The sequence below is a fragment of the Pygocentrus nattereri genome, chromosome 14, assembly GCF_015220715.1.
Source record: "Pygocentrus nattereri isolate fPygNat1 chromosome 14, fPygNat1.pri, whole genome shotgun sequence".
Classification (NCBI taxonomy): Eukaryota; Metazoa; Chordata; class Actinopteri; order Characiformes; family Serrasalmidae; genus Pygocentrus; species Pygocentrus nattereri.
The window spans coordinates 5,387,326-5,459,414 of record NC_051224.1 but is presented as its reverse complement, the minus strand read 5'-3'; the positions used below and the strand labels follow the sequence as shown (position 1 = coordinate 5,459,414).

General features: G+C 42.2%; 2 protein-coding genes across 5 annotated transcripts; both read right to left on the bottom strand.

Annotated features, from left to right (window-relative positions):
- Positions 1–35,133: 35,133 nt before the first annotated feature.
- nfil3-2 (nuclear factor, interleukin 3 regulated, member 2) lies at positions 35,134–45,457 on the bottom strand. Of its 2 annotated transcripts, none has more exons than XM_017705634.2 (2): positions 45,159–45,457; positions 35,134–39,425 (listed from the first exon to the last, which is right to left on the bottom strand). In XM_017705634.2, exon 2 carries the CDS (start codon positions 38,736–38,738, stop codon positions 37,038–37,040), a length of 1,701 nt encoding a protein of 566 aa, XP_017561123.1. In that variant the 5' UTR covers positions 38,739–39,425; positions 45,159–45,457; the 3' UTR covers positions 35,134–37,037. The 2 variants fall into 2 exon arrangements, with proteins under 2 accessions (XP_017561123.1, XP_017561124.1); XM_017705635.2 differs by lacking the exon at positions 45,159–45,457 and adding an exon at positions 44,493–44,692.
- Positions 45,458–54,600: 9,143 nt separating this feature from the next.
- Positions 54,601–58,854, bottom strand: nfil3-6 (nuclear factor, interleukin 3 regulated, member 6). Of its 3 annotated transcripts, none has more exons than XM_017705632.2 (2): positions 58,577–58,854; positions 54,601–57,493 (listed from the first exon to the last, which is right to left on the bottom strand). In XM_017705632.2, the coding sequence occupies exon 2, from the start codon at positions 57,379–57,381 to the stop codon at positions 56,167–56,169; it is 1,215 nt and encodes a 404-aa protein (XP_017561121.1). In that variant the 5' UTR covers positions 57,382–57,493; positions 58,577–58,854; the 3' UTR covers positions 54,601–56,166. The 3 variants fall into 3 exon arrangements, with proteins under 3 accessions (XP_017561121.1, XP_017561120.1, XP_017561122.1); XM_017705631.2 differs by lacking the exon at positions 58,577–58,854 and adding an exon at positions 58,137–58,570; XM_017705633.2 differs by lacking the exon at positions 58,577–58,854 and adding an exon at positions 58,154–58,570.
- Between the last annotated feature and the right edge of the window lie 13,235 nt (positions 58,855–72,089).

Sequence of the window (72,089 nt, the reverse complement as noted above, 5' to 3'; positions counted from 1 at the left end):
TTTTGCCAACATGCAAAGTTTTCACAAAAATAGCAACAACAAACAATATTTGTGGGTAAAGCGTGAATACAACAAGCGAAACTGTGTTGATGTAGATGAGCATGGGGAAAATGCCCCCTTAGACAGTTAAATATATTGCACAAATATGGCTAAAGCTAGCATGTAGTGCTAATGTTAGCTTGCCAGAAACACTACAGCACATCTTTGTATCTTCATAATAAAAATCCAGCTATGTGCTGTTTTTGGGGCTGCATGCTCTAATCATATTTCTATCAAATTGTCTTGTACAAGTAATAAATATGGCACAGATCACTCATCCAATCACAAAACATCAGACAATCTATTAGACCAAATTTTTAACAAACCCCAAAATATGGTCATCAAGATGACCTTTGGAGTATATTATACCTCAGCTAATTTGGCCCCACCCTTTCATCAGGAGAGAAAAAATGTGGGGGGGACATAGTCATCCTGGAGGGCATCCTCCTCCAAGGTACTCTAATATATCCCATTGATGTGGATATGCACACATTTTAAAGAACTGAAGACGTCATTTTATGGCTAACTACATGCCCAAAAAAGGAATTCTGGGTCAGCTTTTTGTCCTTATGGGAAAAATGAACAGCATTCCTAAAAAATATCATCACTATGCGAACTTGGTCCCATGTACATTTTTCCACAGAATATCACTGGACCCTCTAAATCATGAGTCAGAGTGTCCATCCATTTTCTAAGCCGCTTCTCCGTCAGGGTCGCGGGGGGATGCTGGAGCCTATCCCAGCAGTCTTCGGGCAGAAGGCAGGATACACCCACAGTCACTCACACACTCACACCTAGGGGCAGTTTAGCATGTCCAAATGGCCTGACTGCATGTCTTTGGGAGGAAACCGGAGAACCCGGAGGGGACCCACGCAGACACGGGGAGAACATGCAAACTCCACACAGAGACGACACCGGTCACCCGGCAGGGGAATCGAACCCAGGCCCTCCTCGCTGTGAGGCGACAGCGCTACCCACCACGCCACCGCGCCGCCAGTCACAGAGTGTACAATGACAAAACATCCACAGAGATCTGTTCAAAATGTCACTGTTTCAACAGTAACTACTGAGATAGCATCATGTGAGCAAAGGCTTTCACAAACTTTGCCAATCATGCAATATTTACACAAGTAGAATTTCACCTCACGTCCTGTTCTTTACACTGCCCCAGTTTTATTTATTCTTCCTCCTACATGCATAATGAAAGAGAGAAAGGCCTCCCTGAACTGAGAGCATCGGCCTGTCAGGCTGCTACACGGATCGAGAGCGGTGGGCGGCAATTGATTTCCCTCTTCAGTCTGCATAGAGCAGGCAGAGAGAGTGTCAGCAAATTGCGTAATTAATAAGCCTGATAACTCTAGTAGAGGATTCTGAATGGGAAATCCATTCATCCTTTTCCTGCCCCCACCCCCCCTATAATCAAAAGTAGCTGGCTGTGAGGGAAGTGAATGCTGCAAGCATGACTGCTAACCCAGCAGGGGATGTGGGACAGTGTCAGTGGGTTGGGAGAGAGAGAAAAAGAGTGAGAGAGAATGAAAGAGAATGAAAGACAGCCTTTGTTAGCTGTTGCCCAGAATGACACAATGTCGTTGGTGATGCACTCAGTAACTCTGCTGGAATCCAGGCCCGTGTTTGAGGTCACTGCTCTCCGCTCAGATGGACAGAGAGACAGACCAACACACACTTCATCCTCGCCTCTTTGTTGAACAGACTCAATGTTGATGTCTTTATGACACTTTTCTCTCATACCTTCTCTCTTTTTCAGCCCTTAAGAGCTGCAGGATTTACCTTGGAGATATGCACTTAAGCCTGATGTTTGAAAGGTGCTTCTTGTGAGTGAATGAAGTTCTTTGCAGGTTCTTCCACACTGATACCTTGTTTTCTGCCAGAAACCATGCACAGATGCCTTTACAGAGGATATTCAACCATTTCCTCCAAAGCAAGACAGTGGTTTGATGCGAAATGGTTAATTGTAGAGAAACATAACAGCTCAGCTTTCTTTACAGTGGGGGTGATGGGAACCATGGATCGAGATGTCTACAATGTAAACATAGCCATTTTATTTACGATCCAAAATGACCACTGAACCCTTACTTGTTGTCTTAGTTATTACATGCAATGTTGACAACAGTAAAATACTGATAAGTCTGAAGAAATCAGTTTTCTTGGGACACTTTATTGCCTTGTGCTGCATTTACCTCTCCACCCTGAATGAATTTAAAACAAAGACCAGAAATGTACCAAACTATGACACAACAGTGTCTCAGACATCTGGCAGACTATTCATAAACACTTCATCTAATAACTTTATTTGAGGGAGCTTTTCGGGGTATTACATTTATCAGAAGCCTGGTTCCTATCAGCACTACTGTGGGCTGGTAAGGTTCTCTAGAATGGAGTATTCCACATCCTCCCATTCGGAATGACTTTATTTATACCTTAACTAATGAATTACACCGAACTTTTGAAAAATGGGTGGAATTTAAATCTTTAAATCTATAAATCTATAAATCTATAGACCTGAAGGCGCCAAAAAGGGTTCCTTGGTACAGTCCTGCCGACCAGGGATGTCCAAAGGCCTGAGGATAGATTTCAGTTGGCCTACATCTTCTGTCTTAGAACGCATTAAATGTAGCCTGACAGCCAATATGCTGCAGTTTCTCCTTTCAATTGACTGTGGCAGCTGTACCGTTTACCACATTGTGCTAACAAAATTAGCCAAAGTGAGCTAAAAGCTAGGTTCATTTACAGAATGGCATTTCAGTAACTACATTACTGCAGCAGCTTCTGATCACTATAGCCAAAAAGTACAAAGTTGACAAAGAGAAGCGGCAATTTTGGTGAGGAAATACTTTTTCAATGAGAGCCACAGCAAATGTATATGCCTCTTGTGTTTAATTCATAATGAAAAAAAGATTATTATATAAATGAAATTACAGTAATTGATTAGGGAACAAGAAGGCAGAAAAACTAAGCTTAAGCTGGAAGCTCCCTCAATCTTGCAGACGCAACTTTTTCTAGATTCAAGAGTTTTATTGTCATATGCACAGCAGAACCAGGTGGTTACACTGTACAATGAAATTCTTACTTTGCTGTTCCTCCATTCACCAAATATAATCTTCATATTTTTTATCAGAGCAAATTGAGTAAATAATCAATAATTGCAATTGCAGTGCAAAAGCATGAAAACATGCTGTTTAATCTGCTCTTCTTCTTCTGAACACTCTTGTTCCATTTATTTGATATGTAAGGAATGTGATCTAACAGCAGAAAATTCTTTTTTTTTTTTTTTAATTTTTCACACAAATTATATTTTTGAGCAAGTGAGCGCATGAACAGCCAGTCGTGGTTTTATCGTCACTATGATTGAACAAATCAATAATTTGTCTGGTCCAAATTTCTTCTGAACGAAGAATCCAATATGAAAGGGCTGTTTTAAGCATTTTTATGAAGTGAAAGGAGCATGGTGACACACATAAATATCGATGTCTGTATTTTTCATACTTTAATACTGAATAATTTATGAAAAATATTTTGGCAAATAATGACTTGACCAGCCCTTTGAAAAAAGTTTGGGCACCCCCACCGTAGAGGAACCAATAGTGGTTCTGTAAAGAACCTTTCAATTGAGGGCTCTCTACCATTTACAACTGTGTGATGTAAAACTGTACATCCAAAATCATTGGGCCTTGCAGTAAATTTTCACATTTGACATGCTACAAAAATGAAGAAAAAAAAAGAAAACTCAATATCTACTAAGGCTTGTGCGCAGCTAAGCTGTTAAAGAGCAGAACATAAGACAAAGTCTCTATTCACTTGTATTCCAAATGTCCATCCATCCATCCATTTTCTAAGCCGCTTCTCCGTCAGGGTCACGGGGGGGTGCTGGAGCCTATCCAAGCAGTCTTCAGGCAGAAGGCAGGATACACCCTGGACAGGTCACCAGTCCATCGCAGGGCAGACACACACCTAGGGGCAATTTAGCATGTCCAATTGGTCTGACTGCATGTCTTTGGACTGTGGGAGGAAACTCACGCAGGCACGGGGAGAACATGTAAACTCCACAAAGAGAGGACCCTGGTCACCCGGCCGGGGAACCAAAACCAGGCCCCCCTCGTTGTGAGGCGACAGCGCTACCCACCACGCCACCGTGCCGCCCTATTCCAAATGTATTTATCAAATATATTTTTTGCAACGTATGAAAATGGCCACATGCACTTATTTGTATTGATATTTTTTCAGTTGCATGTACTTTTAACAAAGCTTATAGATATAAGACTTGTTAATATCATCAATTACATCATGAGCTGATTTACTGAGCATTGATTGGTCAAACCAGGAGCTGCTTTTTAAATACGTATAATACTGGGCTTCCTCAAGGAGAGGCTTGGAAATGGGTAAATAATCACACAAACACACTCACATCCAGAAAATCACTGTTTATTTTATATATATATATATATATATATATATATATATATATATATATATATATATATATATTCAATAAAATTTGTTTATTCAAATATTAACACTTTTCTCAGCAAATGAACACAAACTACACAAATAAATGGGTTTTGAAAATGTGTCTTGGGTGCCTAAGACTTTCACACAGTGCTGTATTTCAGCATGGACTGCAATGTATCTGACATGTACTTCAATATAATACATGTCCATATGTTTCCCCATGTAGGCCTGCTGATGCCTTATTTTGGTGTAGCATCTTATGGCTGATGCAGGAATAATACTGAGAGTAACCCCAAAAACATTAGCAATGCTTTTACAGGAGTAGTAGATGTAGTCATCGTGATTCCCTGGGACGGGCGACAGGTTTCTCAGAAGCTCTTTAGAGCCTTCAGGCTTCCAGGTCAAGGCAGGATGTTCTGATCTGACTGATGTGTTTCTGGTATTGTACAGCCTCAGGCTAATGCGTTCATAAGTTCCTTTCTATGCCAGCGCAGAGTCAGAGAATAGTAGACTTACTCTTCTGACAAAAGCTATGATTGCCATGAATTTGTAGAAGGGATGGAGCCATAGTAATAACATGGTTCCATGGGCTTTGTTGACTGAATAGTTTACATTTACAGCATTTAGCAGACACTCTTACCCAGATTGACTTACAAGAAGAATAGTCTTCTGGACATTGTGAGACACAAAATACTGTTGAGGACTGTTGAGCATGTATTGTTTAACTATTATGAGAAAAAAAAGGCTATCCAAATGGAGCCATTATATCTTGTTGGCATGCTAAAATGGCATTTACATCTTTAAGCAACAGAAAGCATTTTGGACACAAGTGAATATACCAAGGCACGTTAAAGTTGTTATGGAAGTTACAGAAGAAATCATGTTATGTATGTTTATACTCCATGTGATTTTGTTTACCTCTGGTCTTGTCCATGTGCTTCCTTGCTTTGATTCTTCCCTGTTCTGCCCCCTTGTTTCTAGACTCCGCCCTTGATTGTTTTCACCTGTGTCTTGTTAACCCTCATTGTTCTTGTATTTAAGCCCTGTGTTTTCGTTTGTTAGTTGCTGGTCTTTGTATGGTGTTGTTTCATCTGGCCTCTGTTGTGCGTCTAGTCTGTGTTCCTTTTCATTACGTCTGTCCCTCGATCTCTCCGTGTTGGCCCTGATTATGGATTTGCCCCTTATAAATCTTGCTTCTCTTAGCATATGCATCCGCCTCATCATCGCTCCCTGGTGTTACAATAATATTGTATGAATGTTTTTAGCAAGTAGTGTCATTACATGTTAATATAGCTGTGGTGCTATTAGGCAAAGCTAAGGCAAGAAAAGTTTGATGTCATGCCCTCTATCTTGCTAGTTTCTGTTAGCTAGCTAGCTAGAAAGCTAATTAACCTAGCTAGCTCATTAGCTTTTGTAACTCATAGTGCTCCCCTCTTGGTGCTTTTGTGAGTTGAATTGTGAAAAATATGCTATATGGAGGCTAAGCTAGCTTTCTGGCTAAGTTCTGATCTGCTTGCATGTATTTTAACGATTGTGCTGAACTTGAGTTCAGTTAGCAGACATGCTAGATAAGATTGCAATTGCACGGATATTCCTATTTGTTTTATTGAGTAGTTTATCACGATGGCGGCATAATGTGCCACCATGTTCCTGAATATGAACACAACAAGAATCGTTTCTGGAGTCATTTTGGAGCATTTCCGTTGGTCAGTTTGTCATGAAATGAGCAAGTGCTGACATTTTTTAAAAATTGCTAAAAAATATATATAAAATAACAATAATAACTACAAGGTTTGGTTCCAACAGTGATGTGTCGTTTGGTTCCCTCCACCCACCAAGTTTATTAAATCATATGACCCACTATTTTGCATGTGGTAATGAATTGTGACCAACTCTCATGTGAGTAAATATATTTTATGCCAACATGCAGTATTTCTATAGCATAGCATGTCGTTCACTGTACCCAATCTATTCAGTATGGTCCATATCAGAAGGGGATGGACTAAGACTTTGTTTTCCTATAGGATGACCTAAATAATTGCTGCCTGAGCATTTAAAGGAAGTTGACAATAACCCCAATCTTTGTTTCCATATCTGAGCTGTCAGGTTGCTATAGTTGACAGCCAATATTTAATACAGTATTTTAGCTTGAGCTTTTAAGCTCTGGCCCACCTTAAGCTCTGGCCCACCTGCTGTTCAAACAGCTTGACTGTTGCCTGAACTACTTGAGCAGATTTTGCTAATTTGGGCCTTGATTCAGTCTAAACATACTAGTCTCTTTGTACAACAGACTACAGAACCACATAGTTGTGTAGAGGCTGTGGTGAGTGCGAGGAAAGCATGCAACACTTCCTTGTAATCTTGTGTAACAGTGACAAATTTTCTTAGAAATTTTCTTAACTTTTAGAAATGATTCACTGCTCAGTTGTTTCAGCAGAGCAAAGGTGCATTTCTGTTATTGGTCACCTTAGATCAAACCCCACTGGTGGGGCTTCTCGACAGTTGCATAACGCAGATGAATAGAGCAGAGCACTCTGTCTAATCTAACTCTGAAAGCATCTCTCCACTCTCCCCTTACCTTCTCCCCTTTCATGTGGAAATTGCAGAGGCATTTCCGGGCTTGTGCGTGTGACATGCTGCAGTACTCAAAGCAGAATCTTGACAATGGCTCAGTTTTCAGTATGATTGGGTTCAGGTTGAAATCAAACACTCTGAAATCAAACGCTCTTTGTTCAGGCACGCAAGATAAAAAACAAAAAAAACAAACAAAAAAAGAAAACAAAAGCACACTGGGATGTAATGCATGAGCTCTTTAGTCTTTTCTATGCGATTGAGTTACATGGGCTGCAATGCAATGTTTTCAGAGTGTAGAAAGCTCTACAAGTTACAGTCAGTTCTAAACCGGATCGTAACTTACTTGACCTCAAATGTAGATGTCTCTGTCTCACAGCTCTGTCTCTCTATGTGACTATTTTCCCCTGTATTTTGCATCGTTTCACCATAATTCCTCTTTTCAGACCACAACAGGAAATAGGTAGGAGTCAGTGAAAGACGAAAGGAAAAAAGTAAAGAACATCCCTTACTGAATTTGCCATTGGTGCTGTACAGCTGGCTTAAAGCACAGTATTGTGCAAAATGGGAGACCACTCTTTGTTTATTTCTACTCAAAACAGCCATGAAACATAATTTTTCCATTTCAGCATCAAGAAAAAAGCCATAAACATATAACAGGAAATTACACAAAAGCCTCAGTGATTAAATATAACATGAGTTATCAGTATTCAGAAGCCTCGCCTTCAGTTTTTCTAAGAAATCTGCAGGGATGTTTTTCCCCACCGTTCAAAGTTCAGTCTTAGAAGTTGGTTGCATCCCCTGCTTCTCTTTATCCAAGTAATCCCAAACACCCAGTGACGTTAAAGTCTGGACTCTGGCGTGGTCCGTCCATTATTCTGAGAACACTAGCCGCTTTGTTTCATTTGTAAACTTTATTCTTTTTTGTCTATTTCCTCCTCTCAGTAAGGGATTCTAAACAGGTACACATCCTTTCAGACCCATAGGGTCGCGTCATCTTCTTACAGTAGGACGGACAGAAATACCTGTGAATTTTTCAGATCTAAGGCAAGAGTGGAGCTCGATTTTCTCCTCTCTTAAAGATGATGGTGACAGCTCTTGCGTGGTTGTTAGGAGTCCCACAAACTCCAGTTTTGGAAACTCCTGTTTTTTTTTTCACTTTTTTTTTTTTTTTTGTCCCTTCCTTTTGCAAGTTGATTATCTTACACCTGAACTCCTCAGAAATGTCTCCTGGAAAATGAATAACTTCTATTTAATGGGCATTTTGACATGATATTAAATAAATGAAGGGTGGCATCTGTATTCTTTGACTTTGCAGTACATTTCCTCTTCAAGGCCTCAAGACTGATCCTGATTGTGATCTAATCTGCTTCTCAAAATACTTCACTGGGCAGGGGAAACATTCTGCTGCAGTACTATTAATACCACATTTTAGACCTACTGCATGTGTTTGCATCCTGTGTGATGTACTTTGTTTTCGAGCATTTATAGTTTCAACACACAATGCAAGTCTTCCTGTTTACTGCACTCTCGGAATACAATGTATTCCTCAAGTGTGTGTTTGCACATATGTTACAGACGAAGAATATATGTTATCCTTATTGTGATAAATGACATCACACTTTTCTGAGTATGCTTTATGCTTTTCATTGTTTGGCCTTGATGAAGGTCGACTGGGCCAAAACATTGCCATGTTGATTTATCATTGACATGTGTTAATTAATTCAAGTGCATTGAGGTGTGGCCTGTGCTTAACTTTATACTGATGTGAGTATAAATATATAATATATTATGGTCAGTACTTCTAAAACACTAAACAAATGCATGTGTCATGAAAAATATTTAGATCTATAATTGAGAGCCTTTTGACCATTTGCAAAATTATGATTGACACAGCTATTAACAGACATGATTATGCTGGATCTAAAGTAAACTAAGCTTTATGTAAGTTAACATTACTGTAGTTGCTAAAAAAAATAATCTGAATATGATCCAACAAGTTCTGTTGATAAAAATAGAGGAAAAAAATATTAACCACTTGGCTTTTTTAATGTAGGTGCTGACAGATAAATTGATTAATCAGTCTCATTACAGAGAAATGTACAGCACCCAGATGTGATTCAAACATTGTGTGTAAAGATAAATACACTGCTCAAAAAAATAAAGGGAACCCTTAAACACAATATAACTCCAAGTAAATCAAACTTCTGTGAAATCAAACTGTCCACTTAGTAAGCAACACTGATTGACAATCAATTTCACAGCTGTTGTGCAAATGGAAAAGACAACAGGTGGAAATTATTGGCAATTAGCAAGACACACTCAATAAAGGAGTGGTTCTGCAGGTGGGGACCACAGACCACTTCTCAGTACCTTTCTGCTTTCTGGCTGATGTTCTGGTCACTTTTGAATGTTGGTGGTGCTTTCACACTCGTGGTAGCAGGAGACGGACTCTACAACCCACACAAGTGGCTCAGGTACTGCAGCTCATCCAGGATGGCACATCAATGCGAGCTGTGGCAAGAAGGTTTGCTGTGTCTGTCAGCGTAGTGTCCAGAGGCTGGAGGCGCTACCAGGGGACAGGCCAGTACACCAGGAGACGTGGAGGAGGCCGTAGGAGGGCAACAACCCAGCAGCAGGACTGCTACCTCCGCCTTTGTGCAAGGAGGAACAGGAGGAGCACTGCCAGAGCCCAGCAAAATGACCTCCAGCAGGCCACAAATGTGCATGTGTCTGCACAAACGGTTAGAAACCGACTCCATGAGGATGGTATGAGGGCCCGACGTCCACAGATGTGGGTTGTGCTCACAGCCCAACACCGTGCAGGACGCTTGCCATTTGCCAGAGAACACCAGGATTGGCAAATTCACCACTGGCGCCCTGAACTCTTCACAGATGAAAGCAGGTTCACACTGAGCACATATGACAGACGTGACAGAGTCTGAAGACGCCGTGGAGAGCGATCTGCTGCCTGCAACATCCTTCAGCATGACCGGTTTGGCAGTGGGTCAGTAATGGTGTGGGTTGGCATTTCTTTGGAGGGCCGCACAGCGCTCCATGTGCTCGCCAGAGGTAGCCTGACTGCCATTAGGTACTGAGATGAGATCCTCAGATCCCTTGTGAGACCATATGCTGGTGCGGTTGGCCCTGGGTTCCTCCTAATACAGGACAATACTAGACCTTATGTGGCTGGAGTGTGTCAGCAGTTCCTGCAAGAGGAAGGCATTGAAGCTATGGACTGGCCCGCCTGTTTCCCAGACCTGAATCCAATTGAGCACATCTGGGACATCATGTCTCGCTCCATCCACCAACGCCACGTTGCACCACAGACTGTCCAGGAGTTGGCGGATGCTTTAGTCCAGGTCTGGGAGGAGATCCCTCAGGAGACCATCCGCCACCTCATCAGGAGCATGCCCAGGCGTTGTAGGGAGGTCATACAGACACGTGGAGGCCACACACAATACTGAGCCTCATTTTGACTTGTTTTAAGGACATTACATCAAAGTTGGATCAGCCTGTCGTGTGTTTTTCCACTTTAATTTTGTGTGTGACTCCAAATCCAGGCCTCCATTGGTTAATAAATTTGATTTCCATTGATGATTTTTGTTTGATTTTGTTGTCAGCACATTCAACAAAGTATTCAATGAGAATATTTCATTCATTCAGATCTAGGATTTGTTATTTGAGTGTTCCCTTTATTTTTTTGAGCAGTGTATTAAGGCACTTGTACACACGCCATACCTTGCATTGTTTTGATGTTTGGGAAAAGCCTTTGTGTAGGTAGCATTGACTCAACTGAAGGAGCCACTTTTCTTGCTAAAACCTCCTCCTTATTAGCAATGAAAACCTGTAGCTTCAATAGCAAGCGAATAAATGTTTTCCCTGTATTTTCTTGTGCAAACATGGTTACCGAATGCTTATTCGTTCACTTTTTACATTTTAAACATGCTCCTATATGTGCTTCTTCATTTTATTTTGTAATTCTCAAATTTTTAGGGTGTTAGCTTTCAGCTGTACTGTACCTGTACAAACTGAACAGTGTACTGTAACTGCATGAACTGAACAGAGTACTGTAACTGTATAAACTGAACAGAGTACTGTAAATGTATGAACTGAACAGTGTACTGTAACTGCATGAACTGAACAGAGTACTGTAACTGTATAAACTGAACAGAGTACTGTAAATGTATGAACTGAACAGAGTACTGTAACTGTATAAACTGAACAGAGTACTGTAACTGTATAAACTGAACAGAGTACTGTAACTGTTCAGTAACAAGTGTCTGACTGGATGTCAGCCCAGCTGTTTGATTTCTCCTCCTGTTCTTTCATAAACGGCTCTTGGCTTCTAACGCTGAGTAAATCACTGATAGCTGTTCACAGCCTTTTTAAATAGTGTCTCTAATGTTCTGCTGGTGCATGTCATCTGTTTTAGCTAGTTAGAAAAATAAAACATCGTGATACACATCATGAAACAAGTCTTCAAGTGTTACGACGTCGCATTTTGCCACATTGCCCACCCTTAATGTGAGGCATGTGTGAGAGAGAGAGGAGCAAAACCAGGCCATCAGATTCATAAAGAGAAGCCTGTCTTTATCCCGGGCTCTGACACTGCCAGCTGATGCCCCCCCACCCAAACACAGGCGCTCTCATTCCATACTGAGCACCGGAAAACATCCACCCATCCCTCCCTCCCCTGCCTTCCCTCTCTCCCCTGCCTTCCCTCTCTCTATCTTCTTAACCCTCTCTCTCTCTCTGAGCACACACGCCGCTCTTTGTATCCTTAAAAGGAGCCTTTTGTTCCGTCTGACACGAGCGGCCTCGTCTTAGCTTAGCATCACCCACCGCGGAGAGGAACACGCTGAACACGCGCGGCACAGGCCGAACAGCTCGGGGAAGGACGCTTGCTACGACCGAGTGAAAAAATAGAGAGAGAGAGAGAGAATGAGAGAAAAAAGAGAAAAAGAAAGACACGTGTCTTTGATCGAAGCTCTCCGCTCAACGCGGCACGAATTCGTGGAAAACGCAGCCAGGCTCCTCAGAAGCGAGGGAAAGGGAGGCGGGGCGGAGGGGGGGGGAGAGGCTGCATGTGAGTGGGAGGGGTTTACACGGGGTGGGCGGGGCTTCTGTGTCGGGCTCTCGCTCAGCTGCGCTCTGATTGGCTCGTCCTCTCGTCGCCATGGTGAACGAGTTCACTCTAGGTTCTGTGGGTGAAAGCTTGTTTGCCAGAGAGACGGGAGGGGCCGGAGAGGAGGGGTGGGGGGACATGACCTACATTCTGCTGTCGTCCCAGGCCTGACTGGCCAGCCCTGAAGCTAGTCTTCTACTACACGTTGCACACGCAAGCAGTTCAGGCTTTAAGGACATTTTCTTCATTTTTCGGTGAAACCTGTCGGCACACCTTGACTTTGTTCTGACGTCACGTTTCAGCTCAGCTGATTAGCATGAGCGACAACAAAAGCCTCATTCATCTAATTACGTCGTAGCACCCTGATCTTTTATCTGGGCTCAGAATGAACGCTTACTCAGGCTTAAGGCCACTCAGTGCGATCTCATTCTTCCACTGCAACGTATTATGCACACTGGGGTTAGACAGAACTGTTTCTTTCATAGACTAACTTTCTCACCCTCTCTCTCTCTCTCTGTTTAGTTTGGGTGAACAGGGACAGTGCATATACATTAATATTTCTTTTCATTTTCAGGCAGAACAAGACAGCAACAATGACGAAGACTCATAAAATGACCTAAAAACATGAAAGACATGCATTCAAGACAAGTAAAATACAGCACAATGTCAGATACTAAGCTGATTTACATGCAATGGCATGCTTGTTGTTTAGCCATTGAAAACACCCAGGTCTTCTCTTATATGTGTAAGCAAGGGTCCCCTGAATTTGTATCATTTGTCTTTGTATTAAGCTGCTCTTACTTAAAAAGCTGACAGCACAGAGGACGTCATAGGCGTCTTGACAGCTCCTCCTGTCACTGATTTGGTAAATCTATTGTCAATTGTTTTCTGCTTAATGATGGGATGAGTGAGCAGCTAAACCACTCAAGATCTTATACACAAGACGTGTATCCATGAGTAAGATATCAAGCTTAATAATATCACATTTGAAGGCAATAATTCTCTCTCTCTCTCTCTCTCTCTCTCTCTCTCTCTCTCTCTCTCTCTCTCTCTCTCACTCTCTCCTCTCTCCTCTCTCCAGCACCTGTTGCTATGCTGAAAGGTCAGTGCGACTGGAATGCTTCCAGTCTCAGCTAACTGCCATTTGCTGTTTATGGTGTGTGTGTGTTTTCTAGTGCTTGCAGAATGCAGCTGGTTAGTCCATTAGAGGCACAAAATTGTCCACAGGGTGATTCAACAAAGTCATATATGGGAATCGTCCAGGTTAATACAGTAACAAGTCAACTTTATAAAGTCACGTGATGGATTGAGCCGTCTCTCTCTCAGTGCCCTGTTAACCTCACTTAGTTCCACTGATCTCATTCCCAGTGATGAATAGGGAAATGAAAACAAAAACAAAGATATTTCTTCCAAGACCACACTTACACACACAGATTTGTTTTTATACCATGTCAGGATGGCTATGAGGTCATGCATATGTACAATATGTATGTAAATATGTAACTGTTTTATCTATATGTAACTCCTTATGTATATTACTACTTATATACAAATGTCACTATATGTAACTACTTCTAACCAAAACAAGTAATGAAAAAAATGTTTTTACTTATTTGGTTAAAAAATCAAATCTGTAGTCTTTGGAGAAAACACTTTACAACGTCAGTCAAGGCTATTTTGCTGTATTTTGCCTTGCTTTTCTCCGGGTTGCCTAAAATCAACTTCTAGTTAGAAGCGATGCAAGTTGCTCAAACCCCCTGAGCCATGCATGTACTGTCTACTGTGCGAAAGTCAGAGATCATTATTTATTTATTTATTTATTTCGTTTGCCCAGGTTACTCACTTTTCAATATCAGGATAAAGACAGGAAATATAGTTGTATTTCAGTATTTAGTGTGTCGCCCCCTTTAATTACTGCTTTTTTTCTCTGAAGACTTGCTTTCATGTTATCAAAGAAATCTTCAGAGACTGGGCCACCAAAGATTTTTCTGCTTCTCACAATGCAAGTAATTCCTAACACATTCAGTGATGTTGAAGTCTGGACTGTCTTTCAGACTCATAGTGTTGACTTCTCACAGTGGAAGGATGGACAGAAACACCTGAGGATTTTTGGATTTTGGATCTGAAGCAGCTCGATCTTCTCCTCTCTCTCTCAAAGTTGAAAGCTTTGAAAGTGCTGTGCATCTGATGTTGGCAGTTTTGGTGGTCTACCAGGTCCTGCATGGTTGTTAGTCCCATCTGAATTGTTGAACTCCCGTTTTGGAAGCGCTTGTTCTTTTCACTTATTTTCCTTTGACTTTCACTTTCCTTACGCAGGTATAATATCTTCTATCTAATCTTCTCAGAAATATCTCCTTGTACTTACCAGCTGTTTTGGCTGGTACATTAATGAAGCGTGGTCTCTGATTTTTGCACAGTCGTGTATACAACACATTTTGTCCTATGTAGTTATTTATCGTTTTATAGCCTTTACTCTTTGTCCATTCTGTTTTTGTGATCATGATTAATGATTAATTCTTTTTCATTTTTGTGTACAAAATAATATAGTTGGATAAGATGGGGGGGGGGGTGGGCTACAAAGTAAAATACCATTTATAGCCTTCAAATGCTCAAAAACAACCTTGTCAACAAAGCCAGTTTTGTCCTGAAAGTGTACAAAAACAAACACACACACACACACACACACACACACACACACACACACACACACACACACACACACACACACACACACAAGTGCTTGACCAACCATCTTTGCAGGGAGGATCTTTGCTCTTTCACAGGGCTGGCCGAAAACAAACTCGAGCTGGTGTGTGTGCGCACTGTAACACGCCGTGTTGCACAACACCCAGTAACATGTTGTGTAATCTGGCTTTGCTGTATGAGCCCTGAGATGAGCTTCTCTTGTAGCTCACACATGGTGATATTTTGTAAATAATGCTGTAGCTGCTAAATCCTCTAAACCATCTGATGAACTCGCACGCAGGTTCTAGAGCCTGGAAAGCTCATCAGTTTTGATCCATAGCTTGAAGCAACTGTTGCTGCCTTCAACAGTTACTGCGTAAGTTACTCAGTGGACTGAAGATTTTGTTTATAGGTTTATGATTGGTCACGTCCCACCAGCAGATCATATCAGGTACACCATGGCCAGTATGCTTATAGTATTAAGAACTGACGTCTTTCTGAATCATTAGCCATTTGGACAGATTGTTTTTGTGCCTTACCTTCTTAATTAGCTTTTTGACAGCTCAGTGGAACAGACAAATAGAGCAGTGCCACAGAAGAAAATCTACTTTTGTTTCCCTGAAGAACCTTTGAGTGGACAGGATAGGAAATAAAACGATAACCTACCTAAGCTAAGAGTGACTATCAGTCCACAGCACATTAATCTGATTCCCTCTAGTCATGTTTTTGCAGAAAAAAGGAAATTCCATGAATTTTTACAAATTTCCGCATAGTGAAATGGCCATTCAGAGTTAATATGAAATGCTCTGAAACGTCTAGAGAAGCTTCCTGGCTCAGTGGTATTGATAGGAACCAGATGCCTTAACATAAGCATTTAATGCTTCTAAAATGTCCCTCACAGAAAGTAATTCCATAAACTGGTGATGAGTGCAGTGCTTGATGCCTGAGACATTAGTTTTGGTGTAAAACGTATTTTTAATTCATTCATGGTGCAGAGGTGCATGTAAGACTCTATGAGGCAAAATATTACAGAAAGAAAACATTTTTGAGACACACTGCATTTTGGCTGTTTAATAAAATGGCCATATTTGTGCTCTAGACATTGCGACATACGTTCTTTCTAAAGCTGAATGTAAACATCTCCACTTGTATTTACAGTAATTCTCTCTTCATCACAGTTGCAGTATGTGAGCCTCTGCCCAACAAGGTCCCATGTTAGCAATTCGTGCAATGTACACAACCAGTAGTAACACTCAGAGCTTTTCACTTGGAAATATTTATTATTAAGAGTTTAGCTCATTAATGTTTAGATATTTTTTGCCATTTTGGTGAACAGAGGTCATTCCCGAAGACTCGATGCTCGGAATGTGAAAATGGAGCCTCAGGGTTCTAGGATTGATCACAGATGTGCCGACAGGAACGTGTAGTGGGTGTGAGTGAGCTATAGGATTAGTTGTACTTCCTTTGACTAATGCTATTTCGACCTTGAGCAAAGCACTTAAACCACAGGCTCTGTGGGTTTTGAACTAAATATAGCTTTTTCACATGTTGACGTACCATCATTCACCTCAGACTTGTTTTGATGAGCATTATGGTATGGATGGGCCAGTAGAGGAAGCTAATGGGAAAGTCCACAAAATTAAAGCCTTAAAACATCCCAGAAATCAAAACAGCAAGACTCCCAGGCTAGTGGGACATATCCTAAATTGAATTAAAACAAGTTTGTGTTTAGGTTTGATTCACTTGAGCAGGGGTTTTGCAATGACTTGGGTTCATTTAAGGCTTGGTGTATCGTGCATGGCATGATGCGGACAAAAAGACGCCAACATGCAACAAGGTTATTGCGTTGCTATATTGTGAAAAACTTAATTTAATAAAAGACATGTTGATAAACAAATGATGCATCTTGGTTTTATGATTGGACTCATTGTGACCAAAATGTGTCTTGGATCTTGTGCATGGCTTTATTAATTAAAAACTAACTGAACACTATAAAAATTGTGCTGGTTGATCTTTATAATTCAGCTTTAATAAAAAGGCCTATATTGCAATAGCAAGTAAGAAACCAAAAAATATACTGCCATCATAGAGAAAAATCATATGTACCAGTGGGGAACCGTGACTACGCCTTCAGTTCGGGCAATAAATATAGAAAAAAGAAAAAAAAACACCTCTATGATAATGCCAGTTTTCACTTGTACCTCTATGTGCTTTCCAATGGTATGCTAGCATTACATTAATGATTGTGCACAGTAATGTTTTTTGTCTGTTCAAGATTAAACGCAAATGTGTGAGGCTTGTAAAAGACGTTACCATGAATAACATACTTTTTATCACAGCGTTTCTACAGTGACTCATTTAGTAAAGAGCCCTAGCACACAGCTGTTTTTCATTTCTAACAACTAACGGAAACCTGGTTGGACTACTGCACATATTCACAGTCAGTGACATGTGAGTCAGTGACAATGTAGGACTTCCAGAGGGCCTACAGTGATGTTTATTCTCACAAAATTGGTCCCATCCATTGTAAACCAAAAGGTGATTCATTGAGTCCACTGTCAGTTCCTAATTTTATTAGTGGTGAACTGACACACAAGGCCTTTAGTTCAGCTCCCAAAGTCCTAACCACTGGGAGAGCTCACTTGGCTGTATCTACATAGATACAAAGGTGGAATATTACTGACTGGACAATTTTCCATTGCATTTCACATCTTAGCCCTGTTTGCAACTATATACTAATATAGTTGCAATTTATAGAGTTTAAACAAAAGAATGATGATTCTACTAAATAAAACTGAACTAATTATTACCGACATGCTTTTTCTTTTAGTTCTCTGAAGTCATTAGGTCTTAGAATTAGGCCTAGAATGCCCTGAGGGCTCCCCAATGATATTTACAGTAATTCTTTCCACATAAGTTCCAGTACGTGACTCTCTGCCCAGCAGGATCTTACGCTAGTAATTCATGGAATTTGTACAACCATCGCAACAGTCATAGCTTTTTCCCACTTTAATTCATACGAAAATTAGTAAAATTGCCTAAGGGTGCTGTGTCATGGCACACTTATCTCTCTGACCCCACCTCCCCCAACCTTAGTCAGGGAGCCTCAGTGGAAAAGAGCTCAGTGCCCCTATTGTGCATAATCAAAAGTAAACCATAATTCACACATGAATAAGCTGGCACAAATGTAGGTCACTCTGTATTGTTCTTAAACTGGAGTTGTCTTACCGGTTTTGTGACTCATTGCATAACAGCAAGCTTCATTGTTTACAGTATGCGATCCTCATGTCACTCTTGTGTAACATCTCTGATAAGGCTTATCTCAGATATTTGGTTCTTTTCTGTCTTTTCTGCAGGACTTCCCTTCAGCTGGAGCCAATCACTGATCAGTTAGGTGTATCATTATTAGACAGCAGTTAGTTCCAGCCATGCAAGCGGATTGGTTAAGAAGTGTTCTAACTGTGCTGATATTTTGCCATAACAACACTTTTTTTCACAAACTCTGTATCACTCTGCTGAGACGCCGTTGCTAAGCAACCACTTTGACAGCTGTAGGAGACGCTCAAGCCATTTGAACGTTTTTACTTCTTACTTTGTGCACAAACAGAAAATGGACACTTTTAAGATCACATTTGACCGACAGCCGATTTGGTCAGATGCTGAAGATGAGACTACACTAAATTTCGAAAACGTCATTACCACTGAGCACCGACACCTGTGACAGAAGAACAGGTAAACAACCTGGAATTAGCCAGAAATTAACTGAATATAATTCGTCAAACTAAAAGAGCTTTAAGATGCTTCACAGACTGGCTGGAACGAAACAACATTAATATTGATCCAGTAAAAACTGACAACACTGAGCTAAACTTGATATTGTGTCAGTTTTATGGCTCAGTCTGATTTGGTCAGACTCTGAAGATGAGACTCCACGTTAGGCGAATGGTATTGGGTTAGTTTCTGGCTGATTCCAGGTTGTTTAGGTGTTCTTCTGTAACAGCTGACAACTGAAAAGCTGCTCAGTGGTGACGACAGTTTGGGAATTTAGTGTAGCCGGAGAACGAACTGCTGGCTGTGCAGCGAGTGAGCGGAGTTCTTTACTCTGACATAGCAAAAAGCTGCTTGTTAATTTGGCGAACATTAAAACGTATTAAACGCCCAATTTATTTATTACCTTATTTATTTAACTGTTGTATAAAAGCAATAGAACACTTGTGGTCATGTGTTATTGTGAATAACATCACGGCTGTGATGATCTACGGTGATCCCTCTTGTGTTCTACTGCTTAAATAATGCACATAATGCCTTTTTACAAGAATCTGGACATTCTTTGGCTGCCCTTTCATGTATTCACGATTGGTTGTGAAGGGTTGAAATAAAACCTGCCGTACGGACGAAAGAACACTCGCCTCTTATCTCTGCAACTCACTTTATGTACATAAAATCATATCAGCTACCAAATCATTTAGTAATTACTTAATAATTAATAAGTCTAAAAGAATTGTTTGTTAGGATAACTAACTGAATTACAAGCCCACAGTTTAAGGGGTTAATTACAAGCATTTAAGCTCACTGACCTAACGCGCTCCAGCAAACATGATCATTAAGGCCTGTGCACTTAATTGGTCCATCCATGCTCTGTGCCCCGCCCACAAATAAGTTATTTTGTTCCCGCTTTTGGATTTACAGGATATCGGCAACAATCCAATTCATCTTAATGAGAAATTATACGGATTGTTTGGAGTCACTACATTACTCACTGAGTTTCCAGTGTTGAGCAAGACTGGCTGAGTCCAGAACTGCATACCATACTGAATGAGATGTCCATTCATTAGTATGGTATGTATCTGGTATGTATCTGCTTTTGGACACAGCCTATGTTCTTATAGCTAATTAAAACTAAGCTAATTGCAAACAAAAATTGCAAATATGTCACCATGCTTCAATTAGCTTGATTACCAAACAGCTACACCTAAACTATCCCATTAGTGTGACCTTTTACATGGGTCCAAAATAAATGACAATGTGCTCTAAATTTAGACTGGGGTTCGGGGTACAAGTTCTCATTAGTTTTCCTAATTCGCTGTACGGTTTGTCTAACCTAGCAACATTAGCTATGAAAAGATGTATTTGTGGGTTGGTCATCTCTAGAAGGTCCTGCCTCACTTACACTGGATCATTTGTCTAGTTAATACTCTGGAACCTTGTAAAGCTGACAGTTAATATTAGGACTACCAACATTAGTAGGTCAGTATGTCATGGCCTATATTGCTGACTCTCAGGAGAACTTCGGGTATGGCAAAGTGGCCAGACTGGTACACGGTCACCCCTTGTGGAAAAATTGTTTTTTATTTGGCGGGGGGCTGAGGAATATTATGATTCAGGAAGGAAACAGATAGGGTGCCTCTTTGTTTTACCCCCCTTCCACCCCCCCCACCCCCACCTTGCTTTTTCTCTCTCATTTTTTTCCCTCTCTCCATCTCTCTTTCCCTCGCTCTGTTTATTCTTCCCTGCCTGTCCCCTCCTCACCCTCCCTTCTCTTATTTTCTGACCTAGTTTCTATTAAGAGCCAGTGTTGCATAATGGGGAAATTTGTTTTGCAACTAATACTCCGCTTTCTGCTCCAGAGGTTGTTCACTGTGCATATGTTGGCTGTATTTGAGGGACAATAGGGGAACCGAGTGCGTATTAAGACAGAAAGATAGGTAGGTCAGATGTGCATCGTTCAAATAGAGGATGTTTCTGTTGTCGCTTCTAGTAAAATCAGCAGTGGCCAAACAAAGAATATGACAGCACAGTGGAGAAGGGAGCTTTCTAAAGCCTACAGTTGATGCACCTGTGTACATTTAGCCTCATTTGACTTGCTTTGCATTGATTTTCCATTAATCCAAACCAGCAACATCAACAAGCTTTCTATTCAGTTTGAAACAGACAGCAGAACTGAAGTAAAGCAAGTTATAGTCTTTAAAAACACTTCCAAAAAGTAATAGTTCCTAAATGTTTTTTGTCTTGACATACAGTGCTGAGAAAAAGCCTTGATGGGTAAAGAACCTTCACATTATGTCATGTTTTGTAAAGCTTTTTAAAGGGTTCTTTACACTCCAGCATCCCATTTCCAGATGGGAAATGAGAGAACTGGTTTTTGCTTTAAGGTTTTAAGGTTCTTCACACTCCCAACATCTCATTCACAGAAATGCTTCTTTAAAGGACCCTCCATACACCAAGTATCCAGTAAAGGTCTCATAATTTACAGACTATGATGGTGTAGCTAACTGAAAGCTTGGAAACAATGACAATATGTCACTAAGCCAATGTTAGCTTGGTTATATGACCGAAAACTATATCCGAACTCTCCTACACTGTTAGAAATAAAGGTACCATGCAGGAGGCGAGATGGGGTGCGTGGAGCCGGTACAACTTGGAAAATATCATTTCAGTGGATTATGGTTTAGTTATGTTCCCTAACTAAAGGTACTGAGACGTACCCCTGAGGGTACCACCACAGTGACAAAAAGGGTACTGCCCCAGTGACAGTGTCGTACCTTTTATTCTGAGAGTTTATAGTGTCACATTACACACATAAAAAGTCAATTGAAATGAAAAATGATTTATTATTATTAGGTTGGATTTTTTCCCCCCAATGTTCTATAACCTAACATTAGCTAGGAAAGAATGCATTTGTTGGTGCAGCTTCGACAGATCCATTTTTTTGGAATCTCTATGAGGCCCTCTCTCATTTCTAGTTCATTTGGCTAGTTAGTTTGTACTCTAATTCAGTTAGACCTGCCAGCATTAGTAGGTCAGTGTGTCATGGCCTTTAGTGCCTCAGGGAAGCTGATGAACAGGTAGAAATGTTTTACTGTGGACCGATTTTTGACTCATTCAGCATATCTTAGCTAAGGCAATTTTATTTCCTTTCCTGTTAAACCAGTTTTGATTCAGCCCTCTGGGAAAAAGTATTCGACCACAGATCATTCTGTACGTGCCATTCAGCACAGCTATCACATTCAAGGAAGCAACCTCACAGGAACATTACATTCATATGACCTGTTTCAAAACAAGCCATTTTGCATTCATGCTCAGTCTATCAATCCTTGCACAAACAAACCAGGCCAAAACAAGCTGTTGCAACACAACACACATTGTGCGCATAATTTCTTTAAGGTAGAGTCTGTGATTGTAGAACAACAAAGCGGTGGCACAAAGAGATAAAGAGGAGAGACAGATGGAAGAACTAATAGCTTAGTAACCTTAGGAAACAGAATAGCATAGAATTTACAACCATTTGTCTCTGTGTTTGCACACTGTGAAATTACCTCTGCACTTAACACATCCGTGCAGTGAAACACCCACATACATGCACACTAGTGAACACACACACTAGGGGGCAGTGAGCACACTTGCGCAGAGCAGTGGGCAGCCCTATCCACAGCGCCCATGAAGCAATTGGAGGTTAGGTGCCTTGCTCAAGGTCACTTCAGTTATGGACTGTCAGCCTAGGGTATCAGCTGGCGACCTTCCGGACACAGGGCTGGTTCCCTAACCTCCAGCCCACGACTGCCCTGTTTTGTTTTGATGCTGTTTTTGCACCCACATTGCAATCAACAATGCAATCAGAAGCTTTTCTACTGGCAATAATAATGGCATAAACCACTTCCTTAGAGCTCTGGAAGCTTCAGAAAAGATATTTAATATGGCATACATGAAGGACTTTTCAAACCCATTGGTAGTTTAGAGATCCAGTGAAGCTGTTAAGCAGCACACGTAACTATTTTACAATCAAAATGTGCCGACCTGTTTTTTTTTCCCTTCAGTGATAAGTGTTGTTTATACATACATTCTGCATTACATAATTATTTGTAATTGCCTAATTATATTACATAACATGACTGCGTAATTATTGATTAAGATAATAAGTTCAGTAATGAGATCCTGAACAGTGCAATAGTCCAAACATCGACTGTATTGGCAGATCGTAAGTTTGATCTCCAGTGATACCACAACCAACTGTAGCTTGGAGTCTAAAAGAGCATAACTGGCCTCACTATCTTGGGCGGGGGGGTTGGGGGGGGGGGGGCTGTTAAGAATAGCCCACACTCTCCTTCCATTACTTACTAGTAAACTTACTAGTATGCAGGCCGACGTGTGTTTGTAAGCTGTAAACAAGCAATTAGCAATTCTCTTCTGGATGCATTAAGCTGTCCCACAAGCCACTCTGTCCAATGATGTTGCATTAGGGGTGTTGCAATGCAATGTTGAATGCAATGTTGTTGACTCAGAGGGAGTGTTCAGCTGCACTACTGAGTTGAATCAGGTGTGTTTGAGCAGGGTAGTCACCAAACTGAACTGAACACTGACCACCAAGCTGCACCTTTGACAAAATGCTCCACTTGTTTCAGTGAGCTGAGTGAGAAATGGAAGGAGCTTTATGGTGCTGTGGGTCTGGGGGCTGAGCTTTGGTGGAGGGTGGATTAAGTGCCGTCTTACTGTGGGCTGGGCAGGGAGACAGCAGTGATTCTGGCCAGCTCTCGGGCATTGCACAACACTGCAGTCTCCGCAGCGGAGGATCGCCCTTTGCCAAAACACACACACACACACACACACACACACACACAGTACAGACTGTTTGTACTGTATCAAACACTTTATTGTTTAATACATTATAAGCTTATTGTTCAGCTGTTAAAATATATTGTAATATATATATTTGCAATAAACCATCAAAACATACACTCTTAAAACAATAGTCCTTCAAGAGTTCCTTTGTAAAGAAAACTTTTGTTTATAGATCCCTGAACGCTCAGAGAAGCCTTTGCATGATTAAATGGTTCTTTGCATGGTGAAAGAGTTCTTTAGTTTGACCGAGATTGTGTGGTATATGGTTCTACATAGAACCTTTTTGGAAATTGTTCCATATAGCACCAAAAAAGGTTCCTCTATTGTTTCAAGCTTGACATCAGCACAATAGAAGAACCCTTTTTGGTGCTATATAAAACCCTTTTCAAAAAGGTTCTATATAGGACCATATACAACACGATCTCCATCCATGTGAAGAACCTTTCACCATGCAAAGAACCTTTTAATCATGCAGAGGGTTCTTTGATTGTTCATGGTTCAATAGAAAACCATTGTCTTTACTTAAAAAAACCCTTGCCACACCATCTTTGAGGGTACAGTATTAAGGACCATTGCCTTCACTGCAATTTAATGTAGGTTTTGTTCTGTTAGAGCTAGACGATCTGCCTTAAAGTGTGAACCAAGACAAAGAGAATAGGCTTCTATTTAACTAGGGGTTTTCTAACAATAGCCTATATAGCTATCTGATAGCATACTAGTTTACCTACAATTAAGCATGAGATATTCAAATGAGTTCATGTATATATATTTACATTTATGGCATTTGGCTGACGCTCTTATCCAGAGTGACTTACAATTTGATCATTTTACGTAGGTAGGCCAAGGCGGTGTTAGGAGTCTTGACCAAGGACTCTTATTGGTATAGTGCAGGGTGTTTGCCCAGGTGGGGATTGAACCCCAGTCTACAGTGTAGAAGGCAGAGGTGTTAACCACTACACTATCCAACCACACGCATAATATAGCATTATATTATATGGCAGACTCATTATATAGCAGATTTTAAAGTACAAGTGTTTACTTTGTAGGTATCTTTTTTCTCTGTAAGTATCCATTTACCACTGCTATGATTATGCTAATTTCAGCTAGCTAAATGATTTGGTCTCTAGGGGATTTCCAGTGTGAAGTTAGCACCAAGCTAAAGGTTGGGTACCTTTTCTACATTGAGTTTAATACTCTACAAGTCTAGCTTAACACTTTGATAGCTTGTAACACATGCATGTAACATATTTTTACCTATATACAGTACTGTGCAAAAGTTTTAAGCACCCAAGACACATTTTCAAAATCTGTTTATTTATGTAGTTTGTGTTTATTTGCGGAGAAGTGTTCATATTTTAATAAACAAAATATATAGAATATTAATTAACAATGATTATACATATGCCTCTCCATGGATCACCACCTTATCGTGGTGGAGAGGTTTGTGTGCTTGAATGATCCTAGGAGCTATGTTGTCTGGAGCAAAAGCTCCTGGTAGGGACTCCCATGGCAAACTGGTCCTAGGTGACAGGCCAGACAAAGTGTGATCCATAATCACCCCTATGAAACCAAAAAGGAAGGACTTGTGTACCCTGCCCGGATCAGGGTTACCGGGACCCCACCCTGGAGCCAGGCCTGGGGGAGGGGCTCGCCAGCGAGCGTCTGGTGGCCGGGCATTCACTCATGGTGCCCGGCCGGGCCCAGCCCGAAGGAGCTACATGAGTCCCCCCTCCCATCGACCCACCACCGATGGGAGGGGCAGTAGTAGGGGTGTGGTGCATTGTGGATCGGGCAGTGTCCGAAGGCGTGGGCCTTGGTGTTCTGATCCTCGGTTGCTGAAACTGGCTTTTGGAACTTGGAACGTTACCTCACTGGCGGGGAAGGAGCCTGAGTTGGTGCGCGAGGTTGAGAGATACCGGCTAGATATAGTCGGGCTCAACTCAACACACAGCTTGGGCTCTGGGTCCAATCTCCTTGAGAGGGGCTGGACTTTTTTCTTTTCTGGAGTTGCCCATGGTGAGAGGCGGCGGGCAGGTGTGGGCTTTCTCATAGCCCCTCGACTCGGCACCGGTATGTTGGGGTTTTCCCCGGTGGACGAGAGGGTAGCTTCCCTACGCCTTCAGGTTGGGGAACGGGTCCTGACTGTTGTCTGTGCTTATGCACCGAACAGCAGTTCAGAATACCCAGCCTTCATAGAGTCCTGCTTGAAAGTGCTCCTCCTGGAGACTCGATTATCCTACTGGGGGACTTCAACGCTCACGTGGGCAACGACAGTAAGACCTGGAGGGGTGTGATTGGCAGGAATGGCCTCTCTGATCTGAACCCGAGTGGTGTTCAGTTTTTGGACTTCTGTGCAAACCACAGTTTGTCCATAACGAACACCATGTTTGAACACAAGGATGTCCATAAGTGCACATGGCACCAGGACACCCTAGGCCGCAGTTCAATGATTGACTTTGTAGTCGTGTCAGACTTGCAGCCATGTGTATTGGACACTCGGGTAAAGAGAGGAGCTGAGCTGTCAACTGATCACCACCTGGTGGTGAGTTGGATAAGGTGGTGGGGGAAGATGCCAGTCAGACCAGGCAAACCCAAACGTATAGTGAGGGTTTGCTGGGAACGTCTGGCAGAAGAACCTGTCAGATTGATCTTCAACTCACACCTCCATCAGAACTTTGACCAGATATCGGGGGAGGTGGGGGACATTGACTCAGAATGTTCCGCTCCTCCATTGTTGAAGCGGCTGACTGTAGCTGTGGTCGCAAGGTAGTTGGTGCCTGTCGGGGCGGTAATCCTCGAACCCGGTGGTGGACACCCCAGGTGAGAAATGCCGTCAAGCTGAAGAAGGAGTCCTACCGGACATGGTTGGCCTGTAGGACACCAGAGGCAGCTGGCAGGTATCGACAGGCCAAGCGATCTGCGGCTTCAGTCGTTGCCAAGGCAAAAACCCGGGTGTGGGAAGAGTTTGGTGAGGCCTTGGAAAGTGACTTTAAGTCGGCTCCGAAAAGATTCTGGCAAACCGTCAGGCGACTCAGAAGAGGAAAGCAGTGTGCCACTAGCACTGTCTATAGTGGAGATAGTGTGCTGCTGACTTCGACTGAAGACGTCATTGGGCGGTGGAAGGAATACTTTGAGGACCTTCTCAATCCCACCAACACGTTCTCCAGTGAGGTGGCAGAGTCTGGGGACATGGGAATAGGCTTGTCCATTACTGAGGCCGAAGTCGCTAAGGTAGTTAAAAAGCTCCTTGGCGGCAGGGCTCCAGGGGTGGATGAGATCCGTCCCGAGTTCCTCAAGGCTCTGGATGTTGTGGGGCTGTCTTGGCTGACACGCCTTTTCAACATTGTGTGGACATCGGGGGTGGTGCCACTGGATTGGCAGACTGGGGTGGTGGTGCCTCTTTTTAAAAAGGGGGACCGGAGGGTGTGTTCCAACTACAGGGGAATCACACTCCTCAGCCTCCCTGGCAAGGTCTATGCAGGGGTACTGGAGAAGAGAGTCCGGCTCATAGTCGAACCTCGGATTCAGGAGGAGCAGTGCGGGTTCCGCCCTGGTCGTGGAACACTGGACCAACTCTTTACCCTCTCCAGGATTCTGGAGGGTTCATGGGAGTTTGCCCAACCAGTCCACATGTGCTTTGTGGATTTGGAGAAGGCATGTTCCCCGGGGTATTCTGGGGGGTGCTTCGGGAGTACGGGGTACATGGCTCTTTGCTACGAGCCATTCAGGCCCTCTACAAACAAAGCAGGAGTTTGGTTCGCATGGCCGGCAGTAAGTCAGACTTTTTCCCAGTGAGAGTTGGACTCCGTCAGGGCTGCCCTTTGTCACCGATTCTATTCATAATTTTTATGGATAGAATTTCTAGGCGCAGTCAGGGGATGGAGGGTGTCCGGTTTGGTGACCTCAGGGTCACATTGCTGCTGTTTGCAGATGATGTGGTCCTATTGGGGACATCAGGCCGTGAACTTCAGCTTTCACTGGATCTGTTTGCAGCCAAGTGTGAAGCGGCCGGGATGAGGATCAGTACCTCCAAATCTGAGGCCATGGTTCTCACGCGGGAAAGGGTGGAGAGCCCTCTCTGGGTCGGGGATGAGCTCTTGCCTCAAGTGGAGGAGTTTAAGTATCTCGGGGTCTTGTTCACGAGTGATGGTACAAGGGAGCGGGAGATTGACAGGCGGATTGGTGCTGGGTCAGCAGTGATGCGGGCTCTTTACCGGTCTGTTGTGATAAAGAAAGAGCTGAGCCATAAGGCAAGGCTCTCGATTTACTGGTCGATCTGCGTTCCCACCCTCACCTATGGTCATGAGCTTTGGGTAATGACCGAAAGAACGAGATCACGAATACAAGCGGCCGAAATGAGTTTCCTCCGCAGGGTGGCTGGACTCTCCCTTAGAGATAGGGTGAGAAGTTCGGTCATCCGGGAGGGACTCAAAGTAGAGCCGCTGCTTCTCCACGTCGAGAGGAGCCAGTTGAGGTGGTTCGGGCACCTGGTTAGGATGCCTCCTGGACGCCTCCCTTGGGAGGTGTCACAGGCAAGTCCACCAGGGAGGAGACCACGGGGAAGACCCAGGACACGCTGGCGTGACTATATCGCCCAGCTGGCCTGGGAGCGCCTCGGAATCCCTCCCAGGGAGCTAGTGGAAGTGGCTGGGGAAAGGGAGGTCTGGGCCTCATTGCTCAGGATGCTGCCCCCACGACCCGAACCCCGGAGAAGCCGAAGATGATGGATGGATGGATGGATGGATTATACATATGGGGGCAGTCATGAGCTCGAGGTTAGGGAACCAGCCTCGTGCCCGGAAGGTCGCCGGTTCAATACCCAGAGCTGACAGCACATGACTGAGGTGTCCTTGAGCAAGACACCTAACCCCCAACTGCTCCCTGGGTGCTGCGGATAGGGCTGGCCACCGCTCCGGGCAAGTGTGCTCACTGCCCCCTAGTGTGTGTGTACTCACTAGAGTGTATGTGGTGTTTCACTTCACAGATGAGTTAAATGCGGAGGTGAGTTAATAAGGGTTCCATCCATCCGTCCATCCGTCCATCCGTCCATCCGTCCGTCCATCCGTCCGTCCATCCATCCATCCGTCCATCCGTCCATCCATCCGTCCATCCATCAGGGTCGCAGGGGGATGCTGGAGCCTATCCCAGCAGTCTTTGGGCGAAAGGCAGGATACACCCTGGACAGGTCGCCAGTCCATCGCAGGGCAGACAGAGAGACACAGACAGTCACTCACACCTAGGGGTAATTTAGCATGTACAATTGGCCTGACTGCATGTCTTTGGACTGTGGGAGGAAACCGGAGAACCCGGAGGAAACCCACACAGACACAGGGAGAACATGCAAACTCCACACAGAGAGGACCCCGGTCACCCGGCCGGGGAAATCGAACCCAGGCCCTCCTTGATGTGAGGCAACAGCGCTACCCACCACGCCACCGTGCCGCCCACTAATAATCTAATTTAAAAATATATATATATTGAATTGTGATTTTCTGTGTGTTTGTTTAACCACTTCCATTATATGTAGTTAAAAAGCAGCTCCTGGTTTGACCAATCAGTGCTCAGTAAATTGAGCTCATGATGTAATTGATGATATTAACGAGTCTCTGTGGCGGCTGTGAAGGTGTCAATGAAAAATATGGACCCAAGAAATTCTTGTTGCTTTTTATTGTTTTTCTGTTTATTTGAATTAAGAATATGACTTTATTCTAATGTATATTGTGATAAACTCACTGCTGAGGTACATTGTATAAAAAATTTGCTTAGATGCCTAAAACTTTCGCACAGTGCTGTATTTCAGTTTTTCAGTTAATGTTTTGGTAGCAACTTGCCTGTGAGTGTTAGAAGAAACTGTAGGAGCCTGAATTCACAGGTCATTTTTCTTTAGTAAGTAAGTGAACTCAGTGATTGTTTTGACACGTTGGAGCATCGGCCCAGAAGAAGATGCAGGTTTCGGCCTGCGGTGCATGCCACAATATTTCATTCATGCGCAACTACTTGATGCATTTAAACCATGTAAATTCAAAGCATTTTTTTCGTTTCTTGCTGTTTTGTCATTAAAGTGCCTTTATGGTTTTTCCCTGAAACATTTACATTGACCTCACCATCTCCCATGAGCACAGGGTGTCTATTAAACAGAAGAGCTTGTTAATAGCAGGAAGTGGAAAAATGACCGTTTATGGGTCTCTGCTAGTGGAGTAGAAAACGAGGTCATGTCAACAACACGGAGAAGAGCCGCATTATGCTCCCACGTGTCTGCATATGTGTGTGCATGGGCAGAGGGAGGGCTGTGGCAGGTGGAACAGTTTGGATTGGTGATGTTTCTATTTTCCTCCGCTTGCATAAAGAGGGCTAGATAACGGTGCATTTGCTCATTCTGCAGGATTTGATCCCCTGAGTGTTATCCCCTGAATTATAACAGCATGTAGAGCTTAGACAGAGCTTGGAAGCACACAGGTTTACACTGTGTCTGGGAGGGAGCTCAAAGGCCTGCCTTTCTGGATTTTCTCCACTGTCACTGTACAGTAAATGGCAGTAATGCTGTGGCCTGTTCCAGAGTTCTTAGAAAAAAGTTGAAGCATTGTTCTACCTTAGGAAACAGCTCCAGTATATACAGTACTGTGCAAGAGTCAGAGGCCAGCTTTTTGTTTATTTTATCTCAAGTCAAAACTATTTTTCTTTGTCAGAAAAAAAAGCAGAAAACATATATTTAACATAAAATTATACAGAAACCACAACAAGTAAATATCAGGGGTTTTTTTCATATATATTTGGTCTGTCCACTCTTTACCTTTATTATAGCTTCCATTCTTTTCAGAGGTTCTCAGCTTTTCAAGGAAGTTTACAAGGAAGTTCAGTCTTACAAGTTGCATTCTCACAATGCTGAGACCGAAAAAAGGAATAGCTTGTACTTGATAGCTGTTTTGACTGGAAATAAAAAAAAACAAAGGGTGGTCTGGATGTTGTACATACAGCATCCGTAGTCATAGTGCTGTGGTCATCACATTTTACGTTAAACGTGAATCGAATGACTGGACCCAAGTTTATTTCTCAATATTTATGGAAGATTTCATATGAATAGAAACTAAGATCTAAACTTTCAATTCATTCATTTCATTGAATGTCATTTAATTGAACTTATACTGTCATAAAAAAAATCTAAACACTCCTAAATAAAACATTTGTAAATAAAAGGGCATGTTTAAGTGAAGTTAAAACACTGCCCTTCAATGCTAAATAGTCCAGATAGGTACTTACTAGTCCAGTACTCTGAAATGTATGTATGTATATTTTTTTCTCCACTGAGTTCAGTGTTTCAGTGCTGGCTCTATCTAATAAGCAACATAAGCAGCTGCTTAAGGTCCCTGCAGCCACTATGGGACCCCAACAACTTCTAGTTTGAAACTAACATTATGTGATCTGGAGCTAAAAAACAGAGAAGAAAAAGAGAGGATGTGGAGAAAAAGCTTTAAAATTAAAGTATGTGTTTATTTGTGTAGTGTAAATGCCATCTGTATGCATATAAGGCAAGTAGGGCAGTGTTATGTTGGCTTGTAGTTGGAAAACAAGAAGTGGTTGATCTGGAGTCTAATGAAGCAGGTTCAACTTAGACTTTTTGAGTTTTCGCTTTACAAAACAAACAGTGTGGTTGACTCATTTTACAACTGTGGTGGCAACTTGCTCTGTTAATCAAGGCTTAGATACTCTGGTCGTAATTGATCCTTGTCCATGTGCACATGAAAATGTGAAGTTTATGAAACAGACAATTGTGTGAAACGTGAGGAGAAGTCACCAAAGAGGAAAAAAGAAACATAATACCTAAACATGTACGTGTGAAATATGTGCGAATGTCTTAGGCACTCAAGAAACATTTTCATAATCTATTTTTTTGTGTAGTTTGTGTTTATTTGCTGAGAATAATAATATTTGAATAAACAAAATTTATAGAATATTAATTAATAATGATTATATACATATATATATATATATACCTACATATACACACACAAACACACACACACACACACACACACACACACACACACACACACACACACACACATACATATATATGATATTGACAAGGAAAAATAAGGACCCAAGAAATTCGTATTACTTTTTATTGGTTTTATGTTTAGGTTTAGATTAGGTTTTATTTGAATTATTAATATGACTTTATTCTAATGTATATTATGATAAACTCACTGCTGAGGTCAATTGTTAAAATATTTGCTTAGATGCCTAAAACCTTCATACAGTACTGTAAAAAGTAAAGTATTTATAATAGGAAAAAGCATCACTGGTCACTGCCACCAGGTCCAGATTAAACTAAGCTTAAAGTTAGCTGGGTAAGCAAGGCGAGACAGAGCCCTGGATCCAGAATCCTGAGAGGGTCGCCTGAAATTTAAACCGTGACTTATTAGAAATCCAAACAAGCATCCAATCATTAGCAATTCACAAATTAGCCAGTTATAAATGTAGAGCAGTTAGAGAACTTGGGGCAGTCATTGTTATTAGATAGCTTCTAATTTTACAGCAATACAGCCAGCAAAAAAATCTTGCTTAGGGTCCCCAAAAGACTAGAACCGGCCCTCCTTTGTTTACTTGCCATGTTTGTCTTAATGTGAGTTCTCCTGCCAGATTCATTGTAAGTGATGTCTTACTTGGCCATTAAGACCGTTTGTGATTCCGAGTCTGATTCTCTGTAATCTGACTCTCTTTGTTTCACTGTGTTTGCTTTTGTTCCTGTCTGTCTGTGTGTGTCTCTCTGTCCTGCAGTGCTGTCCTGCTCTACTGACCTGCTGCCCCAGGCATAGAGGAGCAAGCCAGGTAACCCGAGAACCCCCTCCACACTCCTAACTTTCCTCCACACAAGCCTCTTTATGATGCACAACCTCTCTCTCTTTCTCTTTCATTCTTTCACTCACCCTCCTTCCACCCCATCCGTCACACCCTCCCTTCCACGCTGACCTACTTTTCTACTGACCTGTTTATGCAAGCTCCTGCACGCTCCAATCAAATCGGAGGGAAAAAGGGGAAGCGCAGCAGAATCCTGCCGTTGCCGGCGCCGTTGTTAGGGAATGTCACCTTGCCGATGCTGCAGATGCCGTGGCAATCATGGCCAGAGTGCTGCAAAGCTCCTAGGTGAATAAAGAGGGTGCATAACGTTCAATTGTGTTTTTGTTGTGTGCATTGAAGGTATTCATGTGTCAAAGACTTTAAAGAAATAGATCTTTGAGTGTGCAGCATCCCAAACACTCCTAAACCCCCCCCCCCACCCCCACACACACTCACACCCTTGTTGTTTTGAGCATGACCTCATTGTAGATGCAACGAATAAAGGATTAGAGAGAAGCAGCACGTCCCAGTGGGAGATCTCTCTCTCTCTCTCTCTCTCTCTCTCTCTCTCTCTCTCTCTGCCTCTCTATCTATATATATCTGTGCTTCTCTTTCTGTTTTTTATAGGTCTCGTCTTGTCTCCTTCTTTCTGTCTCTTTCTCTCTGTTCCTTCCTCTCCCTCCTTTCTCTCTCTTTCCTCTCCTCTCTCTTTCCCTACCACGCCCTCTCTCACAGTACCATTTTTCCCCCTAACCAAACTCATTTTGGCTTTGTGTCAGCTTCTGCTTCTAGGCCTGTGTGATTGTGTGCTTTAGCCCAGATTGTGTAATATTCCCTGTGGTGACATGTAATCCGGCCAATGGTTTCAGTTTAACAAGCATGGCATCCAAAGGAACGGAATGTAATTGCTCTCAGATTCAAAACTTACTTTGAAGTTTGGTTTTCCGGATGCTCCGTTCTTAGGCACCTGTTGACCTAGTTTTGGCAGCACTTTGACTGGTTATTACACATCCAACCCCTTTTGCAGCCATGAACAGGTCAGTTGTCTCAGAGGAAACAGGGCCAAACGGTTGCGTAACATCCTCATTTACTCTCTGGGCTCTGCAGCGAGCTCTGTGTGGTTCATTAATTTGACCATGGAGCTGGACCTGACCTCCTCCTCTCCTTAAAAACTCAAAGTGGTGGCACATGGACAGTAAACTTTGCCTGATTTTACGCCAAGGCCAGCATCTTGGACCACCCTGCTAACAGTGTAAAAGAATATAGAAACATAAGGCCATATAAGGGTGGGTGACTTGTTGAAAATGTAAGATCAAGATACCTTTTTCAAGGTACTTGCAGAAGCCTGTGAGTACAGTGATGTCAAATTATACTATTTAAGAAAGAATAAAAAGAAATGAATTGCATAAAGCTGTCTATAATTGGTCTAAGTCTAAGGCTTTTTATGACACATAGTCGATACGATAGTGACGGTGTACTTAGAAAAGCCTGACCATTTTCACTGTAAAGAGAGAAAGGAAGAAGGAAAGTAAGAAAGAAACAGATTGATTCACCCTCTTATATCCTATTGAAGTTTTTGTCTCCGTTCCCCTTTTGAGTGATGAATCAGTCTTTGTCATATTGCAACGTGCTACACTGCCTTTTGGCTATTGAGCGATACTTTGCGTCTATTGTACAGCATTACAAGCCTTGCACACGTAGTAATGTGGGAAGCTGTGTTTTCCGGGAATTCGTGTTCTTATTGCGCACTCATTCTGTGCGTGTCTGCATATGCATCAGTGCCACTCTGCTGCAGTGCTGCGTTTGAGTATAAGCAGGAGGCTGGGTAAGTAGGGCAGTGTTACATCAGTGAAGTACGCACGCAGCAGTAGTTCTGAGATAATGTGTGTCAGTGTGTCAGCGACGTCTCTCTCAGCTAACTCGACTCGGGGCTCGGAACAGAATACACAGGCCACACCACTCTGCCCTGTCTGTATAGGAATGCTGCTTTATTGGAGATTACCAACATTCCTGCATTCCAGATGTGATCATTTGTTTAAATCTGTGCTGAAATCAAAGGAACGTTCCGTTTAGTTTAGAAGCATGATTTAGACATCGGAAAGTTATGCACACAGTGTTACTAGGACATTATAGGTCCCAGTGCAACACATCAGCATGAAATTAGCCTTTAAGTAAAGAACTTGTAATTTGCTTGATTTCTTGTTTTTACTGGCGAGACCAACCAAGTTGGTGCTCTAATGCAGGTTACAGGTAGATGTATGGTTTCAAGTTATTGTGGCTACCATAAGTCATGGGTGTAAAATCTTTAAGGTGTAATAATAAAGCAATACAAGGGGTCTAATAAAGATGCTAAGTGGCCCCCCTGTGCTGCAGGCCCCAGTGCAATTGCTCCAGCTGAGTCAGTCTTATAGTTGCACCACTATATTTATAGCATTTTGAACACTATAATTTATGAGCTAACAAATACATTAAAACGCTAAATCATGTTAAATGTAGCATAGTCAGAATTTAAAAGAATGTTTACTCTTACAGTCGATCAAATGCAGTAACTAAATGCATAAATCTAATAAACACAGCTGATTATGAAAGATACCGCATAGATACCACATAGATAGATACCAGGTGCCACACCTAAACCTTACTCTAATCCAAAATGTAAACCTAATCCTAAACCTAATATTGTTCGCAATGAAAGTATCTGTGGATCATTTATATGGTATTATAAAAATAAAGTGTGACCCAATTAAACTAAGACGTTAGGACAAAGTGAAGACCAACATCAGCACAAGTTCAGAAAAGCAACATCCTTTTTATTTTTTTTTTCATTTTTGAAATGCACCCATCCTCTTTGATGAATTTTAGTGTTTTTACATCACATATCCATTTCAAAACAGAGACAGCGACAGCAGGGCCACGGTCTGCTCTGTAACTACACACAAGTCTTTCTTCATTTATTTTTTTTTCATTTTCATGAAACCATCAGCAAAAAACACAAACATCACTGGTTTAATACACATTGAAAGAACAAGGAAGGAAGGGTTTAAAAGGGGAAGGGGGTGGGAGTGGGGTGCCAATACATACCACGGTAAACAAGAGAAAAGGAAAACAGGACAACACTTTGCCCAAAAAAATCAAATATAATAATAAAAAAAACTTTATAAAAGCACAGAATACAGTGTTGTCCAGGGTAAGAGAAACTTTACATTTATACATAAGTGCCATATGTCAGACATGACATGTAGACTTGACTTAAAAATGGAGAAAAAAAGGACTCTACACGAGACACACAGCAGTTTTTTGTCTTTGAAATAATTTAGATTGTCCTTTTTAATAACATTTGTACTGGATCTTGCTTATTCACTCTGATGCACAGTGAAACATGTAGGGCCATAAGCAGGGAAGACATCCCTGCAGATTCTGTGAAAATGCAACCTCAGCTAGCTCAAAGGCTTAACTGAAGGTTTCAAGGGCAGTGGGTCAAATACATGGTTGCAAACAAAAGCTTCCTCCTGCTGATGTAAGTAGTGTACCATTCAAATGAACCAAAGCTTGAGAGAGCAAGATTTTAGTTTTTCTTGTTAATATCTTTAAGTTTGTATTGTCGTTACTATAACTTGTGGTTGGACATATTAAATACAGTTTTTCTTTTTTATAATCTTGTGTATTTTGCAAGATTAGTGCATTTTGGATTAATGGGCATGCTTTACCATAGGAGAACATACCCTTATAAACACGGAAGGGAACTACACTATAGCCTGTAACAGCATTAATCTTGAAATTGAACATAGGCCAGCTTTGTTTTTTCGAGGATTTGGGGCATTTTGATTTTCTTAAAAAAAGGTAAGCTGCTGAAAAAAGAGAGAACTTTCAAAGTAACGATAAAAAACAAAGAAAATATCAATTACTTTAAGTGGCGTCTCAAAGAGTAAACGCAATGATACTGTACAGTATTGATGATGATGACAAACCGCTGAACCGTCTGAATCCTCTCTGCCTTTTTTACACTCTTCTTTTTTTCAACAATGTTTTTGTTTTCTTCTTAAAATATATATTTATATGCAATATTTATATCACAGTAATATACAAACCAAGTTCTTGGACAAAAGAAAGCAGTGGTTGGGGTTGTGAGTATGTTTGGGCGAACAGGAAAAGGGAAGATGAGAAGACAGTAATGAGTAGAGGTATGGAATTTAAAGCCATTGTCTTTCTTTGGTCAAGGGAATTCTCCCAGAATGCTTAGATGTTTGGTATGTTTTTGTGATGAGCAGCCACCCTCTGATTTGATGTGAATATGAACACAAATCATTAGGGGCACGTAGAAGTTCTATATTTACAATTAGTGAGCAAGTTACAATGACTCGCAGATGGTTGATATTGCCATGTTTGTTGTTACATTGACATCATGTTATATGGGAAAAATGCAAACAGATCAATCTTTCCTCATCTGTTATCAGAGGAGATGTGGAAAGAGAGCAGTCTTTACGATATGATACAGTGCACACAGACGTTCTGCCCTCCTTTTGGTACTGACATTTCCATGTCCGTGTCTCTGGTTCCCACTGGAGGTGGGAAGAGGCTAAAGGATACTGCCAGTGACTTGAAATCAGGAAAATGGTAGCTGACATAGTCTCTCAAGGCATTGGAGTAAACCCAAACACTGTGAAAGAATGTCCTACAACAGTGTCCCTCACTCTTAGTCATGCCTCTTATTCCTACTATTGCGTACACTGGGTTCTTTCTTCCCACAGTCCATCCTTTTTTCATCTGTTGAACCAGCCTGCTTGCAGAACCCTACATCTGGCTGACCTTCCCGCTCTTTACCACTTTGAAGCTGCTGGCTGGTCTGAGGCAAGGCCAGGTAAGGGTGCTGAGGTAATTGGTGAGTAGTGGATGATTCTTGACTTGATGCTCCACCATTACTCAGGGCTCTGTGTTTGAGGCGCAGTTTGTGTGGTAGCGCTGTGCCTTTGACCTCTGCTTGGCTGTCTCTGCTTTGGCTTTGCGGGGAGGAGTTTGGCCCTCCCTCCAGAGGGGATTGCTGGTGGTAGCTACCTGTGTCAGAACTAGATGAAGACAGGCATTCATCATCAGTGGAGGCGTCTTTGTCAGAGCTGCGGGGATCACCATCACTCGAAGAGGTATCCTTTCCCGAGTGACCCTGATAGTACCTTTCAATCCTGGGACCTCCTTCGTAGGTCAGCACTGGAGGCTCTTCATCATGTGGACTGTGAAAAGAGGGATGGTACAGCTGTATCTCTTCACCCTCCTCTTGCCTGCGGAGAAGATCTGGTGCCATACCATCACCTTTCTGAGTATCCAGGGCTAGTTGCTGATGTTGGACCTTGAATGCTTGCCTTTCTGCTTCTCCATCCGTGTACTCATATGGTGGAGAGTCCAAAGTCTTCCTCTCGAGCTGTTTCGTCACCTCTGCTAGACTTTCAGTGCTTCCAGTGGGCCCCTCTGTTGCCTGGGTCAGGTTCTGCTGCAATTTCTGTTGAGTCATTTCAGGTCTTGAACTCTCTACAGGATATGAAATACTGCTGGAGCGATACAGGATGACGCTTCTCTGAGCAGTCTGCACAGAAGGTGCAACAGCACTGATTATTGTCTCCTGATGCCGTCGCTGCTGTTGATGGTTGTTATATCCTGACTGAAAGGTATGTTGGTGATGCGTTGTGGGCAACTCACGGTGGACACTAAACATGACTTGTGTGGTTGTGCCATTTGCAATTTCCATCTCCAGCCCTACCCCTTCCTGCTTGATGTCATAGCTCATTGGCTCTGGACTGTCGCGGGAAGAGCCATCAGACATATCTGAAAGAGAACCTCGAGGAGAGTACTTAACTAACTGGGCACGACCTTCCCCTCGGCCAGACTGCTCAGCCTCTGAAGAATCAGAGTTCATCATCACTTGAGAGCCACTGGAGTAGCCACTAGGATAGAAATGACTGGAAGAAGCCGAAGAGGCATTAGACGCTCCACTGACTGTTCCTCCAATCTGTTGACTTTTCTCCATGTACGAGGCTGCACTAATGAGGCCAAACCGGAGTTTCAGCTGCAGAAGTTCTGTTTTTAGACGTACATTTTCATCATTCAGTGCAATAACTCTGTTCTCCAGGACCATGTCATTGAGTCGTCGCTTTTCCCGAGAACGCTTGGCTGCCTCGTTGTTCTTGCGACGCTTCTCCCAGTAAGAGGCATCCTTTTTCTCATCAGAGATAAACTCACGCTTGCGCCGGCAGGTCATATTTGGTTTGGATTTTAAAATGCGGCCCAGGCGAGGGTTGTCCTTGGGTGAAGGAACACTGTTGTTGTAGTCAGAGAAGTTATCAAGGTTGTCTAACGTTTTGTCTGCACTAGAATTTGCTGGGATTTGCGAGTTTAAGATTTCCATTGTCCCTTGCTGGGATCCAGTTTGGAAGCTTGCTGCTACCACTAGAAACTCTTAGTGATAGGAATTTGAGGGATTGGGGTGAAGGGGAAAGGTGCTCAACAGAATGATGGTAAGATCCTCCTCCTTCTATTAGCCTTGAGAATGACTATGTAGCTGGTTCAGCAAAAACTTTATGAGGTGTTTCAGCTCCAGGGGAGGTGAACCTCATTGATTTTGTTGATGTTCCTTGCTGCTGTAATGTCCTTGCTGTTTCAAGTGTCCAGATTGGCTAAAAAGATCAAGAAGAGATGAGTCTCTGTGACAGTTTCCTGCATTTAAGTAATGTTTGAGGGCCTCAGTGTGAACAATGTTCCACCCTCCTAAGCACTACGCTAAGGGTAAGCACGCCTGGCAAACAGTAATTTTAGCACAGAGCAAGTGGGACAAAGCCAAATGGAGTGGAAGAAGAAAAATTCTTGATGTCTGGAGAATGTGACACGTTTAGCTTAGAGCCTTCCTGACCCCTTCTCTTTGTTTGTTTTCAGTTTTTTTTCCTTTTTCAACAGGGTTGTGTCAAGCTGTCAAAGATGTGCCCAGTGCTCCAGGCGTATTGCAGGATGTAGGTCACTCAGTCTGTCTCAGCTTGTCAGCCTCTTGGGGAGGGGTGCAGCCTCTCTCTGAACCTCCAGCTGGCTGTACGATAAAAGGCTGCGGACACAAAAAGGGGAAAAAGAGGGGAAAAAGCAGATCTGTTAATCCCTTGAGAGCAGAAGAAACACTCGATCTTCAAATGTTTGAAGAAATAATTTATTTATTTTTTTCTCTTTTTTTTGTCAAAGAGAAAAAAAGCACTCCATGCCTCCCTGTATGTCTGGAGAATCAAAGGATTTAAGAATGGAATGTTTTACTGTGTCTCCCTCATATTCCCTCACCTCATCCGGTGCTTAGCAAGTCTGGTTTTAGTTGGATGGTCACCCTTGGCAACCACTGAATAGTCTCTTGTGCCCGGTAACCATTGTCTGACCTCCTTGGCCTTGCTATTGATCTCCTCTGTCTGTGACCCCTGAACTATGCTCTCTGTCTGGATGTGGTGTATTATGATGTAATGGTAACAAAGGAGAAGGGGGTCTCCAAACCACAGACTCTAACATTAAAATGAGGCAATATCCTGTTCTGTTTTAATTCATATGTGCCACGGCTCCATGTTACTCGCAACAAAAGCTTGCGTTAAATCCATTTGTTTGACTCACCAACTGTTAATGCTTACAGCATTAATCACCCTTTATGCTGAATTCCCCTGCAGGATTGAGAGCTATAATCATAGCTACATGTCTGGCAAGCGTTAGCGACAAGCACATGATTTGTTTTAACATTCTGAAACATTAGCCTGTATTACATCATTGAGTGTGAGGGACCCAGGGAACCAGAGCGAGGCTAAAGTATAAGCTTTTGAAACGTTAACATGGATGTTACTGCTTCTCCTTTTTGGCTACATGGCTTGAGCGGTCTGCTGAATAGATCTGGAATGTGGCCAGCGTAATAGATCTTTCAGGTGCGATCGTCTAGGGTTCCCTCTGTATCTGGGTCATGAGCTAGATTCCAAAACAGTCAGGCAGAAATGAAAATAACACAAACAGGCTATGTGTGTATATTTTCTGTGGATAAACTACTAAAGCACTATCAGATGACAGCTGATGAAGGGCAAGATATACTTATTTAACAATGAACAGCAGACAAGAACCTAACTGATGAATGAGCACAAGACAGATGAATAGAGGTCAGTCAAAAAAAGCTAAGCAGGTCACATTGCACACTTTTTGGAGGGCTTCACTATATAGGTCAAGCCTTTAGAATGGGGGAGGATAAGGGAATGTTGTGTAGTGTAGACTGCGCTAAGACACAGGGGTGCTCCCAAGGCCCAACACGTCTATAAGCAAATTCTAGTGCGATCTCAAACAACTCTACAGCCGACTATAGTGTTCTATAATGGCCTAAAACAGGTTTAGAGACAGCAAATGTGCCTATGTTTAACCGGAGGTGGCTGTTTTCTATGTCATGTTTTGGTTAACTCAGGGCTGGTATGTTTTCAGATGGACAGGCTAAGAGCTCATGTGACAGATGGAGCTTTGGTGATATTTAGCTGATGAATTTAATATGGGGCTCGTCATTTAATATTGTGCCCTGGAGTGCACTGGGACGGTTTAATTTAATAACACTTGAGACGTCAAAGGGCAGGCATCACAATGTAGCACTTGTGTGAATTTTTCTTGGAATTTTACCATCCTAGGAGGATGCACTGAGAGTCAAATGCAGCCTGGACTAGCCATAGTTTTAATTTTAGTTGTATGTTAGATCACTGTCAGTAGGTTTAGTGTTCAATGATTGATACTGACATTTACAAAGATTAGAGATTAGAAATGAATGTCTATTTATTCCCTGTCACGTTTTGTTATTTTCCGACCTGCATCGGCATTAAGCAGTAGCATTTACGCTTAAGTACATTCCTCTCCTGACGTTTAAAATGCAAATCTTTTAGCTCATTTCTTACCATGCTTTTTAATGGGTTTTGCTATGCTGAGACAATATTCTTTGTGACACTAAGCACGGTGTAACCTCGGTTGTTTTCATAACCCTCAGTACTTTTCCCATGTATCCGATTCACTATTATGTAACCGCAGACACCAACAAATGTCTCCAGTGGGGTTAAAACCCAGTTCATCTCTGGTCTCATTTAGAGGGAAAGTTCTGGCTATGAAAATCTCTTCAGAAACAGGAATAGGACATGAACGTAAGACCAAAAACCTTGTCTGCTTCAGACTAATCAAGTCACTTTCTTGTGAACTTTCCCAATTACCGTCAGAAAGCTCACCACTGAGAAAAGCCAATTAGGCTGATACTGCATGTTCAAAAACAGCCAGACAAGGTTCATGCACTGGTTAATGCAATATTCAAAGGTTAGTGCACTGGGACATCAGAACTGTGCTAGTTGGAGCTCAGGGGGAAAGAAAGAGAGACTTTCTCGCCTGCTGGCCCACTGACCTAGAAACCGGGCAGCGCGTGAGGCAATGCTGGCTTCTTTCCCTGCACTCAAATATAGGTCAGGAGTACTTCGGCGAGAGCTGGGGCAAGAGAAACAGAGCGGGAGGGACAGAGAATTAGCTAAAAATAGAGGGAGGTGAGAAAAGGATTGAAGGAGAAGGAGATGAACGAAAAGACAGAAAAGAGGGCCGCAGCAAAGGGAGAAACACGGTACATGGAGACACTTGAATGCCAGCAGTTCTAACAAAGAATCACCCCACATTGCATAGTTTTACACTGTCTAATACTAAGCATTTTTTTTATGTTTCTATTAGGATAAGAGCTTTTATAAAAAGAAATAATTCTCTGGAAGCTTAGGAGGCGACTACATGTCTCATGTTTTGCCTATAAATATTATATTACCACTTCAAGACCAGGGCTGATACTCTCAAAGATCCCAATAGTAACAGTAAGATCAGACGGCAGCAACGGTGATGTCAGGCTCAAAAGCAAGTCTTACATGAGCACTCCTACCTTGAGATACTTAGGGGGGAAAAACCTGCTCACTTCCCCGAACACATTTACCTTTCATAAACAAAGTAAGATCACTCGTGTGGAATTACTTGTGGCAGGGTCCGGTACAACAATTCTAATAATAATAAACATAATAATTAGAGTCACAACTGCTGGTGACAGTCATAATAGTAGAAGTATTGCTTGATTAATTATACATTAATGAAAATGAATAGTTATAAAATATTTATAACTATGATTTTTTTTTTTTTTTGTATTATTTAGACAATTAACACCAGCTCAAACATTACGTTCACTTTCTGGATGCACTCAAATAAAAACAGTGTCATACACCACAGACAGGTCTGAGCTCGGGCGAGGCATGGAAACTATAATTCAGCTCCAGTGTTTAGGGCACGTGTTGCTCCGGGGTTGTTTTAAGTAATGGAAATAACAGAGGACCGCGGTGGTGCAGGGTTTCAGCCAAGCGACTGACCCCTGGGGTCGAATAATGTTTGCCACATGGGGGGGGGGGCGGGTGGGGGCGGTGTTACTGCCCGAAATTCCCCGTCTTAGCTTATCTTCCCAAGAAAAAGGGCGGTGAATCTCGTACGGCTGGGCTCAGATCCAGGCCTTCTAAAAACACGCTCATATCACCCTCGCCTCACTCGCACAAGGAAAAAAAACGCGGTCTGCCCCAGTCCATGTGTTCCTCAGTCACATGCGCTCTCTTGCCCTACAAAACTCGGTAATTTGCCTCTCCCTCTAAACCACAGTGGCACAATAACGACGCGCCTCCTCCTTGGCAGGTTTTTTTCTTAACCCCCCCCCCCCCACTAGCCAGGAGATCCCGGGAAAGTCAGGATCCAGCCCGCTGAGCACGGAGTCAATAAAGTCAAGTTCACAGCCATTCGCGTCAGGTCAAACAGGGGCACACACGGAGCAGCATACAAGCCAAACCGATATAAAAAGGACTATAAAGCCATGAAACACAGCCATGATGTGCAGTAGTAACGATGGCTGCTAATGAACAATAAAAACAACAACAACAACAAAAAGAAGTCGTTGTAGTTAAAGCAGAAGGCTCTGCTGGGCTACACTGGGACTCGCCCTGTTTCCTCGTTGTGTGCATCTTCTTTGTTATGTCGGCGAGGTTTGTTTTGGTGGGGCTGCGTTGCTCCTGTTCCCGCCCTCTAACTAATATGACCTACATTCAGCATTAGCGCCACAAACGGGGGCACACAAACCGCACTTTCCTCAGCTGTGCGCACCGCAACACTGCGGGGTTTCCGCCGATTGCATCATCTTTTCTGCGGGGGGCAGATGTAATCGCGAAAATACAACATGAAGCGACCGATGTTTAGTCTCGCAAAGCAGAAGGTGGCAAATTGCATAACCGGCCATCTCCACTGAGTGTAACCGCCTTTGCCTCGCTGACGTAATGACTCTGGGTTTGGTAGCTCTGCCGCTTCGATAGTTGTACTTGTTTTATTCGTTTTTAGGGTTTTATTAGGAATATCAGCGCTGGACGAGCTGCTCACAGCTGCGTTTCCCATTTGGACGTTCCGCCACACTAACGGCTCCGGTAAACCCGGCCGATTAGCCTAGCTAACGTTACACTTCTATCCTGTTTCCCTTTCGTTTGGCGTCAAAAGCCGGAGTTTCTCTCAGAAAAAAAGAACAGCTCGAGTGCGGCTGGATTTAGATACTCGGCTGGCCATGAGAGCAGAGAAAGCACCAACACCAGGATGCCCTCAGTGGTGGCTGCCTAACCAGCTAGCTTACGTTAACCGTGACGTTATTTGCTCAGTGTTTACATCTCGGCACTGAAGCTTAGCTGACTGCCCGGTGTGCGACTATCTAAAAAATAAATAAATAAACACCAAACACAAGCACCTCACTCATTTCTACCGTAATGGGGGTTCCCATGAAAGCGTGTTACTACGCTAAGTCCTCGCGTGTGAATGTGTCCAGCGCGTAGACGAGGCTACGTAGCTTTAACGTTAGCATGTTCACGCTAACGGTCAACGCCACAAACCGCACGCCAGCCCGCAACGCGGCTCACTCCTATAAACACCCAGGGGATTTTTTTAGTAGCGCAGCTGTCCCTCAAAACCCCCTCTATTCTTTCTACGAATTCGTTCTAAGGGTTAAAGATTTTCACGCCAAATGAGACAATAATCACCCCAAACGGCTCTTCTCAACTCATATCTAGTCCAAGACGCCGTTAGCTAAGTGGCTTACTTCAGAAGTTTGAGACGTGACGGCCAGTTCTCCCTCAGGCCAAGTCAGCAGTCCGTAAAAAATCCTGCGCCTGTTGCAGGAAAGGGTTAACGGGGTTTGACTCGGTTAACATAAACACCCGCGTTAACCTCCACAGACACCGGGCCACACGTGACGGCCAGAAGTGTGTCCGCGGCTCCCTGCTGCCATATGTACAGAGTCACGAACGCCCTCGCTGTCTTTCGCACACGAGAAGCACAAACCACAACAACCGAGACTAGAACTAGGTTTAACAAAGGGACGCTGCGCTTACAGTGCGCGAACAAGCAAGGTACGCTAAGCCCCGTAACAGCGAGACATCAATACAGGCACATGGCCAGCGGCTCAGGCTTGTGGTCCCGCACAGGGACGCGAAGCCCGGCGGGGGAGTGAGAGCCTCGCCTGGGCACGGAGGTAAAAGCACTCCCGTTAGATTTCCGAAGAGTAAGGCAGTGCAGCAGCAAAGCCCGGAGTGACTGGCTGCACAAGGTGCGCCAACACAGCGCTGTCTGGTAAAAAGCAGGGGCAAACGCAGGAGCGTGAACCGCGATGTTCGGCAGCTTGCGTAATTGTTTCCATTCTTAAGCGCGGTGTAGCCGCCGCTGCACCGGCTGAGCAAATGAAGCAGAATGTAAATAAACGGCTCACCGTTGGCGCTTCCACGCTAGTATCCAAATGAGCGCTCGTCCGTCGCTCGTTTATCGCGCTCGGGGGGTTTGATAAGGGCTCCGGCTTCAGCGCTCAGCTCGCTCTGCTCTCGGCTTGAATGCGGGCATGGGTCTCAGTGGCCTCTCTGTATTTTGGTTCCTCGTGTTATGTTGTTGAACTGCTCCTGAGTGCTCCCTCCCTCCTTCCCTCGCTTCTGCCTGCCTGTCTCCAAATGTATGTTAGTAGGTCACTCGTTGCATAACAGGACGCTTTGGGTGCCTAGTCACGTTTTCGTCTCTCTCTCTCTCTCTCTCTCTCTCTCTCTCTCTCTCTCTCTCTCTCTCTCTCTCCTATCCTCGAACCCCGCTGCAGCGACAGGAGAGGAGGGAGGGACTAGGCGCCAGGCCAGGCGTTCAGATGCAGGGCGAAGATGCACATAACACGGTTAGAGAGAGAGAGAGAGATAGAGAGAGAGAGAGAGAGAGAGAGAGAGAGAGAACCCGAAACCTAGAAAACGAGCGCAAGGAGACATTTTTAGAAACAAGCCCTCAGCAGACGATATAAAAAGAATATTTTTTTTAAGGGAGACTGGGTGGAGAGCGATCCGTAGCTGTTCTAACAAGATAATAAGTATAAGGAATGTGCGCATCTTTCATGTTTCTTTTTTTTTTTTTCGTTTGCTGTTCAGCAGCCTCCTCATCCCAAAGCACTCCCAGTGACGTAACTGTTTTACAGGCAGTACTTCTGAGCAGCATCATTCATACTTAGAAATGAAAGTGCTTCAAAAATGTGCATATAAAATAAATGGAAGCACAATGAGCATCGAGGGTCTACACATACAGTGCGTTATCGGATGCTTTAGTGTGCTGTATTGCGTTCTACGTTTGCCAGCTTATTTGTTCAGCACCTTACCTGCATAGCAATGCAATTTGAAGCGCTACGCAAAAGTGCATGCATTAGAATAGAATCTAGAACCATTTGTCAGTGTGTTTTGCACGCTGTGGAATTAGACCTCTGCATTTAACCCATCCGTGCAGTGAAACACCCACATACATGCACACTAGGGGGCAGTGAGCACACTTGCCCGGAGCAGTGGGCAGCCCTATCCACAGCAATTGGGGGTTAGGTACCTTGCTCAAGGGCGCTTCAATTTATGGACTGTCAGCTGAGGGGATCGAACCGGCAGCCTCCCGGTCACAGGGCTGCTTCCCTAACCTCCAGCCATTAACATGTTTTACAATGGACTGTATGTTATGCCTTATCGCCTTAATACTAACAACCTTATTTGTTTGACACTTTGCAGACACAGAAATACGATTCAAATGGCTTCACAGAAACATACAAATGGAATAAGCTTAAATGAAGGAACAATTAACTGCTGAAATAGACTGGGCCTACCAGCAGGCTCAAAGTTTTATCACTTATATGAACTAATATTAGCTGAACCAGTTTGCGTCAAAGTCACTGTAATTACTGAATAATAGTATACAACTTAGTATGTAATAAGCCTGGGATTTTAAGGGGTTAAAAAGGGGTCTGTATATACAGTGCATTATAATATGCAGTGTTATACAATGTATTAAGTCATTTGCGCAGCACTTCACATACATTAAAATGCAACTCAAGGTGCTTCATCTGCAATGTTTAACTAAAACTGGCATAAATTAAAAAAACAGCTAAACGTGAAAGCATTTCCACAAAGCATTATAATACACTGAACAATCTGGTGCAATGCCAACGTTATGCAATGCGTTTTAATGCTGAAAGATCAAAGCCAGTTCTTGTTATTGTCAACAAGGCACATTATTCAGAGTACAATCAGTCCACAGACAGGGGAAAGAGACACCTGATCTCTGAAACAAAAAAGCTACAGAGGGCAGTTATCTCGGACAATCTGCTATGAAGGCTAAGATCCTGCTGGCCCATTGACTTGCCTGCATTACATAATTGTCTCCTTAAACATTACATGTGGATGGAAAAATACATGTGGCTAACACATTGAGTTTATTAGTGCATATTTTCCATTGGGCGGTGTTGTTCACAGATGATTGAACATGCCACAGCCAAATGTATCTGAGCACTTTATAGCCATATAACAGTCAGCTGATTTGTCTGGTGTCTGTCTGGTGGTGCTAATTTAGGCACTAGAAATAATCATGGGTTTTTCTTTGGCAAATTATACCACATGCACCAACAAGACCTTTATTACTCCTTCATTACTCCTCTAGGCAAGACACTGAATGATTAGATCTTTTGTAAATCTTGCCTTGTTGTGACTCACACGTGTCTGTCAGGAAAATGACTAATGATAAGTCACGTTCCATCCCAAATTACAGACAGTCCAATGCCACCTCAGCACAAAGACTTGGATTTGCTTTGAAATGGACTATATTGGGCGTTGCTGCAACGTCCAGTGTGTATCACATACCCTTACAACAAAACCTGGTCTTTTTTTTTGGCAAAACTTCACAGGAGAAGAAGAGGGGGCTCTTAACTTTAAGACAAGATTTTATTACAAAGTCATTTTGAAACTCATCATGAACTTCATCATGAAATGTTCACACAATGTAAAGAGCAGCTGGCGTTTCCAGATGGCACCGAACGACAATAATAGTAATAATAATAATAATAATAATAATAATGTTGAGAAATTTGACAGCGATTATATGGTTTCATTAAGCTGTCCTCTCAAGCACAGCTCAAAAAATGCATCTGTGATAAAACAAAAACAAAAACATAGCACCGGAAGCTGAACCCCTTCATTTTCTCCTCATCTTCCCATTATTTCATGGGGAATAGCATTTAATGTGGGCATAAAGAAGCCAACCAAAATCCTGATTGACTGATCATCCATTTTCTTTTGTCAAGGAATGTCTGAAGATGGAGACGGCCTTGAACTTGCCACCTCGCTTCCTCCTCCCCCCTCTTCTCCTTGGGCACTCCCAACCCCCATTCGCACCCCACCCAACCCCACCCAGCTTCAGCGGAGAGCAGTTCCCATGGCAACTGTCGCACTGCCTGCCTAGCAACAGGCGCAGTCTCCCACTGAATAAAAGTGGGGCAGGGGGGGTAGTGGAGTGAGGGGGCAGAAGGGGCGAGGAGGCTCAGGACTGCGGTGTGTGTGGTTGGACGGGGAAAGGGGGGGGCTTCATTAAAACAAGCTCCTTTGGCGCGACCCCAACTGTCATTCATTGCCTGGCACCCCACGATTGTTTAATTTGCTCAGAGGCCAGGCTAGACCTCAAATGGAGGAGGCTAATAGAATTTGCCTAGTTGCTTGAAAAGAGCATAGGTCACGTGTCTTAGATTTGGGCTCATATTAGGATGAGAACATTGCGGACCACATGGGGCTTATCTTCCACAGGAACACAGGAGGCTGAATGATTTTGCTAATCTTGAATAAAATCAGCCTTGTAGGCCTACTGCTGTGACGACAATAGGAGAAGTGGTAAGGCATGTACTGATCTTCTGATAAGGGTCAGGACAACGTGGTAGGATGCTGCGACACATTCCTCTTTCATTTTCACCTTTAACGAATTATAGGCTTTTGTTAGAGCTGACTTTAATAAAAAATATGCATTCTGGTCTAATTAAAAAAAAAAGAAGGATAAATTCTAATATGAGCAAATGGGTACGCATGTTTCTGCACAAAATGAATGACATCAACACAGTTGTTGGCAGAATTATTGATTTTATTCATGCAGAAATGATGTACACATTTGAATCAAGTACATTTGAGGCATTATTTATAAGATGAGATAAGATAGTCCTTTATTAGTCCCACCACGGGGAAATTCTCAGTGTTACAGCAGCAAAGGGAATGAGAAAAAGAGAATTAACTTTAAATTAAAAACCTTAAATTAAAGTCTTTAACAAGGTTTTTTACAGTTTGTTACTTGTTACTATATAGACAATATATATATATAAAAAATATAAAAGTATATACTCCATCGTTCACAAAGAATAATAAAATAAAGAATTATAAATCATTTAAAAAGGAAAGATATTTACAATGTAAGGATATTTTGCCTGAAGTATTTGCCTGAGTTTTGAACATGAGGTACTGGTTTATATCACACATTGCATGGTGAGCAATTACAATATAAGCAATTATAAATATAAAGCTCAAGAATATTTACACTTTATTTACATTATTTAGAGTTATTTTAAAAATATATTGCACATGGAGTGTTGATTATATTGCACACAGTATATATTAATTATTTCAGTGTATATTAACAGAAACAAGTCAAATAACTGTTAACCTGATGTATTTAAGCTGAATTCTTTTGTTTATGCACTAGTGCTGTTTGTTTACAAGCAGTATCAAAATCGATCATATGCAAGCACATGACAGATGAAGTTAGCTGGTAAATAATAAATGCATATTTACATTGTGTATAGTTGATACACACAAAATGACTTTAAAATCTCACTTTACATTGACTTACATGAAAAGTATAGAAAGTTTTGATTTCTCTTGTAAAGTTACCATTTTTAGAGATTGCTGTTCTTTGGACAGCTGCACTATAACACGGCATTACATCACGGACTGTTTCAACAAAGAGCTGATGAGAAATCAAGTTTATCTGCTGCCCTCTTGTGGATGAAGATGATTTTATAGAAGAAAGTGACACAAATTTTCATTCAATTTAAAATATGTCTGTTCTCAATTAATCTTCGTACTGAATTAGGTTTGGACAGTATCATATGCATTATGTGAGAAATGTACTGTTTTCTTAGTTACATATTTCTTGCAGCTTGGAGTTGCTTTTCACAGCTTTATTACGCTGCGTACCTACCAGAGGACAGATTTCACAAACATTCCAAACTGATATTTGATGACAGATTTTGCTGAGCTGGAACAGAGGAAAAAAAGCCGTAGTGCTACATTAACAAATACTATCAAAAACGGAAAGCAATGAGTTTAATTTATTATTTGACATACTGTGTTGCCCTAATCCAACTAACTGGGACTAATTTCGCTCTCTTTATGGTGAAACATGCAGTTGGTCAGTGTCCCACAAGTGCTGACAATATACGCATGTCCAGAAAAGCATATCGTATCGTACTGTGATGTAATTTATCACATTAACAATATACACTGTCATATCGCCCAGCCCTAATTAATATTTATTCTGCAGTGTCCCATTTTATGTTTACATTATGCGTTTGTTTACATTATGTGGGTGAGAGATTCTGCTTTGTGATTGGTCACATTTCTGACATATTGTATTAGTCCAAAAAAAAAAAAGTTTCACTTTTGTGAAAGTTTTATAACTTTCATAAGTTACTCAGTACTGAAGCAGTTCCTTGACCTGGTCACTTTTTGTCGGAGGGACGTAACAATATTTTTACCGGAGTTTGGATTTAGGCTCCTCTACACACCACTGGTACCTTATATGGTCATGTTCTGATGCAGACTGCTGTGGTCATAGCTGGTCATAGTCACCCTTTTCATGTAGAAATCATTCAGAAAGAAACAAGAAAAATGAACAGGCTTTGGTTTGGACAGCAGATAATGCAGCAAAGTTGAATTGATACAGAATGAACAATGCTTTCTTTCTTTCTTTCTTCCTTTCTTTCTTTCTTTCTTTCTTTCTTTCTTTCTTTCTTTCTTTCTTTCTTTCTTTCTTTCTTTCAGCTCTCCAAATCACATACAGTGCTTTAAATGTACTTCATTGATATAATATCAACACAGTTCATTCCATAAGTAAGTCAGCTGAAAGTATTGTGTTGCTGTATTCTATGAATGTGATGCACAGAAATGAGTCAAGTAAATTCAGTGCATCACTTGTTTCCTCAGTCTGGCTTTTTAAAATTCCAAACATCTCAACAGGACTCAGGTCAGGGGAAGTATGGAAAACCTGACCTCTTCAGTTTTAAACAATTCTAACCAATAACAGAAATGACAAAACAATGTGTGTGTTGAGCAACTGCCTGCGTAATGAATACCTTTCCATAAGAAAAAATGCAGAACATGCTGATACAGCTGAGATGCAGGAGACCAGCATAGTAATAAACAAAGAAAAGCTCAGCCTTTCAGAGATGAGGCCATAAAACTTAACTGTAACACGACTTATATATGAGCCTCTGGCCTGTCTGCGCCACGTAACCGGCACATCAGAAATTCACAAGCGTAATTGCTACTCACCTTCTGTGTCTTCCAGTAACAGGCGCCTGACTGTGATTGCTGGCAGTTGGAGGAGTGAGCTGTGAGATGGAGCGTAGGCCCCCTGGGCCCTGTTCACTCCACCTGAGAGACCTGGACAAGTGCCAACCCCAGGTGGAGCTCTGTGGTCTGTCAGAGGCAGGTTTCTAGCAGGGCCTACCTGCACGCCACACTGGGGAAAACACTGAATTTACAGGAATCAACTGTTTACACCATTTCCTCATAACTGTCTTTCAGTTTACTTGTTTACTTATTTTTGTATAAATGGTATAAAGTTGAAGATATTTTTATCCAAAGACTTCAAATTTGACCAATAAGGACCACTAAAAATAGTTGATATGAGTTGCACTAAGAATGACGTGTTTAAAAAAACATACTGAATGAACATCTAGAACACAAAAGTATTACTTGAACTTCAATGAATCACGGAAATAAATGCTCAGAATAAAGTCATTTTGTTGATCCAATGTATTGGAATTAAACTGAATTGATCTAATCTGCTTTCGTTCTTACAATTCACTGAAGTTGATTTACTGGTGTTGATCTAATTTATGTTGGTCCCAGTCAGGTTAGAACAACATCGGCAGTAGAGAACATGGTAAAGCCCAGCAATAACAAACCACAAGCATAGGAGGAAACAGGAAAGACAGCACAGAGATAGTGAGTAAAAGAAGAGGAAAGATAAGTGTTAGAAGAGTCAGGAGACGGGAGCTTCAGCGGTGACACATACAGAGTATGGCTACAGCGTTGTCGATCAACAGTCAGTGAGCAGGATCAGGAGTCTGGTCTTATTCATGTGCATGCAGACGATCATACACGGGCACAGAAGAGTCACCAGTGTGTCACCAGTCTAGTCTGGTCCAGTCTGATCAGCAGTCCAGTCTGGTCAGTACTCCAGTCTGATAAGAATATTTTGGAAAGACCTTATATACACGAAAACTAAGGTGGGGGGGGGGTGGGATGGGGGGGGGTTGAGGAGAGATAAGGAGGGGTTGTAGAAGGAGAATATGTTATCACCTTCAGGTTATGAGATAAAGGGTCATCTCAGTATAAATAAAGGAGTGAGTTGACAAGGTTGGAGTGTTATCACCTTTCACCTCATCCCTTCTGCAAAGCGTTGAGGACTAGTATTACTTTTCCACAGAAAAAAGGCCAATTGCTTAAACTCTACAGTAAACACGGTATAGACCCTTAAGAAAACAACATGTATTGAGAATATTTTCTCTCACAAGTGTAGTACAAATAAATGGAGCCAGGAGTCAATCATCCATCCATCCATTTTCTAAGCCGCTTCTCCGTCAGGGTCGCGGGGGGGTGCTGGAGCCTATCCCAGCAGTCTTCGGGCGGAAGGCAGGATACACCCTGGATGGGTCGCCAGTCCATCGCAGGGCAGACAGACAGACACAGACAGTCACTCACACACTCACACCTAGGGGGAATTTAGCACATCCAATTGGCCTGACTGCATGTCTTTGGACTGTGGGAGGAAACCGGAGAACCCGGAGGAAACCCACGCAGACACGGGGAGAACATGCAAACTCCACACAGAGAGGACCTGGTCACCCGGCTGGGGAATCGAACCCAGGCCCTCCTCGCTGTGAGGCGACAGCGCTACCCACCACGCCACCGTGCCGCCCTTCAGGAGTCAATCAAATCTATGAAAATAAAAATAATCAAAAATGTCTCCCTAACGCCGATTAGCTCAGTAATGTGGAAGATGTCCAAAAGTACAACAGGCTCTGGTCTCTTATAATAGCAGGTGGAAGAAGCTGATCAAAGCAATTCATTCGCTGTTATTTGACTCAACTGACTTTGGCTGATTTGACACTTGGGATAATTATGTTCTTTCAAAGCTATTACTTTAAATGCATTTTCTAAACTGGTCAAATCAGTTTACCTCAATTTGTTTTCCTAAAATGGACAATGAGCCAGTCCTATCTTTTTTTCACTCAAGTGAAGAACCTGAAAGTCTAGAACAGGGGTGTGCACTCTGATCTGCAGAGGGCAGGTGTGGCTGCAGGTTTTCATGCCAGCAGAGCAGGAGATCACCTGATGACAAGCTTAACACCTGAGAGGAACTGACTAGTGGAATCAGTGAAAACCTGCAGCCACATCAGAGATTGGACACCTCTGGTCTAGAACCTCGAGTCAGATGCTTCCATATCTGTTATTTACACCACCTTTCAAAAGTTCAGAAACACTGTTTTAGTCGCACGATACCACTTCTTAGAGGTTTTAACTAATTTGTAGGAAGGAGTAAAAATGAAAAAAGGTTAGCATGATGAACAGAGCTGTTAATGTTCAGGACTCAGACACAGCCTCAGTCTTTAAGTCTAGGCTAAAAACTTACTTGTATAGTCGAGCCTTTGGTGATTAGTCTTCCCTGTCAGATCTAGACCTGCTGGAGCCTCTGCTGCTCTGTTATACTGTAATCTGTGGTCAGTCACTCATTACAGAAATGACTCTGTGTGTGTTTTCCTTTCTTTGCCGAGTTGAACAGCTGCCCATCCTGTGCGTCTGATGCTGTTGCTTCTTCTTCCTCGATCGGGCGCCACTGCTCGCCAGCCCTCTGGACCGGCTTGACCACCATTGAGCTTCTTGCTGTACAACGTTGTGCAGTCCTCACCCTCAGATGCCGCTGCTGCATATTCATAAACTAATCTAATTACCCACTGCCCACCTGTGCCTCATATTTGAAAAGAGATCTGATTGTATGATACTGATACTGTCAATTACAGTATATTATTTATCATTTAATAATTCATTTTCAAACTCAAATATTGAATAAAACATCCCCAGAATACTCTCTGGTGTCTGGCTTATAGCACTTCACCCACACTGTTTAAAAAATGATTGAAAAATGTCGCAGCAATTATTTATATGGCAATTGATCCAAGACTTTAACACTTAGCCTCGTAGGTCCAGTGCAAAACTAATCAATCAAACTTCAGACACAATCAATTTCAAGACTAATACTTTCATGATAATCATTTAAAGCAGATTACACCTTTATTATCATGTAATAACTGTTCTTATATTACGTGACATGCTTGAATGACGGCTCTAAAAATATCTTTTGGTATCTAGTTTATATTATTCAACTCTACAAGACTTTAAATAGAGTAACTAAATCAGTGTACTCCACTACTCATTCATTCCTGGCTGCATCACACTCTTTTTACAGTGTAATAACCTAGTTATAACATCAGTGGAATATACTCTTATATATCTAGTTCTGACAATATATTTTTGCAAAGAAAAGCCAAACTGTATGTTGTCAAATATTTATTCACATATATAAAAATGTACACTCTGTACACACAGATACATACACAAGGCAACACCAAAAGTTTGAACACCAAAATACAAATTACAGTGTTTTTCTTAGTAGTTACACATCGTCTCAGTCGCAGACGGAAGTAACAAGTTGTATGGGGAAAACACCTCAAGTCATGTATATGATGATGCGCTGAGCTACTGTACCATGATGTACAAACACCAAATACATTCTAACCACCACAGTTCACTGGTTAGTTTATCATATAGTCCTGATCGTGTGGTGCCGCCAAACATAACGACTGAATTCTGCTGTCTTTTCTTTGTCATCTGATATTGCAGCAGATGCTGGAATGATATTGGCAATTTATGAACACAACACTGTTATTTTGCTCCTCTTTTTCGAACCCGTATGTAAACACCACCAGCAACAAATGCTCTCAAATCCATCTCAACCCGTCGTTTAACAGCAGAGTTGACATATAATACAGGAATGGGGTGCTGAATGAGGATGGAGCACTTTGGTTTTGTGGACTCACAATGACCCAGACGCACTGGCTTCTGGAGTCTGAAAGTCATCTCTGGGTTCAGTCACAGTGTTCAAGGAGGAGGGTGAAGTGGAGCAGAACTGGGCTAGATCAACAGGTGTGTCTGTAGATGTGTGGTTTGTGAGAGCGTATCCTATCAGTATGGTTCATCAGTGAGGCTTGTGATGGGCCTGGGGTAAGGGACTGTAGTGCACACAGTTAAAGTAGGATCTAGCACATAGTTTGTGAGGTTGTGTAGATATTAGTCCAGTATACTTTGATACACTCTCAAAAATACAAGCGCTATAAAGGGCTCTTTGGAACAGTTCCAAAGAAGAAAGTCTTTTGGTTTGAATGGATGGTTCTTCAAAGGACTCTGTAAATGAGATATGTGAAAGTGAACAACCATTTAAAAGTTTAAAGAACCTCCACATAATATAAAGGTCCTATCCTAATTAAAGCCTAGAAGTGATTAGGAGCCTTTATTTTCAAGAGTGTAGCAATGTCCAGTCTGTATTTCAACTTTTACTTCATGAAAAATGCATGAAAAATAGGAAAATATAGTGAAGGAAATGGACTGTGACACACATAGATTTTCTTCACAACCACAAAAGTGTTTTCTTAAGTCAGCAGTATACTTCAAATGAAATCAACATTCAGAACCAAAGTGGTGTCTTCTGGGCGACACAGTGGTTTGTGTTCATATGGTGTGGAGTTCCTGAATAGAACTTCCAATTCAAGTTTATTTGAAGTATATTTACAATAGTGTGCTTATTGGTAGTTGAATTTTGTTTAGTGCTTTCGTCGTTTGAACTATACTGCCAGCTTTACACCTACACTGACTTCAAACATGTCTTCTGGGGCTGAATTTCAAACTCAAACATTAATACAATGGCTGCTCCAACAGTCGCTGTGCTCCTAGTAATGAGATGTAATGTAATAAGAAATGTGTCAGTATTTATAGCTGGCTCTGGCTCAGATCATGTTCCCTGCATTCAGTCTGTTGGAGAGAACTAAGATCTTCAAAGTCTCCTTAGTTCATTTTGGAGAGCTGCTCAGAGAAGAGCTTCTTGAGCTGAGCCACCTCTTCACTGAGAGAGCTGAGCTGAGATTTGAGCATGCTGTTCTCTGTGTGGTAATATGTGTCGCTGTAGTTTGCAGGCAGCTGGCTGTTACCATAATTGCCAGCCGGCCCACAGTGAGGATGAGTGAGCATCTTCCGAGCTTCGTCCCCCTCCTGCTGCCAGTACCTTGCCCCTTCGCCTGCACCCGATGGGAAATGGTTTCTGGGACCATCTCGTCCACCCATTGACTGCACGGGACTGCGCTGGTCATTGGGGTTTTCGCCGTCGCCACTGCCTGGACATTTGAAGCGCAACTTGTGCGGGAGGCTCTTCATACCTTCCACCGGGTCACCCCGGCTGGATGTCATGGAAATGTGCCCTGTTGAGCCTTGTGCTCCGAGGGTATCAGGAGCAGGGGAGTGGTGGTACTCGTAGCCCAGCTCCTCAGCCCGGTTGGGAGACAGCTTGCCATGGTCGCTCAGCCTGTCCTCAAAGAACACTGGACTTCCGACGCTGGAGCCTCCAGGTGTGGAGAAGCCCGAGTCTTCCGATATGCTGCCAGCGTCTCTGATACCTCGTCCCATGTGGGGCACGGCCTGTGCAGAATTTAGATGGTGCGCCATAGGAGTGGTGGGATGAAGCCCATCTTCATGAGGCAGGTAATAATGCGGAGCCGCTGGCTGAGGACCACAGGGTGCACTGGTTAGAGGAAGGATGGGAGTGTTGGAAGGGTCTTTGACGAGGCCAAAGCGGAACTTGAGCGCTAGCAGTTCTGCCCTTAGCCTTGCGTTCTCCTCCAGCAGCCCCAGCACTCGGTTCTCCAGCACCATGTCGTTCATGCGCCGTTTTTCGCGGGAGCGCTTGGCCGCCTCGTTGTTCTTCTTACGCTTGTCCCAGTAGCCCTCGTCCTTCTTGTCCTGAGGGATGAATTCGCGCTTGCGTCGCAGCGCATTTGCGCCTGGTGATTCGTCTTTGCGCTTCAGGGCCGACGTGCGGCCCAACAGCGAACGAGCCAGGAGACTGCTCGAGGTCAAGATGGAGACCGCTTCGTCTGTGAAGGACGCTGTACTACTGGGGGCTGCTGCAGCGTCCAGCTCCAGCACTCCTGTGGCGACCGCCGGCTCCACAGCTGGAAGGACTCCTGAACTTTGCTCTCTCATTTCTTGAGATCCCTCTTCGAACATCTTAATGAGCAAGCCTTTGAACGAAACAGCTGTTCCACAGTAGATGGTCGGGGTTTTCCTCCTTGCTTGAGGTGAATGCAGGGCAGTGTGGTTGGTGGTACAACTGCCCCACCTGGTGGCCAAGAAAGGAAATTAAAAAAGAAACGCTTTAGTCATTACGTAAGATCCGTTACAACACAATGTTATGTAACTCCAGTACATCGCTCCAGTAAGGCAGAGCACTCTTTGTGTAACATGCTGTAATGTGGAGCGAAAACCCATTAGGCCAGATTTACTATGATTTCTACTTGCTGGTGGAGGTCAGCTATTTTGTACACCAGTTTCAGGGAACTAACTGTTGCCTGGGTGACATTTATCACTGGCAGATTTGACAGCACTTGTTTGCAGCATGAATCCAAATAAGCCCCCGAAACTTCCTTCACACGGCATGACTAGAACGGCTCCTTTAAGGAATGATTCAGCTGACCTGCTAACACAGACAGCCTATGTGAGCCGGAACACCTCGTCAGCTGTGATGTAGTGAGTGAGTCTATTCAGGGAATCATCGCTATTGCGCAACACAGATTCGAAAGACCGGCTCAAAGATTCAGAGTCGAACTGACAGTCGCACTCACTTCTTTGGTTAAGCACTTTTTTTTCGAAACTTCAGTGGCTTATTTCGGTTCTGTTAATGGTAAAAACATTTAAAAAACTCTACATATCGATCCCATTTTACATTTGATGTCCTGACTCTTTACAAAAAGCCATGAACTCACCAAGCGGCTTCACTAACCATATCAAACGGAGTTCAATGAGGGACGAGACCTCAGCGTTACAGCCTCACGCTGCTCTACAGAAAGAACATCCCTTAGTGTTTCTTTCTACCGTGATCAGCCAGAGGAGCTCCTGCTTTCCTTCACGGTGTCCCCCCATCCGCCGCGCTCTCCCCGCGCTGGATGCGCGTTCAACTTCCTCAGCTCATTCACTGACGAGCCAGAGTCGTGGGAGAAAACCACCCGAACCGTTACGCGTAGCTTATGCAGAAGCTTTTCAAACAGCCACTTTCTTTCGAGCGCACTTTCGCATTTTGTGAAACAGTCCAGCGTTGTGTCCACGTCCATGTATGTCTATGCACCAATCACTACAACAGCATCCTCACAGTAAGTACCTCTAACTGCCTCTAAACGAGTTACAGTGATAACGTGTGCGCTGTTACCTTTAAAAGGTCCGTCGTCTCAGCTGAAAAGCCCGCTCGGTCCAAAGCGGCTCAGGCTGAAAGGCTGTGTTTACAGTAGTTTATGTTCCCGAGGAGAGACGTTAAAGAAGAACTAAACTGTTATCTGTCGCGCTGCCGCCTTTCATCGCTCGTCTGTGCTCGACTCTGAACGTCGCAACTCCTATTTGTAGTTTTCTGCGGCGGAGTTCAGCCGAGGACGCACTCTAACCTCGTCTGAACCGCGTGGCTGCGTTTGGGAGCCGCTGATAGAGCAGCGCGTTGTGATTGCTTTTCCCACCCGTATTGAGGAAAACCCCGCCTCCTGCGCGATGATTGGCTAGTGATTCACGTTTCACGATTGGCCAGCGAAAAATCTAATTTAAAAATCTATATTTTTAAGTATATGCATTTAAAAGCAGAGCACTTTTAACGCAGATGGATAAAATTAGAACTGCGTCGTTGAGTGTCAGGATCAGCGTCTTATCGCAGTGCAAAACAAATGACTGTAAAAATGAGAATAAGTAAACAAATGACACCAGTATTTCACTTGTTTACTTGCTTTTATTAACAAGATGTGCTGTGAACACTCCACTCCAACATTAACCCACGTGTTAGGTTTTTAAATGTTTTCTAATTGCAAACAAGTCAAATGACACTTTTTTTAATCCCACAAACAGGGAAATTCCACCCCCGCGTTAAACCCATCCATGAAGTGATGCACCACATACACACTAGTGAATACACACACATTAGGGGGCATTGAGCACACTTGCCCGGAGTGGTGGGCAGCCCTATCCACAGCGCCAGGGGAGCAATGGGGAGTGAGGTGTCCTGCTCAGTCATGGACTGTCAGCACTGGGGATTGAACTGGTGACCTTCCGGTCACAGGGCCAGCTCCCTACCCTCCAGCCCACAGAGGATTCCCAGACATTCACACTCGATCATACTCGGCAATGAATATATGGTGCAGGTTGAGAAGGATTTACCGTGGGTGAGATGCTTTATGAATAAGAGGGTGGGAAATACTCCTCAGACTGTAGTGGTGACGGAAGCTAAGTGGTGAGGTGTGAGTTAAGATATTGAATCTTTCTGAGGGTGGGGTGTGCACAATGTGTGAGGTCCACTGTGAAGGGCCCGCAAAAATATTAGGGACTCCTGTCACCATTGCTGTCTATCTTTTGTTGAAACCACTGTCTATCTTTTGTTGAAACCTAATCATCTAGGTGAACACTAAGTGGTATTTTTCTGTCTCATTTATATCTCCGTTGCAATAAACTTACATTTTTGCATAATAATGTGCTTATTTACATTTCTTTTGAAATTAATGTTATTCTTCTGAGCTAAAAAAAGGCTATTGGTCTTCTCTGTTACTGGCTAGTAAACAGTCATGTGTCTAGGATAATTATCTGCTAACCCCTCCTACGCTGTGATTGGTTGATCTATGATGTCTCTACGCTGGGATTGGTTAATGGGGGATATCTCTGCGCTGGGATTGGCTGCCCTGTTCTGAGGCTCGTCTAGTTGTCCTTCGCCGAAATGGGCCAGTAGTTCATCCAGTTCTAGCGCAGGAGGACTGCCCGAGAGCACGAACTGCCAGCCAATCATAACCGGAGGAGGCGGGCTTTGTCTGAATACGGGTGGAGACCCTCAGTAGTTATGACCCCCCCCACCGCCCCCACCGCCCCACCCCCAGTTCACCGCGTACTATCGCTAATCTCGCCAACGCTCCAGCGTTCGTCAGAATAATCTTTTCGAAACCATTAAGTAATATTGCTCAATCGCCTCCTCCCGCCTCCCTCTCTGCGTCCTCACAAAGCACGGCTGTCCTCAACAGATGAGACACCTATTTTTAGAGACCTCTGTTTTCCAGCGCCGGTGACGTGATCATTCAGGCTACTTCCTTTCTGAACCAATGTGTTATGTGGACGTGGTTACAAAACGCTGGACTACGAGCTGTTAAAGGTTGTTCATAGCGGACATTACTAAATTACATCGCCACGGCCTGTTTGAAAGTTGGCTGATTCAGTGTAACAGCACTTTTTAATGCTGAGCCTGTATTTGGTTGAAAGTGCTCGTTTTCTTCTGAATGGTCTGCACGGTTTAGCTGAGCCAATAGGAAAAGGAAATAAGTGCATTTTAAAAAATTTTATTAGTACAAAAAATACTGATATAGGTCTGATAAATTATACCATTTCATGTATAATCCTTAGCTAGTGAGATAAATCTAGTTATAGTAAGTCTTTTGATTTGAGTAAGTCCTACTGACTGAAGCAAGGAGCTTCCTAGCATTCTTAGTGGTTTGGTTGATTTCTGTTAATTAACTGATGTTTTTCAAATGTATTAACATTGCTCCCTTTGCTAAATGGTATTTTTGTGTCATATCATACTCCTATGCTAAAATGTAAAGCTTGGATTCAGTTTACAGTTTTTGTTATTCTCTCCATGACTGTCTGTGGTCTGTGGTCAGCTTTACCAGTTCAGCCTGGAGCACTGAGCGCTCACACACTGGTAAATATGCATTAGGCTACAGGGCCTTCAGAGAGGGCGGCACGGTGGCGGGGTGGGTAGCGGTGTCACCTCACAGCGAGGAGGGTTCTCCCTGTGTCTGCGTGGGTTTCCTCCAGGTTCTCCGGTTTCCTCCCACAGTCCAAAGACATGCAGTCTGTCCAACTGGACATGCTAAATTGCCCCTGGGTGTGAGTGTCTGTCTGTCTGTCTGCCCTGCGATGGACTGTCCAGGGTGTTTCCTGCCTTCCGCCCGAAGACCGCTGGGATAGGAGAAGTGTGGACCACTGCTGCAGAAGTGTGGACCACTGGAAATGAGAAGGTATTAACTCATATATGGTTATTTTAGCTTCAGCCTATTAACGGAAAACTCCATCAGTTTTTTAAAACGTCTACATTAACAAATAATTAAGATGTAAACAAAGTCGTGGTGTAAAAATTTACAGAAGTAGTGATAGGAACCAGACATCTGAGGTGTTTAATTCCTCTAAAACCTCGCTCACACAATGTTATTGCATGAAAATGGCCATGAACGCAGTGTCTGGTGTCAGACTCGTTGTTTTACAATAGTTTCGTGGTAATGTTTTGGCTTAAAATGTGTTCTAATACATATGTTTTAATCCATTCATGGCGAATGGGTACATGGTGTGAGGCAAAATAGTCAGATTTACAGCTATTTTACTGTAATCAACATTACATGTGAAACCTCCGAAGTCACATGCAGGTTCACTGGTGGTTTTGGAGAGTAAATAAAAAGGCTGTATTTATATTGCAGTCATTGTGACTCCTGGTTCCTATCGCCACCACTGTAAAGAAATCGGACTCAGGAAGTATCTCTAGAAAAAAAACATTTCACATCAAACTATGTTGAATGGCTTTGTTTGCATCTCAGCTATGCATAAATGGTGAAAAATCAATGGAATTCCCCTTTAAGTACACACACACACACACACACACACATCTTCTTACTTTTTAAGTCCACTAATTTAAGTCTACAGTCTACACTCTGCCTTTATGGTCTAAACTCAGGTCGTGGTTGCTTAGTTTTCTTTCTAACTGCAGCATGCATCTCTCAGTACTACAGTCAGGATTCCTGAGGTCACCCTTTTCAAGAATGGTTGGTCAAACAGAAGTGTCAGGGGCCTCATCTCAGTAAGCTAAAGGGTCTCTTGTTAGCCCCATATGGACATATCTGCATAATACATGAATCATACATATGGCTGTAATAATATCTGTCAGAAAAGCTGTTTAGTGTTATGCAGTGAGAAAGATAAACAGCTGTTATAGCAAGAAACAGAATTTTACATCAAGGTCTAAAGCCGAGCACTGTTTAGCCTCTTAAGACAATCTGTTCCTGGCCACTTCAGGCCTTTATGTGCAGCCACAAGTAAACCTCATGGTTTTCTTCATTCTTTAAGTGAGGCTCAAAAAGGTTCATACTCTTATTGAAGTATTCCAGCATTTAAACAACACAGCATAATCTAAATATCGATGTTGTCGGATGAAAACCTCGTATCTCCAAAATGGTAACTTTACAGGAGAAGGAAAAGACCTACTTTACTTTGAATGTAAGTCAATGGAACCAGACGTTTTTCTTAGTAATTTTGAGCCATTTCTTTTGGTCCATTCATCATGAAATTTACACACGATGTAAAGAACAACAGGCATTTTCAAATTATGACACAAACTAAAAAATGACAAAAATGGAGAGACGAGGTTTTCTTCCGGCAGCAGCGATATACTTTCGAAATCCTTCTGATTTCATACTATAAACGACACAGCATCAGTGATGTGTCATCTTCCACGATTAACAGCATCCCGTGTTATGTATAAATGTGCTAGACTTGTTTCTGTGGTGCTGTATTAGCATTAGCTGGATTCACCTTAAACACCCTCTGCCTGTAATTCTCAGCAGATTCTCACTCTTCTGATGTCTTAGCCGGAGGAGCCTTGTCCTCATTTCCCTGCGCTCTGATGCCTCAGTTCATTAATCAGTTAGTCTCAATGAGAGCCTTGAGGTGCATTCTTGAAAACAGATGCTATAAAGGGTTCTTTTAACTAATGACATTAGTGATCCATGGTTCCCCGAAGAACCTTTAAAGTTTTTTATTTATTTATTTTTTTGTTAAAAACTGATTCTTGTAAGTGAGATGGATGAGTTTGGTGAACATTTGAAGTTGAAAAATCCTACATAAGTGCACCAGTCTTGGATTTTAATAGCCAATTCAGATTTCTTTACAGCTAAATTGCCATTTTTTCCAGTCTGGTTTTTGTTAGCCTTTTCTAAACCACCAGCTCACACAATGAAGGCTATATAGACACACTAGCACATTTTCAGCACTTGTTCTATTAGACAGAATCTCAGTATAGATAACGGTATTTTCTCTTCTATGAACCAAACTGGCATTTTACATTCTTATATGAACAAATTATTCCTTGTTTAAATAACAGTCAAATACCTACATTGAATATAAGAAGCAACTCGCTGTTTAGCAAACTGAGGATGCGAATATTGCTACAACAGGTGTTGGAGTGGCATTCAAATACAGAGTGAAAGCACCTACCTGGCTCATATCATTGACAACATAAAATTGAAACACAGGTCAGTCAAAATCAACATAATGAATGGATTGATTGCTTGTTTGGAACTAAAATGTACACGTTACGATCATGCGTCCTAATTTAATACCCATTAAAGATTGTTTTCTTTGATCAGTAAATACAAGCCAAGAACCACTGAGGAACTTTTGTGTGTATTTCAATATTGCGCAACACCTATATGGCATAAAGGGAAGCAAGATAGATGCCTATACTTACATAAAGAGGATTTATATGTTCATTATTCTTTGTTTCGAGTGATAAAGCTTTGAAATCCTGTTTGTCAGAAACTGATTCTTAGAAATAGGCATTCCCAAAAGCTTTAACATCTTACAGAGAACTACAGTTTTCTATGAAATTAGATGACTGAGGATGAGCTTTGCAACACTTATATGCTCCCCCTCTCTCTCTCTCTCTCTCTCTCTCTCTCTCTCTCTCTCTCTCTCTCTCTCTCTCTCTCTCTCTCTCTCTCTCTCTCTTTCTCTGGAAAACCCATCAAATTAATTTCTCCCTCAAGGTTTAACAAAGCAAAGCAAAGCCCCATGACCCCACCTGACCCATTGTTTCCATGCCGACCAAATGCACTGAGGCTATTTACAGATCACCGCAACTGTTTTTTAATATTTTAGCCATGAGATGTCCCTGGGAAGCCAGCATGCATGTTTACAGGCCACGTCATGCTATCATTCTGAGCTATTCAGTGTTGGTCAGGCAACAAACAGCCTGACCAATGCACCCAAAGGCTGGATAATCTCTCAATCCTTCATTGGATAAGGTCGCTAAATCTCATGGGTGGGTTTGCATGGCTAAGCAGAGGGCAGGATGGGTTCAGATGTCCATCTGGTCCAGTATATGACGTGACATGAGTTGGACGAGAGAGGTTTGTGTTGGGAAAACAATCAGAGGAGCTCTGTTAGTCACTCTGTCATTCAGATTATACTCAGATTTATATCCTGCCCCCCCCCACCCCCCCCCCCCTTCCATGTTCTTTATTTGTCTATGAACTTACACACATCTCATTTTTGCTCTTGGTCTTTTATTACTGTCTTTTGTGCTGTTCATTACAGATAATAGATATTGTGAATTTGACCTTCTTGTTTACGTATCACTTCTATTTGGGTTAACTTTGAACATATATACCTTTCTATGGCCAGCCAGTTCTGGCTCTTTCATGTCAAGGCGTACGTTATACAGTTTTCACAACATTTGGGTAACACTTTAGAAAATTAGGGGTGATTTAACTCCTTACCATCCCAGGCTTATTACATACAAAGGCTTATTATTCAGTAAGTACAGGGACTTCAGTGCAAGCTGGCTAAGCTATTCTTACATTATACAAGTATAGAACTTTGGCCTGGCCATTTAACCCCTTCACAAACCATTACACACTGTCTATCACTACTTTATTAATCAGAATGAATTAAGCATTTTTTAAGGGAATATTATACATCCTAATCCTGGGCACAAGCCTTGTCTAAGAATTGGTTCAAATTATTTTTTTCTTTGATTGCTGTCAGTCAGGCCTGGAGTTCCCATGGGAAGGACCAGAGATTTCCCAGAGGCCCGGATGGTCAGTCCACATGCAAAGATGAACTAAACGAAAGCACTTATTAGCAAATATTAGAAGTTCTGCATTTGCTTATAAACACAGCCTTGGTTCTGCTTCATAGCATAACCATGTCCTTACAACTGACTCGGCTTGTTATTATTGAACTTTAACTTAACTTTAATGCTTCAAGTAGTCAAAATATTGCTGAAGTGATTACGACATAGGCATGGACACCACAGTTATGTAGGGTATTTGGTGTCACTTTACACTTTAAAAAATAGACAGTGCAGGTCCAGCACGGCATAGTCCTTGGGAACAAGGAACCTATTAAATGCTAATTTATATATATACATATATATATATATATATATATATATATATATATATATATATAGTAATTAAACAATAATACTGTAATTTGGATATTTATTTTGTTTCATTCTCGGTTTTTCAGAATTATCTACTGCTCTGTTCATCATTTAAAAATAAAAACTTCATGCTAACTATATGAAACTTGTGAGATTGCATAAGACTTAATTAGCCGTTATTGGCTTGATAAGAGTCGAAGATGATACCAACAGTCTTATGATTGTGTCATAATGGCTCTTAATGCATTGTTATTGTTGCACTGTTGCATCAATATCTATTCATAGAAATTAATGAGGGTCAGTTACTATCAAGCGATTTCTATTGGTCCCCTTATGGTCCATGCACTGTTTACTTCAAGGACAGCTGATGTTTTTAAGCAGTGTAAAACAATAAAATAAGCACTAAAAAGAAATGACATTACAACATTTTGATACAACAGGCATGACATGCTCTGCCAGAGGTATGACCTCATTTCACTTTATATAATAAGGGCCTTCAAAGACAATGAAGGTCTTTTCATCATTTTTATGTCTCTTATCAAGATCAAGAAGTCCAAAGAACTCAGTGTACTTAAAAAAAACTAGATCAATATGAGTAGCAGCTCCTCTAATTGTTTCATGACTGATGATTATGTGTATGTTACTCTGGCAGTTATTTAGGTCATTATGTGTGTAGGGACTACAGTATTACCCAACCTTTGGCTTAGCAACCGATATCCCTACATTCACTTTATGGACCTATTTCATAACTTATTACACATCTGTCAAATGGGGCATCTTTCCAACAAAAGCCAACAGCTATGACCTAAAAAAAGCCTTGGCTTTTATAACCTTTGATAATAACTCACCATGATAGCTGATAGTTTTATAGAATTTGGGGGCTGTATTTCTGAAATCTGATTGTAAAATAAATGCGCTTGACAATTTGAGCTTGACAACTTGAAAAAAAGTCTTGATTTTGTTAACCAAATTAACCAAAATTATTATCAATATAATACCAATAACAAAAATAGAAAATAACAAAATAATAATAATAATAACAAATAATAAACAAATAATAAAAAGAAAATAACAAAAAATACTTGCACCGTAGAGTAATTATAAACAAATGCTTCAAGTATTTCTGTGTTACAGTTAGACATGTTACACTCTGTCTTTGCTTTATACTGACCCCAGCCAAAAAATAAAACATACAAAACACAGCTATGCAGAAGCATCTCATTCACTGCAATAATACAATGCTCAAATATGACATTTTTGGAAAACAATTACAGTACACAAAACAGTAGTCTTAAAAAATGAATGTGTCTTGTTTATTTCACATTGCCAGTAGTTGTACTTTTAACAGTAGTCAGAGCAGTACACTCACTGCTCGATCTCAATGCCCCCTAAGAGCACAGCCATTGGCTTTCATTGAATTATCTGCATGCATTAGGGTGTGCTTAATGGAATTGATATCTAAATGAGGTACTGGTAGGCTGGCGCTTGATTTCACGCACTGAAACGGACCCATCATTTGTGCTCAAATCTCTGCTTGTTTCCTCATCATGAAAAAATATGAATCAGACACAGAGTAGTTAAATTAAAGGCGATCAAATCGGCACTCTTTTTCATGTAAGTCTGATGAACAGGTGAAATCAAGATGTATAGGTATGAAGAACCTAAGGTTCTACACCCAGTGGTAGACGAAGTACACAAACCATGTACTTGAGTTAATGTAGATACTTAAGGTAAAATTTTACTCCAGTAAAAGTAGAAGTTCCTCTCTTTAGACCTCCACTTGAGTAAAAGTACAAAAGTATTTGCCTTCAAATGTACTTAAGTATCAAAAGTAAAAGTACTAAAAGAGTAATTATGACTCTAATGTCCTGTTCTCATTTTTGTAACGGGACTATTAACTCATTTTAGGTGAAAACACTCCAGTGTCACACCAATCTTTTAATAGAATGTTATTAGTCTATTAAAATGATCAAAAGCACAAAACACTGAATGCAAACAATTTCCGTTGGGTAGAACTGAGTGGCTCTGAAATAACTTTTTGTGAACAAGCAAAGTTTCGTTTTAAGATTTGATTACAAACTTTAAGTAAAAATTAGTTTAAATTTAAACAGGTTTAAATGTAATACAAATTTGCTTTAAACTCAGGATCACAAATGAGTTTACTTTACTATTTTGCGTCTGTAGGTCTCTGTCTATAAACATAAACTAGCAAAAATAAATTTGCTATGAAATGAAATTTGCTATGAAATGTTTGTATAAATTCAGAAAAAAGACACGTCAGTCACGACTACATATGTGTAAGATATTTGACTTTGAAATGTAGTGAAGTGAAAGTAAAAAGTCACCCAAAACGGAAAAACTTCAGTAAAGTATAGATACACAAACAAACTACTTAAGTACAGTAATGAATTACATACTTAGTTACTGTCCATCACTGTCTATACCAGTGACATCTCTGTCATCCACCCACAAATACATTCTTTGATAGCAACGGTTAAAAGATTAGACACTGAATGCTTGCAAAAATTTTATTTACTCTAATGAGGGAACTTTAGCAGAAAACATTTCATCAAAACTATGTGAAAGGGTACACCATGTAATGCATGTAAGGAATGTAATGGAGCTAAGTTTAGCATGGTGGCAAGTTTGTTTTCATTTCCAACCTGCCTGTAGTTTTGATTAACACAATCCAGTTTGGTAGGATTTCAGACTGGAAACCACAATGTTATCTAGCGACTCTAAACAACGTGCACTGGGCTGAATTGTACACTCACCAGCCACTTTATTAGGTACACTTGTTCAGTTGCTTGTTAACACAAATAGCTAATCAGCCAATCACACGGCCGCAACTCAGTGCATTTAGGCATGTAGAGGTGGTCAAGACAACTTGCTGAAGTGCTGACCGAGCATCAGAACGGGGAAGAAAGGGGATTTAAGGGACTTTGAACGTGGCGTGGTTGTTGGTGCCAGACGGGCTGGTCTGAGTATTTCAGAAACTGCTGATCTACTGGGATTTTCACACACAACCATCTCTAGGAAAGAGGAAATATCCAGTGTGTGGACGAAAATGCCTTGTTGATGTGAGAGGTCAGAGGAGAATGGGCAGACTGGTTCCAGATGATAGAAAGGCAACAGTAACTCAAAATCTCCATGCCATGAAAAATTAAGGCAGGTCTGAAGGCAAAAGGGGGTCCAACATTTTACTACCTAATAAATTGGCTGTTGAGTGTATATTTGCCAGCATTTTATAAATCTTGTCCACGTTTGGGTCCTGAGCAATTACAGGTTTTTCCTAGAATTGTATGTCTAAGCCAAGAACCCATTAAAAACCATTGTTTTTTAGAATGCCGAGTAGGAGCAGTATAGTCGTCACGATTAGCAGCTGCAGTCCTGGGCCAATACTTCCAAAGTGTCTTAGAGTAGCAGTACTGATCCAGGATCCAATTTCTCCTTAACCAATAGTATTTCTCTAAGAGGCTTTGTAAATGCCACTGCAGGTCATTCTTGATCTTTTTACTGCGTTTATCTGTCCATGTCTGCCCTTCCACCACTCTTGTCTTTCACTTTGTGTCCTCTTGAGCTTCAGAATGTGTGTGAGTGTATGTTAGGGTGTGTATGTGAGTGTGAGCTGTGGTAATCCAGCCTTGTCTGGCTCCCTCTCTAACACGTTGACACACTTAGCTGCTTAACCCCAAAAAGAAAACAATGTAAACAGCAGAACAGTTGTCAGCAGTCCTGTGCTGACTGGTGCACTGTAATCTCATTTAAAGATTCTAAGGAGAAATGCAAGGAGGCTCAGTGCATGTACACCAAGGATGGCCTAGGCTTATTAATGTAGTTATTAATGATTAGACATGTCATTCAGTAACTACTATGAGTTATTGTTAATATATCATGAATGATCATTATTATTGTTATTATTGTTAAAAACAATATGCATTTTATGTAGTTATGAGAGTGAGGAGTTGTGGCGTGAACTCTCATACAGACCCTTAGAGTGAAATTCTTTAGACCATCTTGTGGAGATGAGGTTAATATGACATCAGTGAACAATATAGCATAAATTTGCTGAAAATAAACACCTGCAGATGTTATCTGGCAGCTGAGTGAACACACTATGCAACAATGGTTGTGATTGGTCAGTGCAAAAGAGGTGTACCATCATCCAAAGATGGATCAGCCTAAACAAAACCAGGAAATACGCAAGCTTGTAATCTCACAACTGTCACGTGAGCTTCATTTCACTGATGATACATTGATAAATTTGGGCAGTCATGGGCTGGAGGTTAGGGGACCGGTTCGATCCCCAGTGCCGACACATGACTGAGGTGTTCTTGAGCAAGGCACCTAACCCCAAACTGACCCCCCAGGCCGCTGCGGATAGGGCTATCTAAACATTTATGAAAATTAAATGCTTTTGCTAGGATAGCTATTGAAATGTAATTGTAATGCATATAATTAAATTACATTAACATCTCAACAGCTGCATCTACACGTGTCAGGCTCCAGTCCTTTTGGGTCATAAACACTACAAACTTCAGCACACTGTTCATACAGCTAATTAGCGAGGCCTTCTTGAACTGAATTCAAAGTGTTTGATGAAGGTAGACAGTTTGACATGTCTTATCTAAGCGTGGGCCTTATCATCAGGAGATCACAATTTCACCCCCGGCAATGCCACAGTCATCTATAGCTGGGAATCTAAGAGATCATAATTAGTCTCACTCTCCCCAGTTGGGTACAACAGCTCTTATCTCCCCAATTAGTCAGCACAATGCTAGCCAACTTCTTCTTCTTCTTTCGGCTGCTCCCTTTAGGGGTCGCCACAGTGGATCATCTGCCTCCATCCTGCCCTATCCATTGCCTCCTCTACTTTTACACCAACCATCTCCATGTCCACCTTCACTACATCCATAAACCTTCTCTGAGGTCTACCTCTTCTCCTTCTACCCGGCAGCTCCATCTCCAATATTCTTTGCCCAATATATCCACTATTCCTCCTCAACACATGTCCAAACCATCTCAACCTGGCCTCTCTGGCTTTATCTCCAAACTGCTCCACCTTCACTGTCCCTCTGATCTGCTCATTTCTAATCTTGTCCAGCCTTGTCACTCCTAACGAAAATCATCTCCCACATCTCCAGCTCAGCCTCCTGTCTTTTAGACAGAGCCACAGTCTCCAAACCACACATCATAGCAGGACGCACTACTGTCTTGTAAACCTTCCCTTTCACTCTTGCTGCTATCCTTCTGTCACACATCAGCCCTGACATCCGTCTCCACCCACCCTATCCTGCCTGCACCCTCTTCTTCACCTCTAGCACAATGCTAGCCAACACCAGTGTCTATTGCCTGATGAAAAGAAATTAAGTGATACTTTTTTTTAATCCCACAACCGGGGAAATTCCTACTCCACATTTAACCCATCCGTGAAGTGAAACACCACATACACACTAGTGAATACACACACACTAGGGGGCAGTAAGCACACTTGCCCTGAGCAGTGGGCAGCCCTATCCACAGCGCCCAGGGAGCAATTGGGGGTTAGGTGTCTTGCTCAAGGACACCTCAGTCATGGACTGTCAGCGCTGGGGACCAAACCGGCAACCTTCCGGTCACAGGGCCAGATCCCTAACCTCCAGCCCATGACTGCTCCAAATTGGTGGTTAGCATTCACCTCTAAGTTGAGCTGTCCAACATTGTTTCATACAAGATGTGGTGGTGCTTCATGATTCTTAATAGCATCATATAATAAGGTGAGACCTTGAGTAAAAAAAAGAGAAATATTATGTATGTATTCTATATTTATATATTGTATTTACTGTAAAAAAATATTGAGAGATCTCAAAATTCGAAGGCAGCATGATACAGTAAGATTTTTGAGTTTTCTTAATAGCACATTTTGTGATTATCCTTCCTCAGGTTAATGTATTTAGCCAAGTTTAATTTATTTGTTCTTCCAACATTAACTGACAAAACAAATTTTCTTTAACAGCTGTTGGATGACGCCATCGTTCAGAATGAGATTGAGGTAATTAACGTAGCATGACGAGTCTTATTCAAGGACTTACAAGCAGAGATGCTGGGCGGAGGGCGCAGTGTTACCCACTACCACTTACAAACTGTAAGCCAAAAGGCAAGAATTTGTTTATTAAATAGCAATAAAAGCATTACCGTTGCGGTCCTTGGCTTACAGTTTGTATAGCATACCAGGTAACACCTCTGGCCTACACACAGCAGACTGGGTTTGATATCCTGTGGTAACAAGAAACTGAACTAGTATTATTCAACTCAAAAAATGACCTCGATTAAATGAAAGGTTCACTCAAAGTATTTATTTAGGTTGAATAAAACTAGTTCATTTACTTGTTGCCACATGAAGTAATTTTTTTTCGGTAGATCTGACGAGATTTTTTTTTACATTGCCGGCAAGAACTTTGTGCTGCACCAATTAGCGTCCCTGAGCAAAACTCCTAATACTACATTAGTTTAC

What these genes read in the sequence shown, in the direction of transcription:
- nfil3-2 (XM_017705634.2), bottom strand. Translation starts at nt 38,738, where the DNA reads ATGGAAATCTTAAACTCGCAAATCCCAGCAAATTCTAGTGCAGACAAA.
- nfil3-6 (XM_017705631.2), bottom strand. Translation starts at nt 58,156, where the DNA reads ATGGTTAGTGAAGCCGCTTG. An exon ending in ATGGTTAGTGAAGCCGCTTG is followed by an intron (nt 57,494 to 58,136) that starts GTGAGTTCATGG and finishes CTTGGCCACCAG; the next exon opens with GTGGGGCAGTTGTACCACCA.